This window comes from Colletes latitarsis, chromosome 1 (genome assembly GCF_051014445.1).
Source record: "Colletes latitarsis isolate SP2378_abdomen chromosome 1, iyColLati1, whole genome shotgun sequence".
Lineage (NCBI taxonomy): Eukaryota > Metazoa > Arthropoda > Insecta > Hymenoptera > Colletidae > Colletes > Colletes latitarsis.
The window spans coordinates 52,576,566-52,645,835 of record NC_135134.1 but is presented as its reverse complement, the minus strand read 5'-3'; the positions used below and the strand labels follow the sequence as shown (position 1 = coordinate 52,645,835).

Genomic DNA, 69,270 nt, shown 5'->3' with positions numbered 1-69,270 from the left:
ATCACCGCCCATCCGTGAAGTCAAAACTGTAATGGAAATCGAAATGCACGGTCCGGTTTCATATCGATTCGTTATCCGTGATATTTTCCGCGAATTCCGACCGCGTTCCTTTCGGAAAATGACCGACGAATTAAACGAATAACCGACGCCAAGAGACATTCAATTTGTAACCAATTTGTAAACTTTAATCACGACTGTAACAGCGATCGAAAAAATTTATATAAACTTTGATCGCCAGCACAACGGTAATCGAAAGTTTTTAATGAACGTTACTGCAGCCGTAATCGAAAACAGATACGAATTTTAATTGCAATTATAACTGGGCTCAATATGAATTTCGGTCGTAACAGTAACGGTAATCGAAAATCGATGGGAAATTTATACGCGGCTGTAATTGTTAGTACAAATATTCCAAAAATCTCAACTCTTAGTACCATCGTAACGATAAACCTTACGTGATTTTAGTTTGTAAGGATAACAGAGGAATTGGATACAAATATTAGTCGCAATCGTAACGGTAATCGAAAATCTTACGTGAATTTTGGCTGCAACCATTACCAAACGCCAATATAAATTAAGTTGCCACCGTGACCGCAACTGAAAAGCTTACGTGAATTTAAATTGTCACCGCAACAGTAATCAAATATCTGCAATGAATGTCGGCTGGACCCGTAATCAAGAATAGATGAGAATTTCGGTTGCAACTGAACCGAAAATCGATGTGAATTTCAGACTGAACTATAACGGTGAACGAAAATTAATAGAAATTTTGAACGCAAAATCGTAATAAATTGTACGAAGAATTAGAGAAATTTTAACCGCGGCTGTAAAGGGCAATATAAATTTTAAACGCAACATGTAATTGTCGAAACTCTTTCTGGAATCTCGGTTATGAACGCGATCGTAACCAAAAAACTTATCTGATCTTCGGTTGGTACTGTAACCGAATATCTGATACGATCTTCGCTTGCAATCGTAACCAATAACCGGTACGAATTTCTCATGTTACCCAGAACAGACATAAACTTCGCAACTATAACCGTAATTGAAAAGCTCACATAATTTTCGGCCCTGAACGTATACCGAATATCTCCCGTAAATTTCGCTCGAAAAGATCGTAAATAATCTCGATCGTTTCATAAATCGCATCACTGCCCATGATCGTAATTATTTCCGTTTGAAATATACAGTAAGTATCGCTTTATACCAAACTGCTCGTTTATTTTTTGATAACGAATCGCCTTCTTCTCGATTGTACCGTGACGCTAAGCGTACCGACGCTCGATGCCTCTAACCACGATGATACAATCGGTGTTTTTGCCCTCACTAAAGAGCCCTTGTAACAGTAGAAAAGAAAATGAAATGAGAGGGGAACGTTTAAAGCAACCCTAGTAGACCCACCACACTTGCTCAGTTATTTTCAACCTCTGCTTTTTTATTTCGATTCTACCTACCCGCGAACGCTTACTTATTATTATTCCCCATTCGTTAGTAAACGTAGAAATACGTAAAATACGTAGTGAAGGCATAGAGACGATCGGTTCTCGAAGCAACAGCAGGAAGAACGTGCGCTGCGGCGGAGTCCTCGATCTCGTTAGGAGTGAGCCTTCGTACCACCGTTCATTTGCTCCGGCAGATCGTCCCTGATAAGTGTGGCGGGCCAGCCAACGTCATATCTCGCGAAAGTTCGATAACGATCTTTTCCTGCAGCATGCACTTCGATACAATGCAAACTTAATTAAATAGAACGCCGTCGCCGCTCTCCAGCCTCTTCTCGGTCCCTCCTCGTCGACAGTGTCCTCTCCTTTCCGCCGCTACGGGCCACTCTAACAGAGAGCAAATGGGTTTTGCTAAAGGGACACAATGCTGAGTGGCACGCGAAGATAGCCGACTATCGGACGGAGGCTTCTTCTCGGCGACGTTGCAAGTAGAATCGCGTTTCAGGCAGTTCGCGAATACTGGCGGTGCCGTATACTGCCGCAGACACTCTTTGAAATTGGAAATACATGGTCCTCGAGTGCCATAACGATTCATAAACAGCTGGAGCGAGCCATTGTCGACACCTCCACTGTCGTTTGGACTCGCTAACACCTTAACTCGTTGTTGGAAATTATTTTCGTTACGGATCGGCTTGCGAAATTTCATTAAAATCGGAGATGGTCGCCCCTGTGCTCTAGGAACGCGTAGCAAAGCAAGCCTTTCTGCCATTCACCTGGGAGGTGAAACGATACTATCAAAGGCTTTATTGGCGCCTAAAAAGGCAGCAAATAATACTCGAATCGTTTCCATTACAGCTTGCAAAGCTCGTCGAGGCTTTCGAGTTCACTCGATATCAAGAACCGATTCTTCTTTTTCCACACGTCGTACGCTCGACGCGAACCATCGTGGACGTCCAATATCGCAGTCGACCGCACGGTTCTCGAGTTCCCCGCGGCTGAAAATCGAGAACTCCGCGGGGTATTCGTCGTGTCGCGGTTTCCATCCCGAAACTTGCCGCCAAAGGCTACAAATTAGAGCGAGGACGGTGTACACGGTACGTTGAAGCAACAACGTTTCCGTGACAATTAATCTAGGGGCGTGCCCGTTGAGCGTAGGGGCGCAAGAAAAGCAAACGTCCGGGGAGCATCTTGACGCGAGCTCGAGAAGCACCGTCTCGCGATGGCACTCGATTCGTACGGTGCTTTACGGAGCCTGTTAATTACCGGTGACCAACCGGCAGACACGAAACGGCGTCGAGTGGCTTAACTGGCCCGTTATGCTCCTCCCGTTGGGCTACGAGCTCGATGCAAATCACTCGTACGTCGCCTTGCCAGCACGAACTCAGCACAATTCCGTGCACAGAGCGGACGCCTGGTGCTGCCGTTACTACACCTGCCATCGCTGGTTGCTCTGTGCCGCTACTGCTACTGCTCCCGGTGCTGCACCAGCAGGATCAATGCCACAGGAAGCTGTAAATCACCTGACGCGTCTCTAAAGACTAGACGGTTGTACGCGTCGCGGTCCGCGAGCGATCCTTCGACCATCTTCGACGCCAAATTTCTTGCCACGCGTTCAACCTGGGGACTAAACGACTGTAAACTCGTGGTAACTCTGTTTCGTCTACGGTTCGAATAAATCAAGCGTGGCGCGGAGTATAGTTTGACACTGCAAAACACTGATTCGAATATTCTTCTCGTAACAGTGTTGTAGGAATTTGCCGACTCTTGCACAAAGTGGACACAGTACTACAGTATAGCAGTTCTTTGTGGAAAACCTCTCGTTGCAACGACACAAGAGAAAAATCGAAAGTATAAACTACCGTACGAATAGGTTTAGGCGAACGAGTTTTTATCGTGAAATGGAATTCTCCTCTTTTTTGCACACAGGGGTTATCTATTTCTGAATTTTGTTGCGCTAGCAAATCGTTTTGGAAGAGAGGAAGATAGTCGATCTCGGATGAAATATTAAATCCATCCTAACTTTTTACGGATTGATGTTGTTTATACGGAACTTTTCAAAAACGAACGAGAAAAGGTAGGCGTGGCGGTTTGATTCGACGCAGAATACCGCTGACTGCAATTTTTCGATGTTGCTAAAAAATATATTCGTGCTTTTCGCAATTTTTTCTTTGCCCACGGTTCCATTTTCGGTTCGTTGATCGTTGACGGTAACGGATAACGAGTTCTGCAAGGTATATAGGTAAACAAACGTAAATTCGAAAGGGTTCTCCGATGACCAACCTCCCTCATAAGACACTGAAGCATCTCAGGTTACCAGTTTGAAGAGGGATTAAGGAGGATCAAGATCTAACCTTCTGGTATAAACTGTAAGATACCCCAACTCCTGTGCAATTAAATCCGTAGATCGATACCGGTCCGAGCAAGAAAATATTTTTTCATTCGTAAAAACAAATTCAACAGTGTAACAGAGTTAAGACGCATATATGATTCAGAATTTCAAAACAGTAAACATTCCGTCGTTCGATCTTTACTTTTTACCGAGAACGAGTGATTAGTTGCTCTTGGAAAGAAGAGAGGATTCTGAAATGGCTCGTTAAGACTTACAACTTGAGTTTCTACTTGTAAAAAGTTTTTATTGCGCTATATAAATTGATACAAAGATATTAATTTACGGTCGGAAGTAATAAGTCTTTTTCGAGCAGAAGGTTTCGAAATCATTGTTCGACGAAGGATACGTTCTTCGATCGCGTATACTGGTCCACGTAGCGGCCACAGATCCTCGTGTTACCGAGTCAAAATCATAATGGAACAGGTGGCCGCCAGTTCACCTTGAACGCCGATATCTCCCCGGAGTCGCGATGAACTTTCGTTTCTCGAATCCAACTCTGCGGGCAATCTTCGAAATTACCCGGCGGTATGATTTTCAATGTTATGGTTTCCATGCACCTGCAATCTTCCAGGTCGTTCCGCGAGTACGGACAGCCGACGCGAAGCGTGAAATAACACGACGACTCTAATACCATGGACGTATCGTTGACGGTGTTCGAAGTGCGATCGAAGCGATAAAAAAGATCCCTGTTCCCCCTGCTTTACGAAATCCTCTTTCTGTATCGTTCTATTAAGTATTTTAAAATTTTACCCGTTATGAAACTTATCGGGGTCTGTACGTGGATCGTTTGGGGATCGATCGTACAATTAAACGAAAAATTGTCCGCGCGAAGGTAGAGTAAAAATAACTGTGACGTTTCTTCGCGTTTCGCTGCGCCAGCTAGGCATCCTCTCGCGCCAGGTTCCGAAGATAATCGTCTTACTCAGCGAGGGAACGTGTCCTCAAGATAAGAGGATCTTCTTGCATGCAACTGGATTAGGTGGCTCCGGGAGCGGCAAATCTCGGCATTATGGAAACCCAAGATGCCATAATTTCCTTGGGCGTACCTCGCGTAAATCACATTCCGTAAACGCGGTAACTAGTCGGGCGTCGAACGAGGCTCGCGCGACACTTAAACTTCCCACGTTTAATTGATATTTAATTCAGAGACGCCAGCTACGAAAGCGAGGAATTGCTAAATTCTCAATTTTTTATTTGTCATTCAAAAAATTGCTTCGTTCGTGCGTCGAATTAGAAGATTCCCACGAACTTTAGCAGCAATCGTCGTTAACGTTCTTCAAACGTCATCAATTTTCCGTAGAACACTGTCGACTGCCAGTATATAGATATTTGCCTCTTCAAGACGAAATAAAGACACTTTGTCATCTTAATACAACTCCTTTGTTCAATTAAAGCATTTTCTCTTTACTACAGAACAAGGAATAACCAATTCCCAGTCGTTTTTCTATTTACCTTGCAGCGCCAATTTAAACGCATTGTAGGAAACGTCTTGTGGGATTTGTAGCAGCTAGGATGAGACGTTTCATTCGAAAGCTCGATTAAAATCGATTAAACTCCAGTCGTAATGTTTTTTGATATCCACAGAACAGAATTTTTGAAATTCATGCATTCCTATCGAAGTTATGAACGATTTCCAATTTCTCGCTCTGTGCACCTTTCGCTTCGTTTGCTGCTTTTATAAAATTAAATCTGAAAATTAATATCAAAATTAATATCTGACCGTTACCGGGACCGTGAGTTAAAATTTCGGGATCGCTAAAACTTCGACCATCGTCTGCCAGCCTCTCTCGTTCCGCGACTTCGACATCCCTTCGCTTAGATTCGCCTCTAAATTTATTCCTGAACTTCGATTTTCATTCTTTCGAATCACGCCACTTCGTTCTCCGTTCCTCGAAATGCCCCGTCGTTTTCATTATTCCGATTAAAAACCATTTCCCGTATTGGATCGTTGTTGTCGCAGATGCTTCGTCTGCCGGGGTAAATACGAACGGAGTGCATTAATGCAACCACGAATATCCAATCCAATCCAATTTCTCTTCGGTTCCATTAGCCGCCGCCATTAGTTACACGCATCTTTTTCGCGAAGAACGCGCGCTCCCGTCGCACCCATTTTACCCTCGAAAGAAAACACGATGACGAAGTAATAAGGAAAGTAGGACGGACCCTGTTGATACGACATGGCCCAGCGTTTCGATGCAAATCAGTTAGCAACTCAGCCAACTCCCTAATAGTTGTACCTTTGCCACCCACTAATTATGGAAATTCCAACGGGACACGCGCGTGTGCCGTTTCGGCTCTTTCGACGATACCCTGAAACTCCGATTACAGGCTGCCAGCTTTAACGCGTTCCGGAAACTTTAACCGCCTTATTTTTCCACCCCTCGCCAACTTTCCTACGCGCGCCTTTCGCTCGTACGCGAACGAAACATTTAATAAGGAAGGCTGGCCAATAGTTACGGGTGCCTTTTCAACTCGACGAAACTCGTTAACCGCGATCACGCGATACCTCGCGATAGATTGGCCGATGATAAACGAATTTTCGCGCAATATTCGCCCCGCGAAATTTAAGGAACATTCCTATTGCATCGCCAACGCGGAGTGACCCTCTTCGAAAAATCGACAGAGGTGCCGAAATTTTTCGACGAGATTGAGAAGCTTCAAATCATTCTGAAAAGATTATTTTTAGTTGCAGGAGTCAATTACAATCATTTTTTACTGGAAATGTTTCTGTAATTTCATTTTCTGCCTAACTTTTTCTGTGGTCTGTCGTTGTAACGCGGTTTAACCCTTCGCTGTTGGCGTTCAATTTGATATTTTTACGAGCGATTTCTTTTTCCTCGAACCGATGATTTGTAACTTAAATATACATCGTAACGTTTAATAGATTTTGGCACTCTTTGATATCGAAAAGGAACAGTTTGCAAGATCCGTCGCTACGACCGATAGTCTTCCGCAGGTAGACAGCGCGTCGCGTGAGAGGAGTTAAAGGTGACATAAGAAAGAAAAAGAGAGATCGGTAGCCCCGGGGATCGTTGTCTCTTTCCAACACGCGTGTTGGTGGTGGGAGATAGGAGAAAGTATAGTATGCAGCCGTGAGTTGTGAGACCTTATCGTCCTCCAGGCGTTTCCACCCCGTTCCCTGTAATATGTCAGAGAAAGAGCACGATCCTCAGACGTTCCAACTATCTCTGTTCGTCGGTGTGGGCTGCAGAGCACCCGTAAAAGCGCGCAATCTGTTCGTATAAGTTTACGCCATAACTTGAGAACAAATTCAACCGAGCAATTGTTTATTTTCGTTGTTTCTACGTCCCCTCGATAGTTTTAAAAATCTTACACAATGCACGGTAAACGAAATTTCTATCGGAACTGCTACACTTGCAATCATCCCCTGATCAGCCACTCGTTTATGCTTAAAATTCCATTTAACTCGAAGCAATTCCAAATCGATCACAATTTTGTCGCACGAAGCGAGGTAATACTGTACGGAGCATGTTCAGCAACGACGGTTTTTCCGAACCGACAACCGTGTTGTACGAGGGTAAACCGTATTCGCTTTCACGATGCCAGTTGTTTCGTAAAGAAACGGTCCCCGAAGCAACCACGTCAGGAGGCCTATTTCCACGGATTCGAACACAATGCCGTGACACGGGACCGTACGGTGGAGCAAACTCCGTATAATATTACCGTAAAATACCCGTTAGCCGTGCACCACCGGCCCCGACGTCCATTAAATCATGGAGGTATCGAGCAGCCGATACACAGCCATGTCACTGCATTATCGCTGTACTATTTGTATCCGTTTAGACGACAAAATTGCTTCCATTACACGATTCGCTCACGATTCACTGGGACTTAGGGCCAGTGGGACCACGCGAGACCACGTGACGCGCGTTTTATCGGTAATAACGCTTCCAGTTTTATAGCGGCACGGTGTTTTATACTTTTCGTGACTCGTAAATTTCACGGGCAGCTTTATCGGTTAATATCGCTTCGTGAATCTTGGAGGAGGACGCGAACCTTCCTGTACCCCTCGACGGTCGCGGCGATTTATCAAACGGGAATGGCAACTGTTCGAAACGTAGCTCCAAGATTCGAACGTTCGACACGAGTTACCCGCGAAATATACTGGCCGAGCAACGAAAAGTAGGCGAACGTTACAGGCGTTCTATTTCCGGAACGACGGGTTCGCTCTTTTCACGGTTTAATTAGAAGAATTCGTTTTCGTAGCACCCCCTTGAAAAACTGGAACACTGTGCGTCGCATAATTAAGACGAAAGCAAATTCGTTGAATCGTGCACGATTTAGGTTTCGTTTGAACGCTAATTGCGATAAATTAACGAAACGCGAACGACAAAGAGACGTTTAATTTTGTTCAACGACATCGAAAAGCTATTATCTCGTGCGTATTACTTGTATCGCGATCGTTCAACGGATAACGATAACGATACGCGAGATCTCGATACGATTGATCGTTCTTGAATATCCTGCACGGTGCGCGTGCAGATTTTTATCTTCCGACAGTGAATTCACGCGTGTTTGCGCAATTTTCCCGATGATATTTCGCATTTGTTTATTTAGATTTAGTGCCGGTTTCGCGAATTCCGCGGAATCGTTTTCGCGAATGCTCCCCTGGAATAGAACGGAGGCGAAACGTGCCCGCGGTCGAGAAACGTATTCTCTTGGGCTGTATTTTTCAACGGAAACGAAGAAAAGAGCTCCACGGAATTTAGATTTCTTGCGGGCGCGTTGCGGGCACCGGAAAAAGAAATAATAAAGCTAGACGCGCGATCGACTGGATTTCAAATGAACGATCCATTGAGATTTCTCGAAACGTTCCACATCGTACCTTACATCAAATATTTAAATGTAAATTTCAAACCTTCGTCGACTTTCTGCGCAATATTTACGTTTGTTCTTGATTGAGACGAACTGTTCCACGAAAACAACGAATCGAAGAGCGTACGAATGGTAAAGAAATCCCAAGTAAGGTCGAATTAATAAGTAGTACGAGGTGTCGTTGTGCGGCGAACGTCGTTCAGGAACGACGGCCATGGAAGCACGAAGCTCGCGAGGAAAAGGGGACAGAGATAGAGGTCGGGTCTCTGTATGTGGGTGGAAAAATGCGGAACCCATGCAATTACAGCGTGTTTGCTCGGGGAAGATCGTACGGGTTATCAGCCACGTGTGTGGTAATAGCCGAAGGCTCTATCGTCGTGTCCTACGCTATATTTCTTTTGTGTCAGCGATCTATGGAAACGAGCAGAGATCACAATGGGTACTTGAGAGTAATTCTAATAGGGCCCAGCGATAGTACGAGCTGGTTCGTAACTTAATCTACGGTCGCGGAAAGTTAGTCGCGCACGTAAGCCGCGTTGCAACGACGCCCGACCAGGGGAATATTTCTATCGTCGCTACGTAGGTGTAACATTCTCGGAGATTTGCTTTACGACCGGTGGAAAATAAATTTTTCAACGTGCTGGAACGGGAGTCTAGACAGACGAACGGAGGAAAAATATTTAGAAAGACGAGGAACGTTGATAGTTAGTTATTTTTGTGCTATCGTCGTTGCAGACATTAATTCTCGAGGTTAGATGTTAAAGAAAATAGATCCGAGTAGTTTTCAGTCATCTGAAAACAAAGTATCGTTTTCTTATCAACGCGTCGAAGATACACGGTGATTGCACGGTATTTAAAAATAGTCAGTCGCTGAAGTGGTCTCTGATACGTTTCTTTTGAAAAGATGAAACATAATAACGCGAAACTCTTAAAAATATTTGAGATAGAAATGGTATTTAGCACGCCTATTTTTGTGATGGTATCAGTTGCTTACACAAGAAATGTGATTGATTACACAAATCCTTTTCGATCTTGAAAATAATCCGTTATCGGCTCATATATAGCCCGCGCAACGTACGATATCGTGAACAGTCATAATTTAGCTACAGAAAACTACACAGAAATGGGCAGCAAACTCGTTGGAATACTCTTCGTCGCTATTTGTGCCACGATGATGTACGAAGCATCAGCTGGCATTGGACCACGTACGTGTTCGAAAAACTAATTGCATTAAAAATATTCTCAATCGTCTATAGAACGTATCATATATTTTATTTGTTTTCAAAAATTGACGTTCAGAGTTTTGCGTTTTCTCTTCCTGATAAAAATTTTTTATTTGGCAGAATGTTTATTGCCACTGGATCACGGACCGTGCAGAGCAAACGTGCCTAAGTACGGATACAATCCAGATACAGACCGATGCGAACAGTTCTTGTACGGAGGTTGCATGGGAAATGGAAATAATTTTGACAGTCTGAGTGAATGCAAGCAAATCTGCTCGTAAATCTCGCGATCCGTCACAACGTGACTTTTAATAACACATTGCTAACGGTATATTATTAAGAAGTGAAACTAGCAATACACAGTACATCTTTGTAAATAGTGAGTTAAAATATCGATGACAGGGACATATTTTTCATTTGCTCGTGCTGGCACGAATCAATCAATCGTATTTTACTATTATCATCACGTAATGCATTTGACAAATTGCTCAAGTTCAAATCGTACTCATATTCGTGTTGTAACGAATGAATTGAATAGTGATTAATATATTTTTATATTACCATATACTTAGTTATTTGAAATGTAATAAAATAAGTTATTTATAAAGTTAAAACACGATTCGGTGTTGTTTAATTACGCAAAAATCATTTGATAAATCTTAACAGAATCCATCGAATATACTAACTGTTCGTTTCTCTGACTTTGTCCAAACAAAATGAAGTTTCGTTTGGTCTCTGGAATCGAACAAGTTGGAAAGTTTTCGTGGCTCGAGGAACCGTTTCACGCTGTATAATATTCCCAGCTATTATGCGTGTTCTGTTTGTTGAACTGGAACCGTACGTGTCGCGAGCGGCGATCTCGCGTTCCACTCGTGCTTAAAATTATCCAATTTCTCTATTATCGTTTGGTACCTACGTACGTGCGTGCACGGGAACGCTTATTATTGGCCACACCTCGCGCGGAGAAAATATTTTAACGATCGCGCCGGTTGGACAGCCGCTTGTCCGCCTAGAACCGAATAATAGTGATCGTCGCATCATCGTTTGTCGCCTTTTTACGCATGTCGTACGCACAGTTACGTTGTCTCGCTATTCGATCATGCTAGGCGGAACGGTACCGACTTTTTTGCGACAACGACACGTTAACAACGATCCGGGGCAACGGAGGAAAGTGTCTGGATCCGCGATCCGTAGATCATCTAGAAGCGAACGCCAAACTTTGATAATTAAGCAACGTATCGCGTGGTTGCTTCCTTTACTCGACGCGTTGGCAACTATAAACAATCGATCCCACGACGCCCGACAATTAGGCGACTATTTAATTATTGGCAAAATATGTTTGTTCGGTAAGAGAAAATAGATGGACGCAGTTTCTATTAAGCTTGGGAGGACGAGAATGCCTTAAAGTTATTTTGCACCTCCTCGTTAATTCATCGACGACAATTTCACCGACGTCCTGCCGTGCTCTACGAGCTCCCCGTTCGATCGCGGAAGCAACTTTTGCGATTCTGTGTACGGCAATATTCAGCCATCGAGACATTAGGGATGCCTGGCGAAACCGATGCAAGGGATTCGTCGAATTAGTAACTCCGCATGGTACGTCTAACGATCTCGGATCTCACCACCCCGCGTCTCATCATTCAAAGTTACTTGTACGAGCCGACGACCGTACACGGAGAAGTCTCGCTAACGATTAGATTAAATTAGGTTGCTAGCGAGACCCATTACGGAGCGTTGCCTTCTGCGTTTATGGTAGGCTCTTTGAAACGCGAGTAAAAATTTTAAATGTATTGTCGGTACCGATCGTAGAGTTCCTCGTGATTCCCAAATTGGTCCGCTTCTTGAAAAATTAGTACAAATGGTATTATACAGGGTGTTCGGCCACCCTTAGGAAAAATTTTAATAGAGGATTCTAGTGGCCAAAATAAGACGAAAATGAAGAATACCAATTTATTGGTAGGGGCTTCGTTAAAAAGTTATTAACAATTACATTCAAAAATTTCAAATCGTTCTGGAAAAATTATTTTCGGTTGCGGGGATCAATTACAATCATTTTTGGTGAATACACATACTTCCGAAATCCCACCCACTTTCGAGAAAAAAAATCGGGTAGTTGCTGAAATTTTTCGGCGAAAAAAAAATTTTTCAAATCATTCTAAAAAAATTATTTTCGGTTGCGGAGGTCAATTACAATCATTTTTGGTCATTACACATACCCCCGAAATCCTACGCACTTTCGAGAAAAAAATTCCTTACCGAAAATCTAATTTCTAGCCAGAAATGTCTGCCCGAATTTTCATGCGAATCTTTAAAACGTCATAACTTCTGAACGGATTGGACGATTTTAATGTTTAAAAAAGCAAACTACGCGTATTTTGATGGAGAATATGTACAAATCGCAAAAATATTCGAAAAATTGGTCCTTGACCACGCAAAATGAGAAAAACCCCATAAAAATGGTCCAATTTTCAAACAGCCACAACTCCTCCCATTTTTCTGGGGCTCTAGAGCCCTATTACCATTTTCGTGTCACTCGCAACATTACCAACAGATTTAGAAATGAATTTCAAACCCTTCCCCATAGTCAACTCACATGCATTTACGCGCACATAGTTCTTACATCGCGTTAAGCTTGTTTTTACAATAAAAAAAATGCATTATCCGATACTCGAACCATTAAAACGAAACACGTTTAGTTTTACTTCGTGCCACTAACAATTATTCTTGTCCATACTGATTCGATAGCGTTAGATACGACGTGGAAACGATAAGACTTGCAAGCCCCCAAATCGTATAACACGAGTTCTTATCAAATGTTTGGTATATCGTATATCTTATCTATGTTAAAGTATATATAGCACCTATTGGTATAGAATTCTTTACATTTGCTCGTGTTAGTTTTAATATTTAGTAATTCCTAAATCCTGCTAGGTATGGCTTCAAAATCAATACACATGAATTAAAATACCAACAACCAACAAAGTTTTCTATTTATTAAAACACTTAACGGATATATTTGCAACTCAGTTAACATTCCAACATTCAAATTTCAACTTTAATTAACGATAACAGGAACATTTTATTCTTTATGAATGAAGAAATCGACTAGATTACATTTTTGATGTCATACGATATTCTTTGAAAGTAACGACACAGCGTAAACACGATAAAATCTTTAAAAAAATCTTCATTACACGGGTTAATCGATTTTCAGTCGTTCCACGTTTACAATAAAATAGTCAACGCGTGCCTGACGCGTATCATTCGGCATAATAGTTTAATCAAATACAATATCTAAGCATCAAGGTTTAACGGAAATGCGTAAAGACGTGAACGGGATATATGGTTCGTTAAATCAAGCTCGTCTAATAAGAATTAACGATGGGATACGTCAACCCTTTGTCTAATCTGCGTATAAAGTATTCATCAATCATAGTATCGATTCGTTCGAACAAGCAGTTTTCCAATATTCGTAAAGATTTCGCAATCACCGAATTTTATCATTATACAAAAGGCGCGACAAAGGGTTGCTCTCTTTTCCTTCGTTCCTTGTTCTTCTAATTGCAATGGATCATGACCTTAATGACGTCACTTTGTCCCGACTTAGCAGTGTCAAAAGCTGCCACGGTATCCTCCATTTTGTAATTGTGAGTTATCAATGGTTTTACATTGACTTTACGAGTAGCCACGAGATCCAGCGCGTCAGCGTAACTGCAAAAGGGGATGGAAAAACGCGCGTTACTTTTACTTTTTCTAAACGCACAGAAAATAATAAAAATTAATAATACGTACTCGTTCGCGTATCGAAAGACGCCTCTGATATCTACTTCTCTTACGAGAGCGTTGATCAATGGTACTTGGACTTCTGGAGCGCCCATTCCTACCAAAACTGCCACACCACCGGATTTGGTCGCCTGAAAATGATCAGAGCGTGTACGAAACGTTCCAAAAAACGTACGATAGAACAAGTATAAAGGGAACATACGAGGATCGCTAAGCGAATAGATGACTGGGCTCCGGACGCATCGATCGACTTGTCGGGTTCATCCCCGAAGAGATCGTGAACTTTCTTCACGACGTCTTCTTCCTTGAATTCCCTCTTCACCAAAAGCGTTTCGTCGGCGCCAAGCTTTTTAGCGACGTCCAGTCTGTTTTGCACCAGATCTAAACAGAACGTGCGCCTTTCAAACGGTTCTTTTTAAATATCGTTTTGGTAGAAACTTGTAAGGAACGTTACTGTGGACCGTACGATAGAGAAACGTACCGGTAATGACAATTTTGCTGGCACCCATAGCTCTGGCTACCAACAACGAGACCAGACCGATCGGTCCAGCGCCCAAAATCAACACCTTCGAACCGATGCCGATGTTTGCGCGTTTGCAAGCGTGCACTCCGACCGATAGAGGCTCCAATAATGCTCCCTCCTCCAACGTAACGTTGTCCGGTAACCTGCAATACGAGAAAATTAACATTGAAACATACGTTCAAAGTTTTATTGATCAATGATTGTTACGTTAGTTTTCGATCAACCGTTTCATTCATCGAAGACAATCAGTCGTTGCACAGTAACAGTCTCTGCGACGAATTATTCTTATTACCACCTAAGGAGTCCTTTTATCATCGCATAACACTACGATGCCTCTGTTTCAGTTCAATAACTTGATTTCGTTACATCTAGCTGAAGCCTCTTTTATCGCGACCTCTGACCGTGGACCTCGACTACCATTTTTGACCGTCGACGAATCGAATAAGCTCTATCTTAATTAAATAATTCGTATCGAACTCGTTAAGACTCCAGTCGGTACTAAAACTTGTTCGTCGACAGAATAAACAGTTTCGTATGTATAATAGTTTCCGGAGTTGAAATTTGCAAGAAGGGACTTGTATTTTCTAATTAATTACGTTGCAATCGGGTGCAACGATCACGGATACGATTTAATACGACTTAATCGTAATTTACTTGTAACAGAAGTCGGCTGCGTGTTTGTAGAAACGTCTCAAATTGCCGTGGACCGGAGGTGTAGCGCAAAATACAACATCCTTGCACAAATTGTAACGTCCTTCTTTACAGTATGTACACATTCTACAAGGTACGCCGGGTTCAATTGCCACTCGATCACCGACCTGAAACAAACATTCGTGTTTACTACGCGTAAAACAAATAAATAAAGGGACAAGTAAATATTCGTTGGTCGTACCTTCAAATGTTTCACGTTTTTTCCAAGCTTAGCAACTACTCCGGAGGCTTCGTGACCTATGATCATGGGGTTGCGTACAACAAAGTCGCCTATTCGGCCATTTACGAGGTAGTGCACGTCGGAACCGCAAATTCCAACGCACGCCATTTCGAGTAGTACCTCTAAAATCGTAAAATTTCATTGTATTGTAATTGTAAAATCTAATGGAAGTTTTTCAAAATTCTATCGAGACTTTCAAGAATATTACGTCACGGATTCAAAACAATTAAATCGATTTCGAGTTCGTCGCTTATCGTGGCATCTTAGATACTAATAATTCTTTAATTGATCGATTCGATCTACAGTGAAAAACGTTAAATAGAAAGAAAGCAATCTTATCGTTGATTTAAATAAATTATCGTGGTCCATCTTGCATTGGAAAGCACTTTAATGGAAGATATACGTACTATTTGATCGTATCGAATCGAAACGTACACTCGGTAATTACTAATCTCAATTAATTTTCAAGCATAACATCGGGAAGAATTTTGGCGATCTCGACAGTGGTTCGATAACGTTGCACTCTTTGTACTTGGCAATTAAATGATGGAATAACGAATGGACTACCGTCTTAATTTCATTAAAGCTGCCGAACAGATTGAATCGGAGCGAATGCATCCAAAGTGGACGCAATTGCACGTGTACATTATGAAACCGTTGAGAAGAATTAATTAAATTGCACTTACCATCGCGATCAGGCTCGTCGATGGGAGTTTGTTCCTGAAATAAAATATTTAGAAACGGTTAAAACGACAGGATTTACTTTATCGATTTAGATAAAGTTAGAAACGTTACATCGTACGGAATAACAATACCAGTGATTGCGATATCTTTGCGTTTTAATTAATACAAATTACAATCGTCGATAAGAACACCAAGGGCTACTTTTCATGCATGAATTTTAGAATTTGCCTCAGATCTTGAATGGGAATCTTGAAAAAATTCAAGGAAAGGCAATTGTCTCGAAAGAAAGGAAGAACTAAAAAAAAGCTCAGAAGGCACAGATGACGATAATAACAGGATGATACGTAACGTTTGCATTGCATCAACAATTTCGAAAATAATTGTTTCGATGTACCATCTGACACAGATGGGATTCATGAGCTTTGCAAATTAAACTGTTTTAATCTAAACGTGTTTCAAATATGGGCTAGGTCTCTGTCGTTTAGGTTTCGTGTAAAAGAAAGGGACAGCAAGGGATTAAGGAAATTATTCAAATATATTATTTGGTTATTCGAGACGCGTATAACATAAAGATCCACGCATCTTGCACATCTCGAATAACTTGTACAATGTGTGCGAAGCTGCCACCATGTGCCAACTCCACCTCGCGGTGAAAACTAGGCAACCGAGTAGTGGCAGTTGTAAGCTTGCCTGCCAAGCAACGATCAACGAGACCTTGGCTTCACGTTTCGCATTTCCTCCTCGGAATACGTGCCGGGAAAATCTGCAGAACGTTTTTCGATTAACGAGAACCCGGTGACACCCACCCGTTTAGGAAAAATGGGCCCCCGACAGCTAAAAAGTGCCTGAATTGCACAGTAGGAACTCGGAACTCCCAAACTTTGGGTCAGGCTAGTAAAACTTATAAGTATATAAGTAAAATAAAGGTTTATAAGTATTATAATCGTGTATTTTTCGGAATCCCGAAAGAATCCGACTGCACACGACCGTCTCGAGTTCTCGAAAGTATCCGATTTCATATGAGTATACCCAGATCTCGAAACCACACATAAAGTCATACATGTTAGTTGTACTACTACATTCCCACCAATTAGTAATGTCGCTATTTCTTAGTACTACTTGTACAGATACGTGATTCTTGAATCAATAAAACGTAAGTCTGCGATAACGTTGAATTTCCGTTGAACAAACGGATAAATTACTTGTCAACGATTCAATTTTTAACCAACAAAGATCGATCCTTTTTCATTCAGAATTCGATGTTCTTCCATATTTTATGGAAGCCACCCAAAAAGTTTGAAAAGTACAATTGTACACAAATGACAGATTCGTTGGCATTAGCGCAAGGTAAACGAGAGGACACGTCGGTTCAAAAAAAGCAAAATATAGTGGAACGATATCGGCCGCAAATGCGTTTCGTTTGCGTGAAACACGATCGGTTTTAATACGTTAATAACACGGAAGAGATTGAACGTGCAGGTAACTGCAGCTAACGAGTGTGTAGTAACAGAAATAGAGGACCTTGGTCCTCCTATGAATGCAAATGATTCGTCGCGACTCATCTGGTACATTTCGTTTCGTCTCATTGGTCGTTGAAAAAGAGTCAATCGCGCTAATGGCAACCGTCGTTTGAATTAATAATAAAGCGAGTAGATGATGAAATCGAGTGTAGCACTTCGAGCAAGGTAAATTCACTCGTGCTATTTGTTAACAAGTTGAATACCGTCAGACTTTCTGCTCGCGTCCCATCAATCATCAACGATCAACGCTTTGAAATTGCGACGCTCGCATTAAATAAATCCTAATGCAAACGTCCACATAACGTCGTTAGAAATACCGTACAATAGTAACTGCATCTTTAAAGCATCAAATATTATCCATTTACGCTACTTGACGCATTAATTTTGACAAACGTTCGACAAAATGAAATGCAAAATTGCTTGAAGCCTATCGTTATCGAAAACTAACAAAACAACGTACTTTACGGTTAAACGTTACTATTTATATTTTTACGATCCCGTTTTGTCTTTACGCGTATTCGAACGAAAGTATTTATACTGACCAGTCGAATGTCATTGATACCATAGAGAATAGCGGTGAGATTGTCCCTGGCCATGATAGAAGGTGACGGTTGCGATCGAACGATTCAAACGAAACAAGAAATTCCTTGAAAGAGCACTGGAATCAAACTCGAAACTAGAGAAGAAGAGCGCGCGCTGTCTATATATGAGCACCCATCGAAAATGGTTAGTTCTCGCTATCACCACGACGAGCTGCCTTATCATTCGTAACCCTGTAGAATCGGTCTTTCTCATCCAATTATGGTTTCCCAACTTCGTCATCCTGTAAAGGGTATAGCCGAATAAGGGCTAGAATTGAACGAACGATGGGTCATTCGATAGCTTATCAAAAAAACCCCTATGTGAAAATCATGTTTTTGTGCAATTTCTCTTGACCTATTGAGTAAAAAATTGTAAAAAAATTCAGTGACATTTCAAGTACCGGGGCACATATTTTGGGAGATTTTCAAATTTTTTGATTGAAGAACCAGGTAGTAAAAAATAAAAAACCGCAAAAAATGCCGAAAAATGCCGATTACGTATCGAAGGATGTGCGGAACTACTTTTACCCTTTCCCACCATTAAAAAAAGAAACTCTTTCGCGATCCTTTTCCCCAGAATAGAATTCGGTTATTTCTGGCGACAGACATGTGTTTTTAATAATTATAAAGTATCGTGGAAAGCATTTTTTTTCTTTTACTGTATAATATGCTTTATTTGTTTCCCCCCGCGAACCCGCAAACTCCCCGAAGTCCAATAGCCACTAGTTGAGAATCACTGCTGTAGATTAGTTTTGCATCGTTCACGCATACATCAAAATTAGTGATTCTTTTTCTCTCGGTTTCGTTCCACCACCGAATCACTATCAAATTGAACAAGCGAAAGCTTCAATCGCTCATCGATTCGGTTCAAAGGTCAGGATCGTTGATCCGTTGTGAAATAGAACGTTTATGGAAACAGAAAAATTTGGACAATCGTCGAGCAATCGAAAATAAATTATCATCGTAAGGACAACATTTCGGATATTATTTAACAAAATGTTTTCACTTAAGTTTTTGCATTTAACAATATTTCTTACGATAAATAAAGTTCACCGTTTATTTTTGCAAGGCACTTTTAATTTCGTATCTAATTGCAAACAAACTTAATGATATCTTATCTCCTCGACGTAAGATTCTATGTGGGTATCATGCAAAATATAAAAGCATTACAGAAATATGGAAAGTAACATTTAACATTCTCCATAAAACTGTGATTCTTTTATCTCTATGAACGAGATGTCATTGTTAGAAGGAATGTTTAAATCGTATTCAAATAACATTATGTAACGATCATCGGTTGTTTGTATATTTTTTCTTTTTTTCATTTAATGACATTATCATGCGAGATGCACGCATATAAACTGCCGCTAAAATATTTAGAGTTCTCTCTAATGTTTAAAATAGATAAATCTATTCCTCGCATATTAAATACACATTAAATGAACTTCTATAAAGAAGCGAAAATACGTTCGTATACGCCGCTTGGTAATGGAATACTACTGCCAGTTATTTACAACGGTATCAACGTCAAAACGAATAAATAATGTATAATCGTTCGCTAGAAGTAACACTTTAATACTCAAACGACCTCTTACTTAAACGCTTCGTCGATGCAATACGCACGTTCTGTAATTAGCGATCTCGTATATGGAACTGTTTATATCTTGATTATTTTTATGTGCGAGGGTTACAATGTTATATACACGATCGGTATTATCATATTACTCTTACAGTATGGTGAAAAAATAGATACAGGCACACCATCCTTTATCTTTGATCGTATTATCAGCATGTGAATAATGTACGATTCATGTGAGATACGAAACAGATGGGTAAGGAGAGAATTTAACATACTAAAACTTTATTATTATGTATTTTATTCCCATCCCCATATTCCCGTCGAATGCACAATCGTGTCCCTATTCTCTCTTCTGACTCTGGTAACCGCGTTCGCTTCACCTTTCGCAAGAGTTCTTCTCGAACGATCTTTCTTATCGCGTCGTTGTAACGTCAACTTTACTTTCCGTTTAATAAGTTCTGGTGCGATCGTGGCGGCCGTAGTGTTACTGTGCATACTTCTAGAATCACTAAATTCAGTACTTTCCTCGTATTCGTCTTCCGACTCGAACGTCTTTGCAGCAAAATGAAACGAATCGACGGATTCTTGGTTATCGTTTACATTACGATCGCACGATATTGGTTTCTCTGTATTTTCCAATGACCTATTTATATCGATATCTCTAACGCCTTCCTCTATAATTTGATTTTCCAAATAAGAAGTAACCAAATTTTCAGTCTCGTTTGTCTTCGATTCCGACGCAATCGTCTTTGATGCGCATGCAAATTCACTCTTCACAGAGTTTTCGAGTTCATGTTGCAAGTGACTAATTTCATTTTCGTTTACAGTTTCTTTCTCTTCGTCGATTCCCGCTGCTAACTGATCGACTTCCTCGTCTTCCGTTTCGACCAACCCCATTTCCCTTAGAAGATCCTTTTCCATCTGTTTAGTCAGACCACTGGCCTTAATTTCAGCGTCGATGCAATCTTCTCTCCTAACATAAATTATCGTCTATAAATATATAGGTCTGGATGGAACAAGTTGTTCTGTTTTTATTTTTCAGCTTTCATTACTTACGAAATGTCTTGAAACGTTGGATACAATTCGCTTTCGTAAGCAAACCGTCGTTTGAAAAAATCGCGAATGCAATTCACATCTCTATCGAAATACATCTTAGCGTCAGCGTGCTCGGTGGAGATCATCTGTGGAAAGTCAATCAGAATCACTTTCCCGCTGTTTGTCATCATGATATTAAATTCATTGAAATCGCCGTGGATAACTCCGTGATTTCCAAGTTTTACGATCATATTCATTAATTCGTCGTAAAGTGATTCGATGTCTTCCACTTCGTATACGCCACATCTACAATAAAAAATTATTTATTTAAACTTTATAGACGCGTCGAACAATATTACATATACGGTAGCAAAGTGTAAAATTTCGCTTACAGTGGTCCACCTTCAACCAGCTCCATAACAACGCAATGTCTGTTGAGATCGATTGGCTTTGGTACTGAAAATCCTCTATCAAAAAGTGCTTTCATATATGCAAATTCTCTTGTTGCAGATATTCTTGATAAATATAACCACGATGCCGATTTTCTATGCCCATAGTAATCTCTTTTACCTTTAATGTTTCTAAAACATGTTCTTCCTAACCTATGTAGCTTTAAACAAACTGGATTTCTTTCTTCGTCTGCAACTATATAAATATTGGATTCTTTTCCTACGCCTATTTGATTGCCGAACGAGGCAACGGTGCCTCGTTGCGCCAAAACTTTCAAAGCTAGGTAATCGTAACCAGCGTTTGTTAATCGATAACCATCGTCTAAAAAAATACAACATTTATAAATACTATAATATTGTTGTTTTAAGAAGAGATTTCAGTATTCATACTCCTTCATTGTACTAACAATGTTTTCCACGTTCGTAACTAAGAAGTCTATGTTTGCATAATTCTTTCATTAATTTATGAACACCGCCGTAACGCAGATTTGCTATCTGAGCAGCTAAAGATGCAGGGACAAGTTCATGATTCTTCATTCCCATCTCGATCTATAACATCAAATATCAATATAGAGAATTATTTAATAAACTTGTTTGTTAAAATATAAAGATCGTATACTCTAACATAACCTCAATACATATTGGACGCAATTAAAAGAAAAGTTAAACATATAATGAATGCAGTACGTTACATAGTTTAACTTTAGATAATTAACATTATACATATACTTACTGCTGTTAAGACACGGAAATCATCCTGTGTCAAATATCGTAAAATCGTCACGTTTAATTTGCCCATACTTGTTTTCACGTTATTCGTGGGAGCGTGTTTATAACATTAAAATCTTGTATACGATAAGTACCAAAAATGAAATTTGATTCACTTTTCTGATATGTATTCGAACGTGTATAACAGAAATTATATTTCAGAAAGCAACATTCCAAGTATTAAATACTTAATAAATTAGCAATTTCGAACTTTAATTGACTTTTTTGATTCGTGTAAAGATGGCTTGTTTATTAACACGTTGATTAAACGCTAAATCTTAAATATAACTTAAAAACAACAAATCAAACATTTTATGTAAAATTTATTCATTTCATTTCATGTATACATATCACAATGGTGTTAATACATTCGTACTATTAGTATTTTGATAATAATGAATGAATCGTTGTAAAAATTATTATCTCTATTATTACTGGAATAGAGAAGTCGAAATTTTTTAGATATTTTATTCGTGCTTGTCGTTAAAAACCATAATAGAAGTATACTACGAAAAGCATTACTAACGGCGTTGTGAAATATTATAGAAAATGTTAATGGTACAATTAAGTTCAAATATCGAGTAATACAAAATAGAAAAATATCGTATATCTAATTTATTAATTACAAGTAATTTATAGCTTATCAATATACATGCTACATTTCAAATAAAATTCATTAGACTTAAAAACATTAGGTTAATCGTTTCAAGTGCTAGATTATGTATACAATTCTTGCAATACAGTTTTCGTGTAAGTAGTGACAACATAAAAGAGAATAAGAAGTTTCAATTTAAAATGACCTTATTTTCTAACACCTATAATACAAAGACTGGTGTATTGCTCTGACGATATGCAAATTAAACTTCCAAATGCGAATGTTAACTTGCATACTGAATAACGTATTAAAATGATTTGATTAGGCCATTTCTAATAGATCAACGTATTTTAAAGGTTGAAACATTTTTATTTTGGACAAGTTTCTCATCAACAGTATCTATCTTGAATAATTTGTTTAGTATCGCATCAAACTTGAACGTGACGTACAGACAATTATTTTATACATATACGAGATCGTAAGTCATTTAGTTTATGAGATATTTTTTTTCTATGCCAAAAATATTTTTCACCATTAGTTATCAAACAGCTTAGACAAAATGTATTTACGTATTATTTATGTCGACTAAGAATCGGACTGTCTTGTGATATATCATAGGGAGGGAAATATTATTTCATTGAATATTTATTTCAGAAACATTGTAATAAAACACCTCTGATATTCTACCGAGCGTACATCGTACATACAGTAGACTCCCGTATAGAACGAATTCCTATAACACGTCAAAGATATTGCGACCAATATTTGTGTTATACGGGAGTCTATTGTACAATTGACGCAATAGTTAACACACTAGATTTACGGAAACCATCAATTTGACGGATTTCAGATTTCATACTTAATGTAACACAACGTTTATATATTATTTGTTAGCAATTTATGTTGAATTTGACTGATGTAATGATAACTATTTTAATATAACCGTCAACATGACGAGTTTTGAATAAAAATATGTGCAATCAGTGTCCGTAAATCTAGTGTTGATGCATCAAGTATGGCCGCTCTCATTCTATTATATATCAGTTAACATCAGCAATATTAGAAAAGGAAGACTGACAAGGAGAAGTCGCATCTGTAGAGTCGCCGATTTTATCCAAACTTCTGTATTCGTTATTCGTGAATAAAATTTGCCCAACTCTGAATGCAACTTCTCTTTGTGAGTAAAGTATGGTATCGAAAGATCATATTTATCGAGAACGCAAAGGATACAGTTCCACTGCTATACTCTATAACGCCCGATTGTTACTTGCTATACAGAATCGTAATGCACACGCGTATTGCAACAAAGATTACCATCTTCAAACTTCGCTTCCCATTATATTTTTTTTAACGATTTAATTATTTAAGTATTACTTAGTCAATTCGACTTTACATTATACGGATTACGTAAACATACTTAGATTAAGGCACTTAAAAATTGTTGAAACATAAAAAAGAAATATACTGCTATTACTGATAATACATATACTTTTATCAGAACTAACATTTATCTTAATCGGTGGCTCGTATAGAATTTCCGAAGATAACGTTTGAACAATGAAACTAAGAATCAATTGAAGGAATATGCGTACTGCTTTTATTCGTATCAATACATTACATAAATGCTATGAAACTTGAAAAAAAAAAAACTTTACACTAGAACAATGCTGAAACAATTAACAAAAAACACGAGAGTATCCTATTTGTTTTCCAGTCCCATTATTTTACGAATACTATTTCGCATAATGTTTCATCAAAATATATACAATTTAATGTTTATGCGGGACGAGACAATTGTACACAAAGCCAGTCTTAAAAATGGAGTCATCAAAATTCACTGGGAATTCTTAACAAATAACACGATTCTATGATTTTATCATAGATTCAATTGTTTTTTTTAGCACACCGCGTGTGCAAACGCGCTCGAACTATGCGTGTGCCACAATATTACTAAATGATACAGTAAATCACAATCAAAAATAGATATTGTCAGTTTGGGTATACGTGTTAGCGCAATGATTGTTAAATCGCAACATTCGCGATTTCGTATGTATATACATGAAATCAAGAATAAAAAGAAACTAACTTCGATACGGCGAAGAGCATGTATTAAAAGTGTTTGGAGCTGAATAGACTGATTTAAGCAGAAATCTAATTAAATCAATCTAGCCAGACAAAAAACTGCAGATGGTCAAAAACTTTCACCAAGTTTGTAAAAATGTATTCGATGTACGTATTACGTGTTAATCGTGTAGGAATTATTAAAACTACACTTACCACGTTACTAGTAAGTTATCTATTTTAAATCATCGGAAATCTTTACATCAACAACACCACCATCATTACTCCCGAGTAGTCTGTTCGTCCATATAAACTAATTCCTCTTTGTCTCCAAATATTGATCCATCGTCCGACAATTCGTTCGTATCGATCGTGAAGTCGTGCTTCTTTTGATCCCGAACTTTTTTATGCGATCGCTTAATAGATGTTTCTTGCAATACTCTAAGATAATTCTTCGCCTTGAAACTATTCGGTGGCGTCACATTTTGTAACGCCGTTTTTGGATGAGTAGTCGACAAGTTCTGGTCGCTGGCGGAACTGCTGCTCAAACTTTCAAAGTTATCATGGTCGATCGATTCATCGGTGACCGATTTATTTGCATCGTATACCGCGATACTATCGTCCGAAAGTTCCAATTTCTCACATATCTCTTTTTTAATATTCTCCGACGAAATCTGGCCCTTTCCCTCGCAAAGATTATTTCTAATCAAGTCGAAGCCTTTTCGTAAAATATTTCCAGATTTATTCTTCTTGTGCGATTTTTTAATGGAATCTAAATTGTTATACAATTCTTCGGTCGACATATTCCTTGGCGTCGATCTGCCAGTTTTATCGTTAGAACTAACGTTATCGGATTTTACCGTCGCGAGATGATTTTCTCCCGATTTCATGTAATTTTCCTGAAGGCTCGGAACGGGCGTTAAACACCTCGAGAAACTGATATTCGCGATGGCTTCTTCTGAAATTTCATCACTCCCGGAAGGTAAATCATAAAAATGTAAATATTCTTTCGCGGCCGGTGCAATTAAAGATCTTTTTCTTTTAAGTGGTGTAAAAATTTGAAATTCCTCCCGAGACACATCGCACTCTTGCAATTCAGAATCGCACGATACATTTGCATCACGATCCGATGACGTGTTCAACGATATTTTTCTTTTGCTTGGAGATGATTTATCCGACGACATGTTAAGTAGATAACTAGAATCGTTAGAGTTTGCAGTGTTATCGAAATCCGAAAGATCTTCCATGCTCTTTTTATATCCGAACCCATCGTCGATATCGAACGCCTTATCCTTGGTATCCCTATCGAAATCTATTTCTTTGTTAAAATATTCTTGTCGTTTCAAAAATCCAGATAATATTTTTGTATGTTTATCTTTCTTGTGCGATCTTTTAACAGAACTGAATTGCGACAGTAATAATCTGCTGGAATTGACCTTTTCAGGTGTACACGCTCGTTCTACCTCTGATGTATCAACATTATTCTCATCCACGATTAATTTACTTTCATCGATGCTTTGATCTTGCTCAGAATTTTCCAAGCAGTCCCTGTCGTCTTGTTCCGCGACCTCAAGTTTACACGGTAAAACTTTTGAACTAAAAAATTGCTTTCTATTTGCGCCCTTATTCTTTTTATGAGATTTTTTTATGGAATCATAAGAAATTTGTTGTAAAATATTTACACGATTCTCCGGAGTAATAGATTTCTGCGATCCCGGTAAGACTTCCGCCGTTAATACTGGGGTCACTGATCTAACTTCAGTCTTAGCGTCAACATCATAACCGGATGAATTTTCTGTCTTAATGTCAATCGTTTTTTGAACGACTTCACTTTGGTTCAAAGTGTGGGCGTCCAACAAATTTTCTACTTCTTCTTTTTCTATTTTAATACAACACTTAGGCTCATAGAACTCGGGCAGTACAATGTTACTATTTGACATACAATCAGACTCGGTTTTAGGTTCCTGTAAAATATTTTTCAGTTCCTCTGTGTAGTCAAAAAGCGAGCCAGTGTCCGAAATATTGTCTTCTGAATTGTACAACGGTACATATTCCGAATTAGAGTTTCTGCTAGAAGATCGATCTATAGTCTCAGAATGATCAATTGGTTTTTTATACAGAGTTAATTCAGATCCGGCTATTTTTTCAAAATTGCTTGCAGGCTCGGGTATACAATGCCCGCTGCGTCTTGATGATCTTTCCTGTGTGACATTATATTATTATAATCATGCAAAGGGTAAAAATTGTTCGCTAAATAGAAAGGATTATAAAAAAATTGTATTTTTTTACCTTTTTATGACTTCTTTTAATAGCACTCATACTTTCAGGAACTATACGAATTAGATTTTCAGGAGTGCAGGGTCTATCGTCGTCGTTATCGTGAAATTCAAGATACAAATTTCTCGATGTATTCGTTATGACATTGTCCAAACACTTGGACCTGCCTTTGATACATTTTAACGACTGTGAACTGGACGTTGCGGTGATGTATACAATATTATCGATAGTTTCTTTTAGCCGACTACGTAATAATGGTGTAAAACTAGGCGAATTCAAAGATTGTTTGCTTAATTTCGTATTGGGCGTAGAAAAGTGCAATGTCTCGTGTTCTTTTGCGCTATGTTGCGACGGTGTCTCGTTTTGATTTTCATCGATAGATTCGGAAGATGTAAATATTAATTTATTGTTCACAGAATCACTTGAATCATTATCAAAGTTTGATAATTTATTTGAGACAGACAATGGTGAACCAAAGTTTAAACTCAAAGACTTTCTTATGCTTTTTTTTGGAGGCATAAATCTTTTCACGCTAGGAGTTACATTAAAATTTAGCGATTTTTTTATTTTTGTTCTTCCATAATACGAGGGACTGGTGTTACTACTCAAAGCTTTCATTATTTTAGCAGACCTAGACAGGTGTTTGTCTTCTTCAAAAGAACTGTTTTCTGAACTAGAGTTGTGAATATTTGAATCAAAATTCAATGATCTATTTATCTTATATCGATCGAAACGTTTGCTTCTACGCGGAACCGATCTACTACATGATATGTATCTATGCTTCAACAGCAATTTTTTCTCATCTAAAGGACACCAAGGAAGAAAATATTTTTTATCCATTTCTGTACTGCGCGTATTATAGTCTTTTTTGCTTTTATCGTCGTTCATTTTTCTAGCTGCTATAGGATCATCGAACATAATTTTATTCGTTATATTTCAAGTGTAGAGATTAATATGTAAACATGCAAATAAAATCACCATTGATTTATAAATAACTGCAGATGCAAAAATGATCCTTTCGCTTAGAAGAAGTGAAAGAATCTTAATAATTACTGAGCAATAGCAACAATAAATTAATATTCAAAGTATTCCATGACCTGCTTCCAGAGTAACAAAATATATACTTAATTTTGATAATCTTCCAAAGTACATGTGGCTCCTATACTATAATGCTGCAACAAAACAGAAAAAATATGATTATAGTTTACAATTTTTGGACCATCTAACAAGGGGTTAATAAAATTAAACTTCGTGAAATTCGGTCAAATATTACGTGCTAAGACGTGCTTTCGAATTTTCATGATTACTGATTTACTATTATTAATTATAAATCATTTTGTAGTGCCGTGCGGTACTTGTAAATATACACATTTGCATTTATGCATACATAGTATACGATTGCACGTCACTACAAAATGCACGAACGATGCAATGCGTGTATGGTTAAAACACGTTTTAATAGATATTCTTAAATAAAAGAAACACTGAATATGTTTGCAAATAAAATTACCTAAATATTGTAAATTACGAAATAAAGGAAATGTAACATTATTTGCTTACAATTTTAAGTTATCAATTCTTACGAAGTAATATCAGCTTGTCGTCTTAGTCATATATAGCACAAACGTGAAGCATGGAAAGATAGTTTCTTTTTCATTACACTTCCTTTCCTCTTGTATAAATATATATATACATATATGTGTATATTAAATCATGAAATTCAACCACAGTTTTTACTATGTATACGAAACAAATAAAAGATTCACACAATATAAAATAGTAGACCCAAATATCACGCGTTACAACTTTACACGCGACGTAGCATGGCTTCTATAAGCGTTCTCTAACATGTTGCTTCGTCTTTTTTTATTACTTGATAGTGTGTACAATAGATGGCGTCGTTGTCTCCTTTACAAATAATTACCCAAACTGCACCGTAATGTTGGTATTCCTCCATGCGAATTAGAGGGTTTAGTCAGAGGGAAGCAAGCTTTATCGTCTAGTGACGCATTTCTAAATAAGAGGTAAGAGCTCGTTTTCACACCATGTACCACAGAGTAACATACAGAGGCGATACTTTCCAGTTGTTGCAAAACCAAATTTGAGAATGCATGCACATAAATAGTTCAATAGGAGTCATAAATGACCACGTACTTACTCTCTAGTACGCTAGTATGTTTCACCAATTGGAAATCACCAATGTCGACATTCCATCAATCGAAAGGCTTTACGTCTTGCGACAGATGCAATGACCTCATATGTACATAAAGGAACGTTTTCATTAGAAAATTATTATATTTCATACATAATGCACATAACTGTTATACTCGAAGAGTATGAGTAAATTACAAATTTGATCAACTTTAATTTCTTAATAAAATTACGAACATATTGAAAATGTTTCGTGAATACTTACATCTACACTCAGTAATCATTATTAAAACTGTACAACAAGATTGCTTTTATTGAAAAAGAGGAGGTAAAGAGGGTAAAGATCAGATGAATGGTAATGAAATTTCTACATATTTCGATGAGACATTAAACATGCCTGACGTGAAAACTGACAATATATTCAGCGTTTGTTCGCTGAACAGAAATAGCAAATGGATCCGTAGGGTGGAAAGTAAATGCAACCAACCGTCTTGCAGCCGTGGGTGTGGTACGGCCTAACATTCCCGCGTACATTCGAAACTTTAAAAGACCGGAGTCTCGAGCATAAAATCTGCGAAACAAATATAAAAAAATGTTGAACGACACTATTGTCTATTGATAAAATTTTATTAATAGACAACATTCTACTTGTACTACACGGCGCAATAGCACTATACGACACGGTTTTCAAAATTAAACTCATGAAGATTAAATAATACCGTATAGGGTGTTCTCCACATGCTTTTGGACGTTCCATCATAGACACCCATTTGTCGTCATAACAAAATAAGGACAAGTCCAGATACGGGGAACTAGAGTAAGATTGAGCGCATATGGGCAACTGAGCAAGTAATCTTTTTGTAGCTTCCGTGACACCGCCATATCTAGCACTTACAATCGTTTGTTTGAATCTTTGCTGTAACAGTCTGCAACAAAATTACAAACTGTCACGGCTTGTACTTGGAGTACAAGTATTATATTATAAATATAATACCTTGCATATATATTATTAGACGGAGAGCACATGTATTGACAATCTGTGCTCATTCTAGCATTTCTGAAAAAATCACTGAAGTTTTCGAACTGTGTTAACAATTGTGTGGACGCGTTATCGTAAGCAGCTAATATTTTAGCTGAAACCATGTCATAAACAACTAAAAGTGCAGGCTGCGCATTAGGTTCGTTTGCTTGAAGCGTCGCCACTTCTTCACTGGCAAATCTTACAAGTATGTGATTTGTGTCTAATAACTGCATCTTCCACATTCGTAACGCGTTTAACTGAAATATTAACTTATAAGCATTTTGTCGGCTAATAAGTATTGTAAGTACTTGTTACAATACGCGTAGTCAGCACGTCTTCTACGATACCTGATCGAAGTATTGATAGAAACGTCTTAATTCATACGGATCCTTTGTCGTATCGCTAATGTACGCCGCTCTTTTGTACAGATAAACTAGTAACTTGTGTTTAAGGCTATTTATTGTAATGTCTCTAAATGGACGGGAATTTACTCCTGGACAGGCGCTTGTAACCAAATAAGCGTCGTCCTCTAAACAGAACCTGTTGTAAATTAGAGACTATCACCAACAACACAGTGTAGTAATAACAACTGATACAAGCCAAAAGACATTTTTGTAATTAAACAATACCTTCCTATTGTTCTGACATTGATAAACATTCCATCAAGAATTTGAAATATATGAATAGTTTGATGTTGCACAGACAGCACTGCTAATATATCTTTATACAAATAAAGACCTGTATAGGGAAAGTATATTCCTGTTATTTTACATATTGGATTCTCTGTGCAAATTGTTTCCAAATAATGTTTAACCATAAATCTGTACCTTGGTTGTGAGATAAGTATATTTTATCTACTTTAAAATGTCTGGTATCACATAGTTTCCCACCGCGCAGATCAACTAGATGTAAACTATAATCTTCAAGAGGTGATCTAGGATTTGGAGTTAATGCTTCATTGTTGGAATAAATCTTAAAAAAGAAAATTTTATACAATATCAAATATCAATATCAAATAAACAGATATTTATTAATTCATCAAAAAGATATATACCTGATAAAAATGTGGTCTCAGTTCATCTGGAATATGAGCAGCTGAGCCTACAATTACATAACGGCCATCATCTGTAAATAGACTGCATTCTCTGTTTAATTGTTCATTACTTTGAACTACATTTACAATCCATTTTGCCTACAAATATTATTAAACATTGATTTTTAGTATTTTAATAACTGTTTATCATCCCCAAGGTAAACTAAAGTTATAGTAGACAAGTGAAACTATTGCAATGTACCTTGAAAAATCGACTAAAGATATTACTCCTAATTTGAAAACTACATTCATCGTTCTTGTGGCCAATGTATTCACCTTCACAGTTTGCTAATAAATCAGCAGCAGCAGATGCACCACGATACTCATAAACTTCTATAGAAGTTTGATCTGCGCTGAAGGCTATTAAATAACGTCCATCCGGACTAAATTTTCGTAGAAAACACGGCGGTTTTTCTACGTTCATTATAGTAAAATTTGGAAATACATTTTGGTAAAATTGTCTAGCATTATGCACATGCGTTCCTGGATAAGGGCATCCAAATGTTTCACGACGTTTTAAGCGTACAACAATATTTTGCGGGCCTATTTTACGAGGCTCAATAGGACAAGGTTCTGTCACGTATTCGATCTTTGCCTCCTTTTCAGCCATTCCTTACGAATGTTCCAAATATACATCACAATATGCATTTCACTCAACGCACAAGTATTCTATTTTCTATTCAATTCGATCGAAACATTTTGGTTGGTTATGTTCGACATTTTACGCGATTAATATGCTTAAATTACAAAATTTGTAACCAATTTTACGTTACATTGTTTCTCGCAAACAGTTCTTTTATATACATAGTTTCGTTAGTTTTTTAGTTAAAAACTTAGTATTAATAATTAAAGTACATTTAACGATCAACTTTGATCACTTTCTATTCTCCTACACGAATACAAGTTATCTATTCTGACAATTTACACTCACTAGTTTTACAATTGCGATGTAATTTTAAACAAAGAGATGACAATTTTCTTTCATTTTTAATTGTTATGCTCGTAAATATTACATCATGATCATACGATTTATGTTATGCCAACTCATACGAGCAGAATGTATCAGTATGTGTGTTAGTTTAAATCGTGTACCGATTAATCGTCTTTAAGATATTATTTCCTGACAAAATAAAAATATCGTTTAAAACGTAATGAATTAAATAAATTGGAATGTTCATAAATAAAACAGATGCAAATATGTATTTACAACTTTTTGTATTTCACACATTTTTCGTTTGTTATTACATTAAACATTTGCGGTATCTTTACAAGATAGTTACACATTAACATTTTTAAATAACACAGATTGTGTAATAATAGTAATTATCAAAATATTCTGGAAATGTTTTTGTACTATCTAGTGAATAACCATCATACTTGGGATGTTTTGAACATAAGCCATTTATTTATTTTTAAAATCGTTTACAATCTTTCCGCGGTTAAATTGAGATTTACTCATCAGAACCGAATACAAATTATAGTTTCCTCAATTTTGTTTGTTTTCTTTTTGGTTTTGTTATGTTTAGAAGTGAGCAATATAAAAAATTAAAGTGCATTTTACATTGTATTAAACGACTCGAAACAAATTAAACTTTATCCACCTACAGAGATATAATATTATACTTTATTATGTTCTAGATAATATGGCAAATTGAAGGAGCGTTCGATCTTGGTATCGCCAGTAGTAAACAATCTCAGTCGTGTAATATATTAATAACTATAAATGTAAACATAATACGTAGCCATCTCTAACCACTATTCACAATGCCTACTATATTCGCATATTTATTGTACTTAAATTCTTTACCGACTGTGAACTACAAGCGAACAAAGACTTGTATTTTACCGTCCTCCATGAGGGAATTTTAAGATACACTGACAAAGTCGTACATCACGATTTAAACTTTATGTCGCGTATCTACGATCGACTTTGCGAATCGATTTGATGATGACTGATGGAAAAAACTACTTTCAATAAAAGTACAAATATCGAAATTGTTTCATGCTGTAAATTATTCACAATGATTTTCTATTTTGCATGATTTAGTTATTAAAATATTTACTTATATATATACATATATGTATATATATGTATATATACATACGTATGTCATACACCAGTATAAACCACGATTATTCTTTTATTGGTGTCGTTCAAAATAAGATGTATGAATAATAATTTGTACAAAAAAAAAAAAGAAAAAAAAAAATTACTGGTGCAAGGAGATGGACTTTAAATAGACAAAAAAACTATAATGATTCGATTTCGAATGTATCGAAAACTCAGAAGAATGTATAATACAGTTAATTGTATTAATGTAAACTGTATATGATATCATTCATGGTTGAAGAGGAAATTTGCTATAACATTTGATGCGCTGAATTTGCACATGAATTTTCGACTGAACTGTACAAAATGAAAACCACTAACGTTCATCGCATAATTCTTATATGTAATACACTTTCTATGCTTGAGTTATATTACAATGTTTACCTTTTTAAATATTATTCTGCTACATTAAATTTATTAAACATTAAAATCCGAAATGTTTTATAAATAAACGCACATATCTTTTAAAATTTTTAGACACGTTTGTTTGGGAAACTTAATAAACTGTGCTTTGTTGTAAACTATAATAGCATCTATATAATAACAATGGTTATTTCAACTTTAAATACGTATGCACGCATACATTTTTTCTTTGACTTGTGGTGATCCGCACCTTGATATAATTCATTCGAAGTAACATATGCATGTTGTAACTCGATACTCCATTATTCTTTATGATTTACAATTACATTGTTGATTAAGGTATAAAGCTTGAAATTTATGTTAGCATCGGGATACAATGTTTACGAAGTATATAAGCATTGCTGGAGTCAACAGTGCCAGGAAATAAACCTGAAGTGAAAAACAGATATGTGTGGTGTGTATACTTGTGTGTCCTGCTAGGTAGAGAAAGCGTCAAGATTGGATAATCAATCTAAACTCTCACTCGTTGATGATGTAGACGATGAGCTAGTACTGCTTGATTCATTCGCTGCCCTAAAAAATAAATAAACGCGTTTAAATAATCTTTTTAATCTCAAACTAAAAGGATATTTAACTCTTTGAGTTCGATTGTTAAGATAATCTGCCATCCGAGGGTTAAAGCAATCTAAGTTATTATCCTCTGTTTGTACAGGATGTTCTATTCTATACGATCCATGCGATTATCTTTGAAATTAATAGAACTTAACCTTGAACGATTTTGCAAATAGATAAAAAAGGTAGATAGCTCCGCTTAAAAAAACAAGGGTGACCTTGAAATATCGGAAGGGCCTCCACCTGGAACAAAGTTATACCACCACCATAAGATCTCTACCTCGAAATAAAGTAACATTCATCTGAAACATTCTTTTGAAACATCATTAGTTTCTTGATAATCGCATGGATTAAAATGAGACGTCCTGTATACGTTCATGCAGATTATGAGTGCATATGTACGCTCAGTAAAGATCGTCGCTTTGAAATGCTGTTAGCCGCAGTACTTGTTACTACTGGTGGTGATCGTTCGTGTAAAGCTTTCAGCGTCATACTTCGTACTCAAAGGGTTAAAATTTTGTATGCGTTTGAAATTAGTGAAAATTGTTGCTAATTTTAAGTTAAGTCAATTATTATGCGAAACAAGATTTTCGTTGTACCTAAACAGGGCTGCTAAGCTAGATCCAACAATATCTTGATTTGCTTCTGGAGAGGTTTGACCTCCTAATCTCTGTCTACAAATAGGGCAAGTCCTATGCTAAAAAAGGAAAGAGAAAGAAATCATGAACAATAGAATGTTATATGCGTACTAATAAGAAAAAAAGAATTCATTACTTCGCTACAAGCTTTTTTTCTTACCAATTCTAACCATGGTACAATGCACGGCGAGTGAAATAAATGTTGACAGGGAAGTTGTTTGACTGCTTCCAAAACTCTGAAGTCCTCCCAACAAACAGAACATTGAAGTTTACTATCTACAGATAGTAAAAGACAATACATCAGAAACAATTTAAAAAACGAATGAAATTTTCTACCGTCTAAATTTTGACGTAATTTATACTTACCAACTTGACACTGAGTTACAGATGTAGTTGGTATTTCATCGATTTGTTTCCTTGGCAAAGGAGGTGGCCCGGCTCCATCCAGTTGATTTAACATTTGTGTTACAATTGCATCCAAACCTTCCTGACCCCAAACATAATCTCCGGGATTTCCCAAGAACAGTCTAATATTGAATCTACATTATTTTGTTTTATTTTAGTAATACTAAATATTGAATAAAACAACGACTTTTTATCCTGGGTGAACAAGCTTTTTAGCAATTCTCCTTGTAGTAATACTTTGCAGTTTGTATACTCACCACAAATGATTCTGTCATATTGTACAGAAGCACAAACGGTACTAGGCATGTTTTAACTCCTAAGTAGTAGTCTGTGTATCATTGATCTTATGCATCTATTGATTTCTATGCATCTGTATAATACGAATAGAATTGTTTAAGGTGACTGTACACCCGGCGACAATGATTTTCTCACTGAAACAATGTATCACCAGCCACATGACAAAGAGACTGATTAGTTCGGAGATGCGTTTAGCGTGATGTACAGTAGTCTCCATCTTAACGGAGATTCGGCACAAACTGCAGACGTTAAAGTGGGGACTACTGTATTCTGTTTAAGTAACAAGGATCACTATCACCGGTTGCATAGTACGTGAAACAAATACAGTTTTTCCTTGAGAACAAATATGTTTCTCGTTACTGAAAAGCTATTTATTGATTATAAAGCCTTAGTTATCTATCTAGATTGAGTCTATTTCTATTTTTTGTCACTGGACTGTCTAACAATACTATATGGCGTCTACAATAGCTATCCTGTTTGAGGCACTCGGATATTTAAAGTTCTAGCATCAAACATAGATCGCTCGAGGCCTACTCCTGAATCGTTAGTATCTTATAATCAACGATATTACCATTTTTATACCATATAGTTTTTGCGAGCTCGCTATATTTGTTTCACTATACATGCATATATATTAACGCATTTGTCGCCACGTCGATTACTTACGCGGCGACAACGATTACTTACAAGGTTATTTAGATGTTTGTTTCTGACCTATTGCTTTAAATTATTCTAACAAAAATAATTTACTCGATGTTCGACAAAAAACAAACCAGGATTACTATGTAACGATTTATGCTTCTCAAGCCTATTAGCATGCTTTACTGTATGCAATACAGTCATAAAATTCAGGTAATTTTTGCTCTATAGAAGAGAATAGATACGTACGATTTATATTGTACTTGCTCGCGCACGCACACACTAAACATTCTTACCCACATACATGCGGTTTCAAAAATGTGGAACACAAAAAGAAGAAAAAGCAAAATACTACAGATTATGTACAATGCACCTTTATCATAATAATAAATAAATATTTGAGAAACACATATTAAGCATTGGTTTTTTACACGCACGGAAATAAGCAAGCTTGCAATAGGCAAGAAATTAGATACTATCAAAACTGCAAGTGCATTCAACTTATAATTTCATTGCAATGGCTATCATTTAAATCTATATTCCTACATAGTATGGTATTATTTATTTAAGACTAATACAAAATCCCGTTTTGTATGCCGAACAACAAAGTTTTAGATGCACATACAATATGAATTAAAAATTGCTCTTGAATTCACTCAGGATAACAACTACATAACTAGCTTATTAACACTATTCAAATGTGTGTAATGTATTTCATGAAATATGATATACATATGTGCGCACATAAAAAGTACAGTTAATAACAAGCAAATAATAAAAATTTAATGTTGTACATACACAGGTGGTTGTCTATACTGTGGATGACCTGGACCTGCTCTTGCGAGATGAAGTAGAAAATCTTGTAATAAGTTCGGTAGAAATCTAGCTTGCGCTCCTCGACGACGACTGTTTGATGCAAAAAAATTAACCAATTGCACTTACAACTTAGTTTCATTTTATTATTTATCAATTACGTTATGTTGTGTTTATAGTAAATATAAAATGAATAAAAAATATCAAAAGATATCAGAGAAAATAATTCAATTCTACTATCGCAAGAAATGGCGTGAATATGTTAATATAATTCTCAAATGAATTTAAGTTGATGATATGTTTACATGGTTTTTTTTACTTATGTAATGCTTGTAATGTTTAAAAAATTAATTGAGAAACATAAGAGAATTTTCTTGTTGATCATAATTTGGATTTTGTGCATGCAATTAAATTTAAATCAACTACAAGTATCTCCCGAATTACACGGTTAATTAGTTCAGCGTAAGTCGAAATTCGCGTAACACGTGGGATACCTGTACTTGGATTATCAGAAATTGTATAAATATCTTGAAAAACACCATACCTGCCAGAAAGGCTGGTGTCGGAATTAGTTCTAGTCCAATTCACTCCTCTTCTACCAGCAGGAACATTATTTCTGTTGGGAGCATTTGCCGTTGGTCTAGGACTAGGTAGATGCAATGTCAGTTCTGGTAACTCATCAAATTCTAACTCATCATGTTCTAGGTCATAGTGTTCTAAGTCATTCAAGTTTGGGAACTGCACAATAAACATTCAATTAATTTTAGGATCATGATCTAAATTAGCAAATGAATATATTAAAAAGAACTAAGAACTTTTCTTACATTATACGTTGATAAATCATCAATATCACCTAAATCTTCAATTAAGTGACTAAAATCTATTCCTGAGCTACTGTCATTACTACCACTTTCTAATTCTTCTATGAAACCACTTGCACATCTTGGACATGTGTAATCCTGAAAAAGAATTAAACAATATAACAAACAGGTAAACAATATAAAATAAATAATTTTATATAACTTTAAGTTTATATCGTACATATAATAAAACAAACATAAACATATTGGCAAATGAAAGGTATGTACAAGATACTTGATGCTTTGTACGTATCTGTCAAAAAGAGTATACTCACAAATTTAATAGATTCATATATACTAATTATTTGTCTTTTTTTATGTCCCTTAAAGATAGGAAATGCACAGCATACTGTTAGTACTTCTTTAAAGTTATTAATCATAAAAAATACTATCGAAATGAATCATAGGCTCGAGGAGATACGTTTGAAGTAATCAGGAAATGAAGACTATTCAAATTAAACGGTTTCTGACGTACATAAATTTCACGTGAAAGCCGTGCCATTTTTACAATGCACAAACGTTAATCGATCATAACAATACGGTTGTGTAAAGTAAGAATTTACCAAGGTATTTAAGAATAATAGCATGTATAAAACCGCTTTCCCATCCCGGAACGGAAAGCAAGAAAAAACGTTTCACGCGTGATATCGAATGACAGATCGAAACAAAAGATTTGGAATTTCAGAAAAAGAAATACATCAAATTGACGATTATAATTGTAAAAAATGTATAAGTATACTTACAGGTAGTAAACCTTCAATTTCGATATTGCATCTGTGACAAAAAAATCGGGACAGTGAAGACCCGTTCATAACGGCTTCCGCCATGTTTTACGTGTCCTCCTTGTTCCTCTTGCCTATTTCTGACTATCGTGGTTCACGGTGGATTGTAACCCGTCACAACTCTTCGTGTAGTTGATTGCGTTTAAGCGAATGTCGAATCTGAGCTGGAAAACTACTGATTTTAGGTGATACCTTTGCATAGCACGAGATGGCGTCCGATTAAATTAGTCGATTGCGCATCAACGCCTTGTTGTTGCATTCAATTGCAAGTGTTCGATATTATTTTTCTTATTTTCTTACTTCTGTTGGTACTTTGAATTTATATCTCGACAAATCATGCGTTACCTACCTCTTGTGACTTTTATTTTTCGATGTCTGCTCGAAGAATATTCACGGGATCGTTTTACGGATAAAAAATACTTTCAACTAGCAACCTTTAAATAAAAAAAAATAAACACTTTTTCCTCTTGACCACACTGAAAGTCTTTTATTTTCCATAATATGAGAAATATCGAAACTGTAAAATTGATTGCTTTATCGACTGTCACGTGTGTGCATATCGTGTGTAAACTCCAAATATATCTTGACGAAAAGCATCTTCTATAGGTTAGGTCATATGCGCACGCACGCGCGTGAAATGCGTATATTAAAAGTTAGACACCATTCTTATTTTTTGAAAGAAAACATTCCTCGTTTAGCTACATCGCAAGAATAGTAAAGAAAAGTAGTTGGACGTTATCGAAATAAAATTTATATATTATAACGAGGAAGATACATATCCCGAAATAACATGAAAGACATTTGCGATTTGCGATGTATCGAAATTGTACTATGTATATAACCACATCTACACAGAGGATATACAGGTAAATATACTATGTTCATACATAACGTACGTATGAATGTGCTATTTATGCACGAGTTTTGCTTAGTTTTGTACGCATGCGCGAGCGACACGTGGTGCAATTAGAAATTGAGACGCATGTCCTCAGTGTGTACAGAGATGCCAGATTCAGCACCCGGTGCCCTACTCACATATGCCAAATCACGCGTACGTGAGCTCGTAGAGTTTCGGAAAGTCGACAAAGGCAAACTGATACATGCTCTCTTTCTCGATTCTCCGAAGCTACCTGAAGTAATTTCGAACCGCCTCGTGAGAGCCGCTCAAGTTTGTCGTGGAATAGTACGTTATTTTCAACGATAGATGGCGCTTATTTTTCGACCTCAAACCCTCTGGTGCTAAAACGCCCAAGTTTGTCGTGGAATAGTTCGTTCCCCTCAACGCTAGATGGCGCTTATTTCCCGACCTCAAACCCTCTGGTGCTAAAACGCCCAAGTTTGTCGTGGAATAGTTCGTATCGTGCACGCTAGATGGATTTCTCGACAAGCTTGGGCTTTTTAGCACCAGGGGGCCTGAGGTCGATAAATAAGCGGCATCTAGCGTTGAAGGTAATGAACTATTCCACGACAAACTTGGGCGTTTTAGCACCAGAGGGTTTGAGGTCGAAAAATAAGCGCCATCTATCGTTGAAAATAACAAACTATTCCACGACAAACCGGCGGCTCTCTCGACTCGCACCAGGCGGTCCGAAATTACTTCGGGCAGCGTCAGTTTGCCTTTGTCGACTTTCCGAAACTTTACGAGCTCACGTACATACGCGTGATCTGTAATCTCTGGTATAAACCGAAGCGCCGAGTGCACCGTGGACACGTCTCATGGGAGTTAAGAGAGGCAGGCTCACATTTGCCTTCTCGCTCTTGAACAACTGAAATCCGACCTCACGTCAACGGCATACGATTCGGAATCTCGACTGCCCAGGTATTTTTACTTGCCTTTCCTATTACTCCTATTATTTCTAATTACTCCTGGTTTCTATTTGCTTCTAATAACCTCTGATGACCAGTGCTGACAAAAGTACAGAACTTCCGACAACTTTTGACACCACACAGCGACTGTTACTGACTGCTCCTGATTACTGCTTGCCTCTGCTGGACTCTGCTGACCATCGCTTATATTTCTGACAACCTATAACGATTACTACTGACTTCTGCTAACCTCTGTTGGTTTTTACTGATCTCTGTCAGCGTGTGTTTGTCTCTGCTAAACTTTCCTGGCCTCTGCCGAATGCTACTGACCACTGCAGGTATTCCTGATGATGTATAATGATTAATACTTACTACTGCATGCCCCTACAAGTCTCTGCTTGCCTTTGCAGGTTTCTACTTGCCTGTGCATGCATTTGCTGGCCTCTGCTGGACATTGCTGACCACCCCTGATGCTTCTAACATCGTATAACAATTACTACATGCTACTGTTCGCCCCTGCTGATTTCTGCTTGCCACTGCATGCCTCTGCTGACCTCTGCTGACCTCTGACAACATCTCCCGACATCAGCTGACCATTGCTGACCGTCGCTGACCACTGCTGACCATTACTGACGAATTGCGACACGATGTAATATAATATAATATGTTTATATGTATTAAAGTTTTGTATAATGTAAATTTATGGCAATAAATGATATAATTTCAAAGAATTCTATGTGTTCCCATCATTTTTACCCTTCTTTTCCTATCGAAATCATTCCCTTAGTTATAAGTTATAATTTTCTACGTTCCCCGGAAAGATTTCAAATTTCCCGCCGCCAGGAATTTTTGCGAATTCCTGGAAATGACGTCATTTCTAAGAATTCCTGAAAATTCTCGGAATCCCTGGAACTTACCGGTGTCCCTGAAACTTCTCGAAATCCCTGAAATTTCCAAGAAGCTTCAGGCAACGGCAAAAATTCCGGCCTGAATTTTTCGGCAAGAATTTTAGAGCTATTACGTAATATTACGTAATATTACATAATGTTACGTAATATTACGTAATTTTTGGCCGAAAAATTCCGGCCGCGAAAAATTTTGGAGAGCTATTACGTAATGTTACGTAATATTACGTAATATTACGTAACGGCTCTTTAAATTTTTGCCGAAAAATTCAGGCCGCAATTTTTGCCGCTGCCTGAAACTTCTTGGAAATTTCAGGGATTCCGAGAAGTTTCAGGGACGCCGGTAAGTTTCAGGGATCCAAGAATTTTCAGGAAATCTTAGAAATGACGTCATTTCCAATTTGGAGAGGGAAAGAGGGGTAAAAAATGATGAGAATACATAGAATTCTTTGTAATAATATCATTTATTGCCATAGATTTACATTATACAAAACTTTAATACGTATAAACATATTATATTATATTACATCATGTCACAAGTTGTCAGCAATGGTCAGCAGTGGTCAGCGATGGTCAGCTGACGTCGGGAGATGTTGGCAGAGGCCACCTTAGGTCGGGAGATGGTGGCAGAGGTCAGCAGAGAGTGGCAGTAGCCAGTAGTAATCGTTGTACGTTGCCAGAAATATAAACGGTGGTCAGCAGTGGTCAGCAGCGGTCAGCAGAGGCCAACGGAGGCCAGCAGAAGCATGCAGAGGCAAGTAGAGTCCAGCAGGGGCAAGCAGTAACAAGTAGTAATCGTTATACGTTGTCGGAAGCATCAGGAGTGGTCAGTAATGGTCAGCAGAGTCCAGCGGAGGCAGGCAGAAGTCAGTAATAATCGTTATACGTTGTCAGAAATATAAGCGATGGTCAGCAGAGGCCAGCAGAGGCTGGGAGAGGCTAACAGTAGCCAGTCGTAATCGTTATACGTTGTCAGAAGTAACAGGAGTGGTCAGCAGCGGTCAGCAGAGGCCAGCGGAGGCTGGTAGACATCAGTAGTAATCGTTATACGTTGTCAGAAATTGCAGGAGTGGTCAGCAGCGGTCAGCAGAGGCCAGTGGAGACCTGTTGAAGGGAGGTCGGATATTAGTTGTTCAAGAGCGAGAAGGGAAGTGTGAGCCTTTCTCTCTCGACTCCCACGAGACGGTCCGAAATTACTTCCGGCAACTTTGGAGAATCGAGAAAGAGGGCATGCGTCATTTTGCCTTTGTCGGGTTTCCGAAACTCCACGAGCTCACGTACGCGTGATCTGGCATAATGTGAGAGAGCACCTTCGATGCCTTTCTGGCATCTCTGAGTGTGTATCTATGACCATGAACTGACCACGTGTTGTATATTATCATGTAAAAACATTTATCGTATGTAGGTATTTATTATGTGGTAATGGAGGATTAACACGTTCACTGTAGTACTTCTTTTTCGTAAACTTTCTGTCAGGCAAATGTGTCCAATACTTTGTAATTATATCTTATACTGTAGTTTCATATCTGATAGTACTAATACAGTTTGTAGCCTGTAAACATTTTCCTGGTGTAAAGAAATTATACTTCAGACGCAGAGATATGGTTTAGACGGAACGTAGATACAATTAGGAGAATATACATATAAGATGTTATAGCCGACCAAAAATTGACATTTTTTTTACCTGAAACATGTTTCTAAAATTTAACGCGTACACCCTGTATAGTGAACGTGTTAAGAAAGGTAAATGTGTATCGATAAAACACGCAACAAAGGAACGAGAAATACTAACTTATGTAAATTATTGGTTTATTACAATCAAATAATAGTTAGCCGACATAAATTTTCTAATATGTATAACTTATATTAATTCATAATATTTCACTTACACAAGTAAGCGCAATAGTGATCCCATCTAAAACTACTCAGATAAATATATTACAATTCTTCAAATTACTAGACGAACAGTTAGGTAATTCAAGTTTTTGTACCGTTTGAACTACGAGAATTTTAAACGTTTTCTCAAATTCATTTCACGTCAAATTTGTTTTACCCTTTCTCGCCGAACGATTTTATGCATATAGAAAGAGATTTATCATATAATGAACACATTTCTTTCAAAAATGGAATATAGTCGAGTTTAATGAACACACGAAATGTGTCGACTATAATAGGAAGAGACTCCGATTTAGTCAGAATCCGCTTACATTATTTGTAAGGTATGTACATACGTGTCGCTTCCATTCCATTTATCATTCGTCTTCTTAAAACAAAATGCTTCCAGTGTCGTTTCTTATAATTCATTATTTTCGACATATCATTGCCTGGCTGAACCTCGTTGCTATACTTTTTTAATTATATAAGGTGGGGTAGAAATTTTGTCTATCTGAAATATTTCTGTTGTCTTTGGACATAGAAACAAACGTACATGTAGAAAAGTCATACGGTATATAGAGAGACATATTATGGTAGCATTAGTTTTTTAAGCGAAGATTTAGAGCAATTTTAAGATCAACTATATTTATTTAAACAGAACTTCATACCTTTTATCTTTAACGCGATAGCGATTGTTTTCGTGTACTTGTTTATTTGTCAAGTGTAAACCTCATAGCAGAAGTTATTTGACAACATGAACTATCATTGAGTAAAAGTTATATTGATAACTATCGATAATACAATAAAAACTTACACTATTTATTGTTGTTACAATGTATATGTTTACGTGAGTGCCACAAACTAGATCGACGAACAGGCAAATATGAGGAATCGTATCAAAGCGTAATCTTCAATCAGATTACGTTTTGTCGAATACATTTCGTTCTATATAAAAAAATTACGGAAATATTTCAGGTGGATAGTCTCTTTCTCACCTTATATAAATTCATTTTATTTCTGGATAAATAATGTCTGTCTTTATTTGAAAAAATCAACGTTAGGTGAAGGTTTTACACGAAAAATTAATAATTTTAAAAAACAAATATTTTACATTTTTCTATTACAATTGTTTCAAACAATCGCTATGACCGTTATGTTTTTGTCTTAGACGATTTCACCAAAATAGTAATTTTAATAATTAGAAATTCGCGAATTATTCTTATAAGCAATGGTTCGATGTCTATCACTGTTCATTTTTTCTATTTGATTTACAATTTTAAATCTGTAAATCTACATCGAAACAATAAAATACTTCATTAAAAATGATTAATAAATTTTAACAATTTTGAAATCGTTAGAAACATTTTCAAATGAGATTATTGCATTTTTAGTTTTACTTCGTGGAAATCTCTATATTTATGTAGATTCTGTCGTCTCGACGTGCTCGTTAATTTTGATTAAGAAAAATTCATGCGAAAAATTGAAACTATTAAAGTTTGGTTACCTATTTTTGCAACCCTCTGTATATATACTTATAGACATACAGGGTGATTTTTTACGATTTAATATGTAAATGAATTTACCTCGAAAAGTTGAATCGAAAATAAATTAAGATACAAAAGTTAATAAATTTCGAGGGGAATACAGAAATTTTATATAGAAATTGCTAAGAAGAGTTATCAGACATTTTATAATGTTTCTTCTAATCAAGTGTATCTTTAGTTTCCTCGAATATTGTTTTGTATCGTCGATATCGGTAACGTGATAAATTCAGTACATATTAGACGATTCATCCTGTACACATATGTATACACACGTAAAGAAATTATACGATGATTACTTTAGAATATTTTTCAGCCTTAGCCTCCAGGAATGACAACGATAAAGATTAAAATAACTAAAATATGTAGTTAATTTTGTCAAAATTACAAGTATTTTTGTTATATCGAATTTGTATAACATGTTACCTTATATCGATCTTGTCCAATAAATGCAGCTTGCGTTATACAATACTGCAGATTCACTGTGTAGTAAAGTCCATGGTGTTTGTAATTATAGGTTTACATTTTTTGCTATGTTAATAAACATACAATTTTTACAACCAGTTGGTTATGTACGCAAAATTCTAGCACATATAATTTCTTCTTTCTTTTAGTTACTATTGTTTTCCTTCATTTTGCTTTTAAATGTCACAAAGACAAATCAAATATCGATAATTAGCATATTCATATATTACGATACTTTCGATGCCTTTAATTCATTAATATTAGTAAAAAACAAAGAGTAGGATCCTGATCCTCGATGACTTATACTCCATGTTCGGTAACGCGTTGTAAAACGAAACTACTGATTTAGCGCATACACTTCAAACAGATCCATTCTTTTCTTAAGTTAAGAATCAATTAATTAGATTTTCCGATATCTATCGAATTTGATTCTTAAACGTGAAAGCTGTAAATAAGAATATGTGTAAGTTTCAACGTCGGCCAGTTTATGAACATAAAATCTACGATATTTTACGTCGAAGATAGAATACATGTTTGACCAATTTGAATTGCGAAAAAATCTTTTGCTTATAAAAAATCAATTCTGATATCGCGTAATAATGTTCGTATTGCATCGAGGCATGCAAAACATAAGTTTAAATAATATACAATATTTATGAAAGAAATAAATATCTATAATTTTACAAATATTTACGTAAGGTAACTATAGTTTACAGGTAATTATATTTCCGTTACAACGTGCTAGGCAACCCTTAAATGTGCCTTGTTTTTTTTAAATTTTATATCAGGTGAAAGTATTTCGCAAGGATATAACAAAAATTTATACGTTAATTAACGTAAATAATAAAACCTGCACATATGTACAAATACAATAAGATTTGTTATAATGACATAAAAATGCAGACCAATTTAATAATCACAATTTAGTATATTATCAACAATTATACGTTCTAGCGTTTATTAATCGCTACAATGTTTATTTTGGCAGCCCAGAAAGACAATATCGCGTGTCATATAAAAATGCAAATAAAAATAATTACGAAAGGAAACATATTTTTTGTGTACCTTGTTAATGCGTAATTTTCATTCGGTCCAAACGGGGACATTTCGGTGCTGTTGATTAGTCAGTCGAATTCTTAGATTCTATTAATAACCAGATGCTGAAATTATTAAAGATTACGCGTTTTCGGAAGTCATTCTTTTTTCATCTGTGATACGCTTTAAAATTCGCTAATTATCAATCGTAGATAATTAGCGTTCCATTCACTGTATTTCTATAGCGTATAATAAAAGTATGTACTATTATAAGCAGTTCCAAAACGAATGTAATTTTTCTTATTACCGTACGGAATACAATTGTATAGACATAAAAATTTTTATTTTTATATCAGGTTGTTAAAATCAGTCAGTGAAAATTTTCGCGATATATTATACGATCAAACTGTTTATAAATAGAATACAGATGACTACATTCAATTTTTTTGTAAAAAATTCAAGAAAAAATATATCACGAAAAGAGTATTTCACACGAAAAGTGAAAAGGTATAATTTTCCTGAGTATTAATTTATGTTTAAAGACGTTATATGTGTTTGTGCGTGCATGCATCCGTGGATTCTGTACACACACATACACATGAATATAATGGAAACGAATAATGTTTGCATGATAATAGAAAAACATATAACGTATGTGTGTATACAACACGCATTAAAGCTGATTCACACTATTCGAACCAATGGAACTTTTGAAATCGAACAATGGAAATCATAAATATTGTTACTACTTAGCGTATCGAAGGTCTGCATTTCACATCAAACACAAAGATAACAAATTTGATGATGTAACTTGATAACAATCGAAAATAGTCATCTTTCGATTATTTAATATGACCTTGCGATTTTCACTGATATGTATTTTCAAAAGACCTTAGAATGCACGCGTCTCACTAATTGGATGTGACAGTAAAAATACAGTCTTAAATTTTTTATAAGAAAAAATTGGAATAGGATGAAAATTTGTGAATAACGTTATCAACTAAATTAAAATATATTATACCATAAAATGGTATGGTACACGTAACTCAATAAGATGCAGAAGAAATACTGAATGGAATATAAAAATCGTATGTGATGAAGGTACTAAAAATTATTGTAAATGTAATGACATTGTGATAAGTTATTAAGTCGGTACTGATTTATGTGCAACGTTTCATTTTGTATTTTATATTCAATCTTTTACTATCGACGATATTATGTTCGAGCTAATAGAATGTTAATGTACTAGTTATGTGTAACAGTACGTATAGTGTGAACCAATCTGCTCTTTACACGTTATTGTATTATCCAGTTGCTAGAAATGTATGCATGTTCTTCGTGATTACAAGAATAATGAAGTTTATTACTCGACTCCAATGGAGATAAAGCGATAAAAATTGAGTTTTCATTCTTCTCGATTAATTTGTAACGAACGATATGCATCAAACATAGTTTTAAAAAAATCCTAGAGATGCTATAAAGCTATTTTGTTTTTTCAGTATTCGTTAAATCGAACCTATAGAATTTGTAAGTTGTGATGCTACGATAGGTATATCTAAAATTTGCTCTCACAGTATAATAACGTGTAAAGAACTGTGAAAGCAAAAATGTGATTCATCTTCATCATAGATCGTGCACTGTCTGAATACATGAATTACATGAACAGTTCAGATTTGTCAGTGAACGAGGTAGAAAACATATTTCAGTGAACCGACATTCTATTAATAACAATACGACATTGTTGCCCGCAACGTAATAAAACGTGAACATCGCCCATCTACCATAATACTGAATTTTGTCAATGGTAATGCATCATAGATCATCTTAATAGCTACATGATGTGTGGGAATTATATGTTATATTCTCGCGATTAATTTTCGTCCGACGATTCTGTTGAACTTTGTGGCATGGTATTGAACCAATTTTCTCGAACTCCGGTACTCCTGAAAATAAAGAAATATGTTGTCTGCTGCCGCCTACGATGAATAATCCGGCAAGTTCTTAATCGTTGCAGAACGATGCGATAATATAAATGAAAATCTTTTACAATTACCTTGTTCGTTGACGGGTACTTATGGGCAGTGTAAGCGAAGTTCGGTAATACTGAGGCGTAGTACTCGAAGCTGTTTCATCTGGTCTTCTATGTAATGTCATAGTTTCGTGTGGAGATGTAACTAATTCGTCCTCGTTATCCAGGTAGTAACGAGAACCTGTTGCGCTCTTGCAATTTTCACATTCACTTCTATAATCGTCAGTATCATCGTGAAGAGTAGGAAGAGCTTGCATGCTGCAAGTACAAGCTACCGATTCGAAACTTCCTTCTTCGTTGATTTCATTTGCTACGTTCAATGGCGGCTGGAACGAATAAAAAATACTGTCTCAGAATTTAACGGCCAAATTTTTCCAGCGTATTAAGGCTTCAAATCCAAGGATTACACTGACAAAGTTCGACTCTTGAAATCTGGAATACTTTGTACATATATATATACCTTAAAATCATTGCATTTTTCCGATTTGTGATCTAAGATTTGTCTTTCGGTTTGTTGTAGTCCTGACGAAGAAGGAGTCGCTGAAGGCTGTATTTGTAAATCTTCGTAAAATTTATTTGGATTTGTATTTTCTCTTGTATTTTCTTGATTGATTAAAGCGTTTTGCTGTACAGAATGTTGCAAATTTGGCGAGGCAACATTAGTTGGCGGGGGTCGTAGAAATTCGTTCTTGGAGCAATCGTTTATAATATCTCGTAATCTCGTACCAGTACGAGTGGTTAGAGTCCTAGGAATTGTACGGTGGGCAGTCACACTGGAATTGGATAAGGTCGCGGATATTGTAAATGCTCCAGATTGACGAGGAAGAGTAGTATGCGTTTGATAATTTTTTGGAATAACAGGTTGCAAGTTAGACACAGGTTGTGTAGGTATATCTGGATGCTGGCTAGCAAAGTTTGGGATTCCAATCGGAGTAGGTAGATTCTCGTAAGTACTCGTGCCCATAGTAAAACTTGTAGTGGAGGTTCCTACGCTAACGCCTGGGGATAGCGCTTCGTTTTGATTCGATTGACGATAACTAGCATATATATTTGGATTTGAAATTGGTCTACTCGGCGTCGACATTAAGCCGCTCGAATCTGTGATACCAGCGTCGCATATCAGCGTCGTTGGATTTCCATTTATTCCACTTTGTGTGCTTCCTACTAGCGATACGCTAGTACGACTATTAGCATTTGTCAGATAGCTATTTGGAAAATTTAGTTGAGGAAGTGCTTGCGGATTCATAGCTAAAAGAGCCTGCTCTGCTCGTGTCGCTGCCACAGCTTCCTCATAAGGGGGTGGAGCCTCTCCACGCGGAAAGTAATTGCTGGGTGGTTTCCATAATGGATAATTAGCTCCACACGAAATGTCATCCATAGGAATGCCATGCGACAATCCATCTCGTTCTAAGTATCCCATACTACCTAAATTTCTTTGGTCCTCTGCCAACTGTCTGTTCTGTCTTCCTGCCACGCAAACTTTTACAAGAAAATCAACATTTCTGTTCTATGATTTTAAGAAACAAACAAGTAATATGATTGTGAAAGGTAAAATACCTCGTATCTTTCTTTGGCGCAAGCGATGTATTAAGAAAAATAATAGACTCAATGACAGCACAACTGTCACAAAACTAGCAACAGATCGTAGTCCTATATCATAATTTGCAGTAGCATCGGTTGTATTGCTGCCAATCCCATCGGTTTTGTCCAAGCAAATATACTCGCAACAGACGTCGCCACGTAGGGAAGATTTACAATCTTCCTATTGAATGCAAAATGAATATTCAATTGCACGCTTCGTATCGTTGGAAAAGAATAATACAATGCCTTAAGCAATGCAACTACATTACTATTTAAAATACCTCTGCAAACTTGCAAATGAATGCTTTACACAATTTGGGATTGCCATTATCGCAAACGCACAACCAACAAGGTTCTGGACCAGGAAAGTAATATACACCACTTTCGAAAAATCGCCCTCGTTGATCTTTGCAGGTAACGCCGCTTTCTGCCCGAATAACTGTAAAATATTCGAAGAAAATCTTTGGAAAATTTCTTTAACGACGATCCACAATCTATCTGTTAACTCGTTTAAAAGTTGCACGTTTCACATGACCATTTTGCCGGTTACGAACTCGTGTCTCAAATTACAATCTGTACAGCAATTTGTATACATATACCATACGGCTGAAAATGTGGCGCGCGCATACCGTATCAAGCGAGCGAGCAGGTGAGCGGCAACAATACATGCGTCATATGCACGTTACGTCAATCAGTCCATCCAACTAGCGAGTTTTCGGTAAAAATTGTCGCTCGATACGAACGTACGAAAAAATGAAACCGTAGGTAGAACTGTTCGAATACGGAAAGCGTAAGAATTGCTATTGACGCGTAACCATAGATTACGTTATTCGAAACGACGAAGGTTGCTTGCTGATTCAACAAATTTTAGGCGCGCAGTTTTGAAGGAAAGCCAAAAGTGAATTACACATTACAGAACAAAACAGTAGAATCGGTGAACAGAGCTTAAAGATCGTGAATGGAACGTGGAGAAAGATTCGAAGAAAAAATAGAAAAGACAGGAGGATAAAGTAAAGAAAACACGAGCTTGACTCACCGTTAAAAAATAGAATAAACGCGGAAACTGCATAACCGAGAAGGTTGCTGCCGCTGTATCTCATTCTGCGTTCGTTATCTCATCATAATCGTAACCCCTCGACGCGGTGCAGCAACAAAGCGAAAGAAAGGATATCGTTGGACGTTTCAAACGGGGTTCCGTTCCGTCGACTCGACGTTGCGTCTCGACATTTTTCACGACACAATGCCAGCCAGCATCTCGCACTAATACTCCTGTATCACGGGCCGCTTATGCAGGAGCAACAGTTATTTTCGCACACCTGCATATCTTAGAAACTCTTCTTTTACTCCCAAGTGTCCTCGCACAGTATGCGTCCTCTCAAATAGGCACACCAACTTTCACCTACTTGCACCTACTTGCACCGACTCCCGACACCCGACACCCGGAATGATCGATTAGTAAACGGAGCAGCTATCGGTGTCGAGCACCGATACCGAAGCTACTGCCATCTTCGAGCAACTTCCACAGTCTCCAGCTGGAGCAATCGACTCTCTACCTGGTACTAACCATTTCGTTCTCTACTTGCTAGGCGATTGTTGTTGCCACTCTCCATTCGATCGCGTTGCCAACTATAATTATGATTACCTAACGTTTTCAATTTTCCAGTTTCCAAGCATCCGTAACAAATTTCGCTGTTCATTATCGTCCTCGTCTATCGTTTCTCTACAGCTTTTTACTTCACCGATAACTGTGGTTATTCTCTCTTTCGTCTTTTCTCTTTTCACATTATTACCTACTACATACGTGTTCTCAGAAACGTAGGTAAATTCATGTAGGTTACTATTTATTGATTTCACGTTGTTCCCAATGGAAAATAAAAAACAACGTTTCGGAAACAAAACAGATTCCTCTAACCTACTATCTGCACCCGAATCACACAATTAACAATCTTAAGCAAAATGTAAAGAAAATTTTCAAGTATACTGACTCTATTGTTCACCCTTTTTGCCTTAAAAATAAAAACTTAAAAAAAAAAACCAAAAAAATAAGAAAATTCTTGCAAAGGAAGATGGAAAGCAGAAAAACATGAGTATTGATAACATCTTATAAGCTCGTTAAAAGGGGATTTTTGTATTTCTCGATCACTATCTTGGGAGGGAGGAGAAGAGGAGCGGAGAACGGAACAAAATCAAAATATCTTAAATTAGTCGATTAGATTCCTTTCTTATGTATCGTTTTTGAAGAAAACAGTCATGGAGAAACACGACGATGCTCCTGAAGATGTTAAACGGGCTACCTCCATTGAGCGTGAAATAAAGAGGGGGGAAAGGGATGACACGTTCGAAGGATATCCACGGTTGCAGGAGAAGAAAAAAAGATGGGAACACTGTGATAACTCGTCTTCAAAGAAATCTAAGGCAAACCGAAGGCTTTTAATCTTTTCCAGCATTTCTCCTTTCATTTACCTTCTTCTCTTTATTTCTTTTTTCGCAACCTTTATCTACAGAAATAAATAAATAAAGTTGTAAATAATATTTTTTCAGCGAAGAACGAAGTCAGACGGGGATTGTTGCGAAACGCGAAGGGGAAAGAAAAAGAAGGCGTCAAAATTTGCAAAGATTTCGGTATTTGGGGAACCGTGTACAATACCGAAAATAGATGTCATCCCTAGACATTGTTTGACGAAATCAGATTACCTCGACGTATTGTCAACACCTAGGTGACATTCTAATTGATCCTGTTTGTTAGGTTGTCACAGACTCAACACAGAGTTGCGACAACACGACAGACAAGTTTGGAAAATCACTTGTAGTTAAATCGTACGCCAATGGGTTAATCGTAGGTTCTAAATATTGTTTACAGTCGTAGATGTCCACCAGATTGTGACAAGCAAATCGTGTTCAGAAGATTAAAACCCGTGTCGCCGCGAATCAAGGAATTGGCTCAACCACCGAGGCATAAAATGCTCATAACTTTACAGGAAGGTGCAGCAATATTACCACCGGCGCTTTTGGACAATCTCGTTAAAACTTTGGAGGATGAAACTTGCTTAACACCCGAGTAACGTATCGGTCGTTGACGCGATCTCCTCGCTAGTAGTTCTTTCAACAAGAAACGATCCTTAACACTTTGTCAACCGCACACTTTTTCGCAAACTCCGTGCATCGATACGACCTAACTTAAACTTTTGTAATTCCTTGGAATATTTAGATTAATAATATGACGTTTTAAACGATACTTCATCGTCTCTGCTGCATATTTGTTACAGACAAGCGGCAACCGTTCAACGAAAGAAGAAAGTTGGGAAGAAAAAGAGGGACAGAAAGGATCAATCGCTGTATAAAGAGGCGACTAAACCGAAGAAACCGAGCGTGGGTCCTGCGAGCATGGGATTGTTCGACAAGGATGCGGTCACCTGTCAATATTTAATAGCCGAGCATTTCGTCAAAAGCATTCTAAATTGGAAATGTCATATTCCGAAGTCGGAATTCAGCGACATCTCAGAAGTAATGGTTAAACGTCTGGTCGACGTTCTCGAATATACTCCTCCGCAGGACGAGGATCGCAAGTCGCAGCAGGTGCGTTTCTTGGCCGACGTGGTTGCCTGCTGGATATCCGGCGTGATGTCGGAAGTTGCGGAACATCAGAACGAAAAGCTCAAGGAACGATGTAAGAAGAAAGAAGAGGAGATGAAAGCGGAAGAAGAAGATGACGAGGACGAGGACGAGGAGGAGGACAGGGACGACGACGTGGACAGGGATTTAGATTGGCTGGATATCGAGGACGAAGAGGAAAGAGACGAAAAGGAAAAAACAGCGGACATTACTGACGTCGATATGGACGAACAAGGAAGAGAGGAAATGGAGGGTGTAGTCAAGGCTGAGATGCCGATCGACGAGGAAATGGAAGAAGAGGACGACGCAGCCGAAGAGGTCGAAGTTGAGGCAGAAACGACGGAGGCAGAGACGAAAACAGAAACAGCTACGCAAGATGTGGCAGTGGAAACTCCGACAGTTGAAACGGCACAAGCAGTAACCGAGACGGAAACGGAAGCTGAGGCGCAAGCAAAAGCGGAAGCTGAAGCTAAGGCAGAAGCAGAAGCTAAAGCAGAAGCAGAAGCTAAAGCAGAAGCAGAAGCTAAAGCAAAAGCGGAAGCTGAAGCAGAAGCAGAAGCTAAAGCAAAAGCGGAAGCTGAAGCTAAAGAAAAAGCGGAAGCTGAAGCTAAAGAAAAAGCGGAAGCTGAAGCTAAAGAAAAAGCGGAAGCTGAAGCTAAAGAAAAAGCGGAGGCTGAAGCTAAAGAAAAAGCGGAGGCTGAAGCTAAAGAAAAAGCGGAGGCTGAAGCTAAAGAAAAAGCAGAAGCTGAAGCTAAAGCGGAGGCTGAAGCTAAAGAAAAAGCAGAAGCTGAAGCTAAAGCGGAGGCTGAAGCTAAAGAAAAAGCAGAAGCAGAAGCTAGAGCGAAAGAGGAAGCTGAAGCTAAAGCAAAAGCGGAAGCAGAGGCGGAAGCTAAAGCAAAAGCAGAAGCAGAAAAGGTTGAACCAATTGTCGTGGAAGCTGAAAAAGAAACTGAGACTCGGGTAGAGCCAGAAGAAGCAGAAAAGAAGGTTCCCTCGATTATATCAGAACCAAAAGAGGTCACGGTAACCGAGGATTTGGAAGATTTGTTTAAGACCGACTTACCGTTCATTACGTTCGGTAAAATAATCGACACCGTTTACAAAATGATCGAGAGTACGCCGGAAAATACTGGCGAGGATCCGATAATAAACGGTATACATCGTGTGATTTACGAAAAGTTGACCAATATCGTGATGTTAGAGGATCCGAGTCTTTTAACGGAAGAACTGAAAGACGTAATGGACGTGGTGTGCGGAAAGATCGCGAATTGGTTGAGAAACATCCTGAGCAAATCTCAGATTGAATTTATGCAGCAATATGTACCAGTGGTCGAGTCGAAGGAAATCAGAGATTGGACGAAATGGCTGGAGAGCATCAGCGACGCGGCTATAAATTGGAACATATGGATACGTGGCGTGATCGAGAAGATCGTTGAGATGGAGGGACAACAGATCACCCGCGGTGAATGGCACGATTGGACAAAGTCCGTCGACACCGATGCTTTGCTTTGGAGGAGATTCCATCTGCAAACTGTGCATCAGGCGCATCGTAACTTGACGATGTTGCTCGGTCGGCGTGTCATTAAGACGGGAACGAAGGGAAGAACTCCCAACACCTCTGAACAGCTGATTAACACGACGGAGTTGCACGCATGAGGCTCGGTTTAAGACCTTTGGGTTATTATTCAAGCCTTCGGAAGAACGCATTTCCTAAACAAGACGTCGACGAGCATACCTCTCAAAGGATTGAGAGGATGTGCTACAGAATCGATACCACTCCAATCATTCGACAGACGTATCTACGAATTCTATTAGTTTCTATAAAAGTAAATACTGTAAACTCATTACAAATTAAATTGCCTGTAGTTGTCGGTTCAGCGCTTACAAAAGAATGGAAGTACGTTATCGTAGAGTAGTCAACATAAACGCGAAAGATAGACGTATGAAAATCGCACGACCCAAATCGAAACTTATCGGAACTGGACGAACGTTTTCAACTTTCAGGTTGATCGTGCAACAACGAACACATTAACCTACTTGCGATCGATACGATAACCGGGCGGACGAAACGGGAACGAGACGATCTATCGATAGATTCGGATCAATACAATGCAAATATAGTCACTAAGCGTATGTAATTTTTGGATGACAAAATAAACCGATTACCGTTGAACTTTAAAATCTAAAAAAATTGCAACGCGAAGCAATTTCAAATTTACGAAAAACCCATCATAAGACGATACCTCGTCTGTGATAAGACTAGAACCAATTCGTACCGACCATAGACAGCCATGGTTACCGATGAAACGGAGCCACAGACATCTATCGCCACTGAACAGACTACGATAATTACGTACGAACGCGACAAAATAGCGCGGGAAACGTTAATTGTTAATATGCATAAATATTTCTTAGCTGACTGAGAAAAACCTGAGCAGGCTGAAGTACAAGCTATGCTAGTGTGCTTATCAAGTTTATTTTTATACTTTTTTTTCTAATTTCCTTTAAACCGTATCATCTTTTCCTGTTTGAATAGTTTAACATCCGAACAGGCCAGTAACAAAGCAATAGCATAAGAGGCACATGTCCCAGAGTGCCATACTATGAGGTCCTTAACATTAGAGACAGTTAAATTAATTATTTTTAAAGTTAATCTTCCCATATCCTGAAGTCACACAACAAAATTATGAAGTTTGCAATTGTCTACAATTTCAAAACCGGCGCCACGTTCATTTACAACTCAACGTTTAATACTTTCCTTACATGTTGTGTATGCAATTGAATATGCAGTTATAAGAGTGCTAAGGTCAGTAACAAGTTTTAAATCCTGAAATCATTAGAGGTGTTGTATATGTATTAGAAATGACAAAAAATGTAGCACGAGATGTGATGAATATTTAAAATAGTTAAAAGAAACGTGTTACATGCATCATTATTGATCTATTCCAATTTTCAAGACCAGACAAAACTATTCGGTCTGAAAATCATTGCTAGATGCAAATCATTCGTAATTAATGTAATCTAGGTTCGTCGCGAGTGATTTACGATTAATTCAGTGCTTTATCATCGGGAGCGATCGACTGTTAACACGTAGAAAACAAGAGATATGAATCAGCATCATTCATTTTTTAAACGTCGTCTATAATCGAATATTCTTTACATGACAAAATTATTTTTTTTATCAAACCTAATAACATTTACTTGAATCATTACTTTATTTCTACCTTGGCCTTCGAAAGCGCCTGAAAACGCGAAAACACGTGATACAGAAGCAGATTAGTTTTGCAAATATTGATACAGACACGATGCAACTTCTGACGAGTCTCTGCATCATTTATTTTCATTTCAAAGAAAACGGTGGCCTTCAGTATTATGCGATTCACATTTTGTAAACTTATAGAGAGGTAATTTACGTTTGTAATATGTTTGATTATCATTAACAAAAGGTTCTGATAACATAGTCTCTATTTACTCTAGCACGATGGACGTCACTAAGCATCAAACGTTCGAAATATTCCAATGTTGCCTGAAAATGAATACATGTAACAGCATAAGCTGAGGGTCCTATGAAATTGGATGTCGATGGAACAGCTTCGATCCATACAAAAAATTAACTTTCTATCTCGTCTAAAATTTAGTCGTTTCCCCCGTACCGCGTGTCGTCCGAAATCGAACGTCGACGGGCCAGTAAAAGTAAAAATTAAAATATAGAAAGTATGATGCACGACGGCGATTTCGACTGATCGTACATCCGTGAAAAAAGGTTGACGGGTGAATCGAAGACGATCAGATTAGGAACGTAAATCTCGTCGGTGTGTTAGTCCACTCTTTCGAAGCGGTACGCGTTACACGTGAATCGCGAAGTGTGTCAAAGAAAAAGTCAACCGTTTCCCCTCTCTCGTCGAAAGAAAGGTGGAAGCGGCGACTTTCTTCTGGTATAGCCTAGCCCTGACATTGCCAGCGTCCACTTCTATATCCACGTTCAACGTTCGAACGCGTCCACGACCACGTGAATCCTTATCCGTATCCGTGGTCCGCGATCCGCGCAAACTCCACCACGTTCCTCGACATCGACCGTGTCTCACGAGCTACACAGTGTCGCGTCCTCTCGCTCCCTCTCGCCACCTTCGACCTTCCATCTCGTTTCGCCCTTACTCTTCCTGCTTTCTCCTTGTTTCGTTTTGGCTGGTCCTCCGTGGGTCGTTCGGTCACCGATAACTCGCTCGACGTTTCGCTTTTCTTCCTCGTCGACGAAATCAACGGAGACGTTGTTCTTCTGGCTCGAGTGCGACTTCCGCCGCGACACCGAGTGCATCGACTCTTCCTTTTTACCCGCGCGCTGTCATCGAGCTTTTCATGAACGTGACACGAAGGCGTATCAATTGCACCGAGGAGACACGTGTCGAACCGAGGAACGAATACGAAATTTCGAGCACAGGTGAGATGATTTATTAGCTGCAGGCCCTCGCAGGGATCGACAGAGACATTATATTAAAAAAAAAAAAGAGTACGTTCATGTAATGCTATTTACGACTGATATAGCTTGACGGATACATGGTACGCTAGCATCGGTTATTAACAAAGTCAATTGACAATATCGATGACGGTAAGACAGCCACGATTAGACGAGTGGGTTGCACGATAAATCAGTGTTTTCATAAGTAGGGAGGACGACCCTTAGCGAAAGGATCGATTTACGAGTATTTAGTTAATGTTGTTTCTACGTTGCATATGATCAATATAAACTCCAATGTTTTGTGTTTATAAGTGCATGATTCTGCGCGGGTCAATAATGGTTGTAGACGCGTTAATATCTTAAATTAGATTTTCTAATAATTTTTTAAAAAATACCAGTGATCGACGGTTGAAATAAAATTAACATACGGTTGTGAAGTTCAAATACAGGGGAGCGCAAACCATGAAGTTTACGATCGTTAAATTGCTAATGGGAAATACAAGCTGTATCATCGTTAAATTAAACAACGAAGGAGGTTTAAATCTTCTTGATAAATTTCTGCAATAATGTTAGAAGTCGTCAAAATTGTCCTGATTTAATTTTCGTTCGTCGTACCGAACAGACCTATTTGACTTGAATATTTAAGCAATAGTACATTTTTGATACCAGTAAGGTCAATAATTATCTCTCAATAAGTAGCGTCAATTATCAAACCTTGATACCTTATCTTCATTGCTTTTTAGCTGTGAATCGGATGCCCATGATAACGCGTCGATTCACTATAGCAAGTAAACGGAAACGGTACCGAAAGATACGAATATTAATTTTTAAGTCGTTCGAATGCATTCGTAAATCACTATAGCCACTTCTCTCGTATGCACTCGTACGAGAAATCATAACACGTTTAGTAATCTACATTTTGACGTATTCGATGATCATAGTCGCTCAAGGTCAATCGAGGTCGCAGACAATGATAAATCCGTCGGAGTACCGTGCAACAGAAAGAGAAGGATAACTCGAAGGAAAATTACGATAATGCTGTAACCTGTGTATTAGCATTTATGAAAATTTAATCCGCATGCAAATGACGAACAAATAGCGATAGAAGATGGAACGAACCTTGGATGAAACGTGGGTATACTGTGACGCTGTAAATGTCTTGATTACACTTCCGGAAATTGCACGTGTGTGACTACCGCAACTAAATTTTGAGGCCTAGTCTCTAGGCTCTATGCACAAGATCCGTGACTTTTTTAAGCCCAAACGTTATTTTTTAAGACCACGTGACAGAAAAGCGTATTTTTGCGTATCAGCGTGACAAGGTTTGATATCACGACCCGGGCATATTGACCGGCAATGACTGGCTCGAGCTGATTATGTTATCGCGGTCGCGAGCAGCGGGGGCGAAACGAGGTAAAGTAGGAAGAATCGTAAGAAGTACACGTACGGCCATCGCGTGGTATAAACGTCGTAAACGAAGCAAACGGCGTTGATAGCCGCGCGCGATTAGTCGTAGAAATCGATCGGCTCGGGCACAATCGTTTACACTGTTCCGAATCGTTGCAGGATGTCGCTGACCAGTTGGGAAACAATATCTCTGATCGCGTTTGTGGCGATCGGGCTGAGGATTTTATTAAAGCTCAGCCTCACCATCTGGAGGAAACTTATCGCGCCCAGTTTTGGTTTCGGTATCGATATAACGAAGCAGGGTAGATGGGCCGTGGTCACTGGAGCCACCAATGGAATCGGAAAAGCGTACGCGGAGCAGTTCGCGGAAAAAGGCCTCGACATCGTGTTGATCTCTCGATCCTTGTCGACTCTCGAGGAGGTGGCGGCGGAGATCAAGCAACGATACAACGTCAAAGTACGAATCGTGGAGGCTGACTTGACGAAGGGCCAGGCTGTGTTCGAAAAAATCGCCAAATCCGTCGAGGATCTCGAGGTACTTGTCTTCCTTTCGATCTGCAATAAAGCCAGCTAACGTGAAATATGCTTCGATGCAATCTATCAAATAATGATGTTTAGCACTGTCGAATCCAAGGGGTAGTAGTATGAAGAGGTGCCCTTTCAGTTTTCCTGCTCTACATATTTTTGATAAAATAAGTATATCGTTTCTTATCGCGGGTATTTTTAACTTCCAGGTACGAGAAACATTAAAATTTATTATACGTTGTTTGACATGCAAAGTCCACTTCCGTTCTCACCGAAACATTCAACACTCGACGTGTTAACGTATAAGTACACCGGTCAACCGTATTAGATCAACTGTGTTAATATATTTATCATACAGGATTTTTGCTAAGAATAATGAAACTATTATTTTGTTCTGGTAGCAGATATTTCGAATGGAAACGTTCAATTGGCATATTCTTTTTCGACAGATCGCCGTAGTGGTGAACAATGCTGGGGCGAGTTACGACCATCCCGAATTATTCACCAACGTCTCGGAGGAATGTATAGCGAGAATTTTACAATTGAACGTGGCGGCCGTGACCGGAGTGGCGAGGGCCGTTCTTCCAAAAATGTTCGAGAGAAAGAAAGGAGTGCTTATAAATATCAGTTCGGCGATGGGGATCATACCTGGTCCTTACTTGAGCGTGTACGCCGCGAGTAAAGCTTACGTGGTAAAACTCAGCCGCGATTTAGCAGCGGAAGCCGAGCGCAACAACGTCACTGTTCAATGCATAATTCCTGGCGTGGTGGCGACGAAGATGTCGAAGATCAAGTAATCATTCCGACTTGCATTTACTTAATTCACATCCGTTCGTTCGCTCGTTCATTTTGTGTCCCACGAAACTGGCCATAGCGATCGAACTGTAAAAGAAATGAAATCTCGTTAGAAGTAATTTTGGGCATGCTTTGGACGATCCATCTCGATGATCGATCATCAGAGATTTTATCGTACAAATTTATTCAAATCGATTCTTAAAAAGTTGATACAATACTCGACAGTTAATTTCCAATGGTAGCTAATTATTCTTGTTCGCGCTCGATTGACATTGATGCCCTCATTGCGTAACAGCATGCAAATTTTCTTTAGCATGCTAATGAGCATTGTGAAAATTCAGCATGTGTTGTATAAATCGAATTTCGACAGTAAATAATATCGAACGTGGAATATGGAATAATCGTGTACAGAAGGTCGCTCGCGAAAGGAAGTCGTTTCAACACATTGACTGCCAACTACGAGTTAACTCGTAGCTGACAATTTGTCACCGGACGCTGCCTGCGAGTAAATAGTGGACAATGATCGTCTGGAAAGAAAATCAAAGGGGGAAGAAGAAGAAAAATGTTTAATCGATAAAATTGAAACGCATTGACAGAGTATTAATCGGGAATATTAATAGGATTATATAAATTATGTTTGATAAAAATAAGTTTACTTGATCGGGGAACTACTCTAACTGTGGACTGTTTTCAGGAAAGCGACATGGATGGCGCCAAGCGCAGAGAAGTTCGTTGAAACGTCGTTGAAGACGGTCGGCATTGAACTGGTCACAACCGGCTACCCGCCCCACTTCTTATTCGTTGGTTTTGTACAAGCGTTGAACTGTATTTGCGAAAAAGGCACGCTTTGGTTGGTCTCCAAGACAATGTGCAACATAAGGGCTCGTGCTTTGAAAAAGAAGAGCAAAATGGAAAATAGTGGAAAGGAAGCAGTCACTAGCAAATAATCGTTGCGTTTCACGTTCCTTTCTTTTAAATCTTCCATTTTCATCCTTTCCGTTCGTACCTGTTTGGTTTTCGCTTATTCGATCGCCATTTGCAACGTAATCGAGATCTATTGTAGGGAGACAAAAATATCGGTGCTGGACAGGAGTTAAAAACAATTATAAGAGCTGCAATGATAGTGTAACAGTTGTGGACAGACAAAGTTCTGATGTATATCGATATTAGCCATATATTACATATTCGAAACGATCTCATTGTTTTCCTACAATAGTTTAATAAACAAGCGAAAATACTTTCCTCGTTACTAATAACATCGAACAAGAACATTCTGTCGACAAAAGTGATACTATGAACCTTCTTTCTTAGATTGTTTGTTACATTGTTTGTATATGTGTTATATTTATATTGATAGGTGTTACAAAGAGAAATAAAAAGTATCATTCTTTCGTCGGTCCTTTTCTCAGATAAGTGACCCACTAGCGTTATTTTTTTTATAAATATTTAATATCCTAAACTACGCGTGTGTTCAAGTTGCCTACTAAAGAAATATTGATTAATTCGTATGTAGCGGCCATTGAAGAGCCACTACACCCTTGCCAGACTATGAATGAGAATGGAATGTAAGGATAGTTTTAAGTTTTCTATTTTTCCATTTTCCTAGGGTCTCGTGCGAGCCTGGTCGTCCTGTTAAACATTTGGCGACCAGAGCCGTATGAGGCGCCTGTTTTCCTTCAGATCGGGGCCCAGAATAAGCTTACCCCTCCATTTACACACACCAATTTACAGCCATGTGTACGTGAGCTTAGGTGCTTTGGACAGCTTCAGGAATTCAAGAATGAAGGCGAATGTGAGTCTTTCTTTCTTGCTTTCGAAACAGCTGAAATCCGAGGTAAAGAATAGACCTATCGCTAGTGGGATGAACGCTATCACTGTACCATGAGTGTTTTATAACATGAGATACACTCTTCCAAAGTGGAACAAAATGTTAAAAAGATCATGCATCAAATTGTAAGAGGATCCTCGTAAGAAGGCTATCTTCGTAATGGTTTTCATGGGTCGATGATCAACGATGACTAGCTTATGGTCACTGGTGGTCAACAGTGAGGTTGACATTAAGGTCAGCTGTCCAGTGAAGATCCAGAAATAGTCAAGAGGTGTGACCAATCGAAATAGTGTTGTTGTTCGCCAGACCAAGCGGTTCTTAACTCTTCATGTTGACACTGTCTCCCCACTCTTCGACTTCTCCACTCGAAGACTACCGCTGGACAAATTCTTCAGTACCCCTGGAGCATCCAGGGGGAACGGGTCTCGCGGGCCTACGCCAGGCCATTCGTGGAGCGCAGACCACTGGGGACCAGGAGTGACCAGGAGTGACCAGGACTGACCAGGACTGACCAGGACTGACCAGGACTGACCAGAACTGACCACTACTGACCAGTGCTGACCAGTACAGATCCGACTACTGACCACTACTGACCACTACTGACCAGTGCCGGACCGTGATGACCACTGGTAAGAACTATTTAAAATTGCTCTCCCCACTTCTATTTTGTTGTTTCATACCAATTGAACGTTATGGAACTGTTCATCGCTTTTGCTAAATTACGAATCGTTTCTTATGTTACAGCTGGACCTTTGGTGCTTCCTTGGTAATGGTAACTAATGCTCGACAAGTAGTAAGCCCACTTTACTTATTTATATTATTATCACAAAATTGACCAGTTTATTTTATTTGTTTGGTCATAATTCAATGGTCTTTGACTGTCCGGTTTTATCTGATTACTATGTTGTCCTCCTTTATTTCTATTACTGCCTTATTTTTTGAATTGGCATGATTGTGTTGAATCATGTACCATTTTTGTTTGTATATTATTTTATGAATTTTGATGTCACTAATTAGAATAAGATTTTTATTCTTGTTCTATTTCAATGTTGGATTTTTAATTCTGGTCAATCTTTGTTTCTGTTCGTCTTTGAAATTTGTATGGTTCTTGGGATAAATTTTCGTAATTGTTTGCTATTTTACTTGGACATTTTCATTCCTTGATATCATCGTTGGATTTTCAATTCTGGTCAATCTTTGTTTCTGTTCATCTTTGAAATTTGTATGGTTCTTGAGATAATTTTGGTAATCGTTTGCTATTTTACTTCGACATTATACTCTCGTTACGCAAGTATAGGTAGAATACTTTAGTTTTATTATGTGTAAATTTTGTACATTTCCTTAGGTAGGTCTAACATCGAGTATCTTATAGATTCTCACTCTTAGGTACATCAGCACAACTAATTATTCCATCGCTTCGTCTAGTTTGCATGGTGGTTATTAAATTTCCTTTCGTATGTCACTAATATGGGTATCAATTTTAGTTTCAGATTATTCACAGGGACATCGAGGGAGTATGCCACAACCGCCGAGGGACATTTAATTCTAAGTCGATTAGATTTAAGCTTCGTCGCGAATCTTAAAATTAACGTCGAAGATTTCTTTATTATACGTATCACCGCGCTTTACCAAGCAATTATTCAATAAGTAGCTTCTCGTTTTCTCGTTCCCTCGTTCCTAGCTTCGGTCACCACTGTTTCATCGATTGAAACATGTGATCGGCCGTGTATCTGGTCCGAAAGATCTAATCGCCTTCCCTTGGTAAGCTTGATTGAGGGAAAACGGCACTTCGCTGGAAGGTGTGGAGTTTCCGTATTCTGCGGAAACGCATACCTTCCAGCGGAAGTCGACACCGTCTCAGGTACTCTCTCTTTGTCAGACAGCCTAAGTCGGGTCCTTCGGGCTCCCGGCGGGTTGCGTTGGAGAAATGGAGACCTCGATTCGGAGTTGCAGTTCTCTGTTTTCTTGTTGAGATCGAGTTAGCAAGGGCAGTAGGTTCGATCCTCGGATCAGCTACACGGTTCAGCATCGCGTCGCGTCGCGTATCCCACGATTTAGCTTCATCCCTCTTTTTAACCACATAATTGCTTGGTACAAGGAACTTTGTTCCCTTCTATCGTCCGAATTTTAGCTTCAAGTTGACTAGACTTGAGCTTCGACGTTAATTTTAAGTCCCTATTGTATGCGTCTCCCAATATTGCCAAGTAATTATTTAACAAGTAGCTTCTCTCGACTCGTTATCTCGTTTCTTGCTTCGGTCACCACTGTTTCGTCGAACGAAACATGTGATCGGCCGTCCAGTTTGTCCGAAAGATCTAGTCACCTGCCAATGATAGATCGATTTCTAGAAATAGAAATCAATCTACCAAGGGTAGTGTTGATTCGATCCGAAGATCTGCTGCACGGTTCAGCATCGCGTCGCGTCGCGTCTCCAACAATTTAGCTTCATCCCTTTTTAAACAAAATAATTACTTGGCATGACTAATCTAGTTTCTAAGGATGTAAAAGGGAGATCGATGGAACTTGGATTCCATCTATCTCCCTTCGGGTCTCCACTCGCAGCAACCTCCACGTGGTGAGACCTGGTAATCGGTGTCACCCACGATAGAAAAGTTATTCTTCGTGGGTGACACCGAGCTAATGGCTGCGAATTTAGAATTGTTTCTTGATATAATAAACGAATTTAGATTTATAGTTAGACAGGTGTTTGGTTAACCATTATGTTAGGGAGGTTGTTTTTATTTGAAGACAAATTCTTTTGAAAATCCCTTCAACTCTTTTCGTTGGTTGTGCATCTTTCATTGGTTGCACTTTCGTTTGTTTCTTATTCGACCAACGATCGTTGGTCAAAAAAGATCTTTATTAATGGAAGGTGGTTGGGAATCGGTTAGTGCAGGTCTCTATTCGCAGCAACCTCCACGTGATGAGACCTGGGTAATATTATTTAGCGTTTAATTAACAATCGTAATACTCTTAGCTGGGTAATGCAATTATTAATTAAAAACTAAATAATATTAGCAAATTGGCTGCGATCCGCCTTGCATAGGTCATCATAAATATAGAGCTTCTTCGCTAGATTATTTTTGATTCTCATTGATTCATCAAAGATTCTAGATTATTGTCAGAGACGAGGTATACGAGTAGATCTTTCACCCAATGTATTTTTTCGGCTCATTTTTATGGGGTCTCGAAATCCCATTTCTATTTTCGTGACATTCGCAACGTTACCAACAGATTCAGAAATGAATTTCAATCCCTTCCATAGTCAACTCACATGTATTTACACAAACACTACAGCTGTTTGCCTATCAATACTAATTCAGTGAATAGTTTCTCAATTGACCGCCATCCATGAGAAGAGGACGCTAAAATCACCTCCGAATTTTGAGGTCGGTATGGCAGTCAGATTGAGCCACGAAAGTCCATAAGGTGAAAGGTCTACTCGTATACCTCGTCTGTGCTAAAATCACCTCCGAATCTTCAAGTCGGTATGACAGTTCAATTATATTTGACAATTTATTTTGTTTAATTGCATTAATGTGTACTTGTATTTTGCAGTATTTCTTCGATTTGTATATCTGGTTCAATAATTCAACATTTTTGTTTTAATATACGATGTAATTATTTTGCCTACTTAGACAATTGAATATTTGACAATTGAATTCCAAGTATATGAATATTTCAATGAGTTTACAACGAGCGTGTTAAAATAATGAACGAAATATCGCATCGAGACGAGTGCAAGTGCAACCATAGGTTCGCCAGATAGCAAACACGATTCGATATGCCGCTGCGCAACGCAAACGATCATTACTTATTCGACATTGCAGTTACATGCCTGGTCCCTGGTCGACTGCAATTAGCCCCGGGGTCTTAATTATAAATTAAAACAACCCGACGACTCACGGCATCAAAATGTTAATTCATGCGATCGTTCACGGTGCCATGAACCAACCGAAAGGGCGAAATTTGGTTCCCCGTTTCCGTTTCGCTAATATTACTCTCTTCCGTGAAATCATTTCCTCTTTGACGTTCGACAGATGTGCTACTTGCTCAAACTTATTTTTCACCAACGGCGATCGTCGTGTATTTATCTTTCCTTATCCATAGCACGCGTGGCCTGTAATTTCCTTGATCGATGATCGAATTCTCGAACGAGCAATGATTGTGGTGCACTTTAAGGAAAACGATTATTTAAATAATTTTTGATTTGTGATACTAAAATGACGACGATAAAAAATCTGTGTCGAGTCGGTAGGTCGAAAAATGGCTGTTTGCGTCGTCTGCTTTGGCTGACGGTGTCTGGGGACGGAGATTAAGCAACGAGAGAACAGGCTGGATAATGGGTGGTTGATATAATACGATATAATGGGACCATATAATACGGTGGGTGTAGGCGAGGCGTTATTTATGTATGGGAAACGCTCGGTCTACAGGGATCGTGGAATCAACAGCTGGACTAGATCTTTCGCAATCTTCGTTCTATCGAGTCTCTCTTCGATATTGTTGCTTCTACCTAACAGCTTGCCGATTAATTATCGTTTCGCGCTGTCTGGCGTTGGCGTTTTCTGAACTTTGCCGACTTCGAATCCGGTCCCTTTCAACTTTACTTAATTTTCGTCGCTCCTTTTGTACCACCAATCGGTGCTAATTCTCGCCTATTCACTGTTGTTTCTATTACCTTTTAACTTCTGATAAACAGGGTAATATAAAATTTATCAAACACATACCAGAATTTGTTCGATCCTTCGTTACGATGTCGATGACGTTTCGATCATTGTTTAGTATGGTCCGCGTAAGGTACAATGATAACTAGGACATCCAGGTGTTCGTTTTGTGCCTTCTTTCGTCCAGCAAGGTGTTTGATACAAAGCCCGTGTCGGTTTACATCTGCATAAATTAGAAAACTATGATACAGTCGTATACAATTTACTTTTTGAACTTCTTGAATATTTTAAAGGAATCAGGTCATTTAACCTTCGGTTATTAATTAGATTTATATTCAGTGAACTTAGATAACTTTTACGTTTATTATTCCCAAGGATTCATCTACCTAATTCCTTTCAGACGCATTCAAAGGGCAAAACCGTTAATGAACGACATGAAATCTTGAACGATGCAAAGTACTGTTATTACTAAGAAGTTTCAGAAAGCTTTGTATCGAGTTGGGTTTAAGTACAAAATCGATTATGGTAAAATTATAATACCGACCACGAACAGGAGGCAAAGCATTAAAGACAACTAACTCGAATTAGTATGTTCCGATGGTTAGAAATTTAAATGTTTTTCTCCAACATAAATATTTTTAATTTAATTCTTTCCACTGTTCGTTTGCGATTATTTTCAAAGAGTAAAATCTCTTTGCCCTGAAGATGCATTTCGGAACGGTTTCTAAAGAACTCAATACGTGGTGCAAGGTAAAATTTCCAAGCAATCGAGCGGGGAACTCGAAACCAACCTGCACGCTCCACGACGTCGCAAAAAAAAAAACGTTGGATTTTCGGGGAGTTGTTTCGGAAACTCGAAGCCGACACGCGCCATAAGCTCATATCGTAATACTGAACCTTACACCATAGATGATGTTACGTCTTTCGACGTAGCTCATAAATTTTTGAATTGGAACTCTGAACAGCGTTTCGTCAAAAAGAAATTACATCAGAAGCAAAATCGGGCCAAGGTTGAGGAACTACTGGCGGCCATCTTGATAAGAAAATCTCATCGTGCCTTTTCCAATAACAATGTTCGGTAGTTCTTTAAACGATTCGTCGTTGAAATTAATTACTAAAACGTTCGATTATTAATTTTTAATTTTAAAATATGTTCGCTTTCCGTGTCGCAGATGGTTTGCGTTGTCGAAACGTCTCTCTATTTACATACTTAGCGTCCAGCCTAGAGCAACTAACGACGAAACACGATCCATAGAGAATACGTGGCGCGCAAAATATCGACAGATTGAAAAATCTGTGGACCGCGGAGCAGCCGTTCGTGAAATTCGAGACCGAGACGGAGCACGGTCCACGGACGGATCGAAAGCGGAATTTTTGCGATCTATATATCGTCATCTCGCTCCGATGGAAGGCGATCGGTTACTTCAGCTGCGGTAGCAGCTGACAAACCTTCTGCCGTGCCACCTTCGTCGTTGAATATCCACCGGTGGATATTTTCTGTAGGACAGGTGCTTGCAATCTGCTCGCGCGACAGCCGGCGTTCGTGACGATTCGTTACTACGCGAGAATCATCATTGAATGATCCTTTATCCGGAGGAGAACATGGACCGCCGATTTACCGATCGAGGATGGGCCGAGGCCGCGGTCGGACCGCATATTTTTCAAATTATACCCACCGGCTTCTGCGTATCGCGTGTTGAGTTGACGATTTATTCGTTTCTGAACAGAGTCAACGCGTATATATCCCAATATATTTCAAATAGAATATTCAACACGTTAAATTACAAGAGAACAAATTTAAAACTGTTGTTCGTTGCTCGTAAATAAAATTCTCCGACTCTCTGTTGCACGTCGATCGAACGAACAATAGCATAGAGACGACGGACGGAGATTTCGACGTTTTTGTTCATTGTAACGTCGTTCACAGCGTCCGTTAACGTCAACGCTCGCGAGGAACGGCCCTTATTCAGCAAACGCTGCTATAGGCGACGTGATTACAGCGGGATGAACGAAAGAATCGACTTGCCAGACCTCCCACTAGTTGCCCTTTCGAAGGCCTCTCGTACCGCCTTGGCTCGAATGCTCAGACTTTGGTAACATTCAATGAAAGCGATGACGAGATCGAGCGCATCGCGTGCATTTGCATCGTAACAGTTTTGACCAGGACATAACGGTTCGAAACAGTTACTTTCGGAGCCTTTTCAAGCCCTGAAAAAACAGGTTGTGCGTTTTCCATATTGTCATGGATCCATGCTTATGGATCGAAAGAATCGCGTGGACCTGGAT

General features: G+C 38.2%; 9 protein-coding genes and 1 long non-coding RNA gene across 16 annotated transcripts; 4 read left to right on the top strand and 6 right to left on the bottom strand.

The window, feature by feature from the left end:
- Positions 1 to 9,754: 9,754 nt before the first annotated feature.
- On the top strand, positions 9,755 to 10,292 carry LOC143351704 (kappaPI-actitoxin-Avd3b-like). The gene is made up of 2 exons (XM_076783529.1): positions 9,755 to 9,869; positions 10,008 to 10,292. The coding sequence occupies exons 1-2, from the start codon at positions 9,788 to 9,790 to the stop codon at positions 10,166 to 10,168; spliced, it is 243 nt and encodes an 80-aa protein (XP_076639644.1). The 5' UTR covers positions 9,755 to 9,787; the 3' UTR covers positions 10,169 to 10,292.
- A 2,554-nt stretch (positions 10,293 to 12,846) lies between these two features.
- Positions 12,847 to 18,019, bottom strand: LOC143343265 (sorbitol dehydrogenase). Its single transcript, XM_076767990.1, has 8 exons — positions 17,871 to 18,019; positions 15,811 to 15,844; positions 15,086 to 15,246; positions 14,848 to 15,011; positions 14,152 to 14,336; positions 13,873 to 14,051; positions 13,680 to 13,801; positions 12,847 to 13,598 (listed from the first exon to the last, which is right to left on the bottom strand). Exons 1-8 carry the CDS (start codon positions 17,922 to 17,924, stop codon positions 13,445 to 13,447), a joined length of 1,053 nt encoding a protein of 350 aa, XP_076624105.1. The 5' UTR covers positions 17,925 to 18,019; the 3' UTR covers positions 12,847 to 13,444.
- Positions 18,020 to 18,526: 507 nt separating this feature from the next.
- On the bottom strand, positions 18,527 to 21,981 carry Riok2 (RIO kinase 2). Its single transcript, XM_076768156.1, has 5 exons — positions 21,706 to 21,981; positions 21,380 to 21,521; positions 20,916 to 21,294; positions 20,545 to 20,829; positions 18,527 to 20,461 (listed from the first exon to the last, which is right to left on the bottom strand). The coding sequence occupies exons 1-5, from the start codon at positions 21,769 to 21,771 to the stop codon at positions 19,786 to 19,788; spliced, it is 1,548 nt and encodes a 515-aa protein (XP_076624271.1). The 5' UTR covers positions 21,772 to 21,981; the 3' UTR covers positions 18,527 to 19,785.
- Positions 21,982 to 24,587: 2,606 nt separating this feature from the next.
- Positions 24,588 to 28,503, bottom strand: LOC143343233 (uncharacterized). Of its 3 annotated transcripts, none has more exons than XM_076767917.1 (3): positions 28,184 to 28,503; positions 26,686 to 27,845; positions 24,588 to 26,597 (listed from the first exon to the last, which is right to left on the bottom strand). In XM_076767917.1, the coding sequence occupies exons 2-3, from the start codon at positions 27,589 to 27,591 to the stop codon at positions 24,678 to 24,680; spliced, it is 2,826 nt and encodes a 941-aa protein (XP_076624032.1). In that variant the 5' UTR covers positions 27,592 to 27,845; positions 28,184 to 28,503; the 3' UTR covers positions 24,588 to 24,677. The 3 variants fall into 3 exon arrangements, with proteins under 3 accessions (XP_076624032.1, XP_076624024.1, XP_076624040.1); XM_076767909.1 differs by having other exon boundaries at positions 28,234 to 28,503; XM_076767925.1 differs by having other exon boundaries at positions 28,257 to 28,503.
- A 565-nt stretch (positions 28,504 to 29,068) lies between these two features.
- Abo (de-etiolated protein 1 abo) lies at positions 29,069 to 32,598 on the bottom strand. The gene is made up of 8 exons (XM_076767975.1): positions 31,141 to 32,598; positions 30,900 to 31,037; positions 30,673 to 30,817; positions 30,475 to 30,583; positions 30,193 to 30,385; positions 29,819 to 30,102; positions 29,544 to 29,750; positions 29,069 to 29,395 (listed from the first exon to the last, which is right to left on the bottom strand). The coding sequence occupies exons 1-8, from the start codon at positions 31,546 to 31,548 to the stop codon at positions 29,212 to 29,214; spliced, it is 1,668 nt and encodes a 555-aa protein (XP_076624090.1). The 5' UTR covers positions 31,549 to 32,598; the 3' UTR covers positions 29,069 to 29,211.
- Iru (E3 ubiquitin-protein ligase Iruka) lies at positions 32,322 to 38,971 on the bottom strand. Of its 3 annotated transcripts, none has more exons than XM_076768012.1 (9): positions 38,807 to 38,971; positions 38,419 to 38,616; positions 37,640 to 37,774; positions 37,360 to 37,553; positions 36,801 to 36,908; positions 35,028 to 35,200; positions 34,822 to 34,937; positions 34,623 to 34,720; positions 32,322 to 33,984 (listed from the first exon to the last, which is right to left on the bottom strand). In XM_076768012.1, the coding sequence occupies exons 2-9, from the start codon at positions 38,500 to 38,502 to the stop codon at positions 33,918 to 33,920; spliced, it is 975 nt and encodes a 324-aa protein (XP_076624127.1). In that variant the 5' UTR covers positions 38,503 to 38,616; positions 38,807 to 38,971; the 3' UTR covers positions 32,322 to 33,917. The 3 variants fall into 3 exon arrangements, with proteins under 3 accessions (XP_076624127.1, XP_076624118.1, XP_076624135.1); XM_076768003.1 differs by having other exon boundaries at positions 38,419 to 38,621; positions 38,807 to 38,958; XM_076768020.1 differs by having other exon boundaries at positions 35,028 to 35,188; positions 38,419 to 38,621; positions 38,807 to 38,957.
- A 220-nt stretch (positions 38,972 to 39,191) lies between these two features.
- LOC143343251 (uncharacterized) lies at positions 39,192 to 55,460 on the top strand. Of its 2 annotated transcripts, none has more exons than XM_076767937.1 (4): positions 39,192 to 39,323; positions 52,236 to 52,411; positions 52,555 to 52,752; positions 52,961 to 55,460. In XM_076767937.1, exons 3-4 carry the CDS (start codon positions 52,655 to 52,657, stop codon positions 54,960 to 54,962), a joined length of 2,100 nt encoding a protein of 699 aa, XP_076624052.1. In that variant the 5' UTR covers positions 39,192 to 39,323; positions 52,236 to 52,411; positions 52,555 to 52,654; the 3' UTR covers positions 54,963 to 55,460. The 2 variants fall into 2 exon arrangements, with proteins under 2 accessions (XP_076624052.1, XP_076624060.1); XM_076767945.1 differs by lacking the exon at positions 39,192 to 39,323 and adding an exon at positions 51,123 to 52,109.
- LOC143343519 (uncharacterized) lies at positions 40,029 to 40,871 on the top strand. The gene is made up of 3 exons (XR_013079984.1): positions 40,029 to 40,276; positions 40,362 to 40,601; positions 40,674 to 40,871. It is a non-coding gene; the product is annotated as an uncharacterized LOC143343519 (long non-coding RNA).
- LOC143343258 (uncharacterized) lies at positions 46,311 to 51,120 on the bottom strand. Its single transcript, XM_076767960.1, has 6 exons — positions 50,731 to 51,120; positions 49,976 to 50,133; positions 49,671 to 49,875; positions 48,574 to 49,592; positions 48,138 to 48,439; positions 46,311 to 48,027 (listed from the first exon to the last, which is right to left on the bottom strand). The coding sequence occupies exons 1-6, from the start codon at positions 50,792 to 50,794 to the stop codon at positions 47,955 to 47,957; spliced, it is 1,821 nt and encodes a 606-aa protein (XP_076624075.1). The 5' UTR covers positions 50,795 to 51,120; the 3' UTR covers positions 46,311 to 47,954.
- A 1,828-nt stretch (positions 55,461 to 57,288) lies between the features above and the next one.
- Positions 57,289 to 61,880, top strand: LOC143340956 (very-long-chain 3-oxoacyl-CoA reductase). 2 transcript variants are annotated; one of them, XM_076763420.1, is made up of 4 exons: positions 57,289 to 57,744; positions 59,329 to 59,704; positions 60,144 to 60,487; positions 61,184 to 61,880. In XM_076763420.1, the coding sequence occupies exons 2-4, from the start codon at positions 59,330 to 59,332 to the stop codon at positions 61,434 to 61,436; spliced, it is 972 nt and encodes a 323-aa protein (XP_076619535.1). In that variant the 5' UTR covers positions 57,289 to 57,744; position 59,329; the 3' UTR covers positions 61,437 to 61,880. The 2 variants fall into 2 exon arrangements, with proteins under 2 accessions (XP_076619535.1, XP_076619524.1); XM_076763409.1 differs by lacking the exon at positions 57,289 to 57,744 and adding an exon at positions 58,856 to 58,893.
- The last annotated feature ends 7,390 nt before the right edge of the window (positions 61,881 to 69,270 follow it).

Bases quoted from the DNA above. Each gene is read 5' to 3' on its own strand.
- LOC143340956 (XM_076763409.1), top strand. From the start codon at position 58,871: ATGGAACGAACCTTGGATGAAAC. The intron at 59,705-60,143 runs GTACTTGTCTTC...CTTTTTCGACAG, and splicing joins AATCCGTCGAGGATCTCGAG to ATCGCCGTAGTGGTGAACAA. The intron at 60,488-61,183 runs GTAATCATTCCG...GACTGTTTTCAG, and splicing joins ACGAAGATGTCGAAGATCAA to GAAAGCGACATGGATGGCGC.
- LOC143343251 (XM_076767945.1), top strand. From the start codon at position 51,945: ATGGAGAAACACGACGATGCTCCTGAAGATGTTAAACGGGCTACCTCC. The intron at 52,412-52,554 runs GTGACATTCTAA...TATTGTTTACAG, and splicing joins GACGTATTGTCAACACCTAG to TCGTAGATGTCCACCAGATT. The intron at 52,753-52,960 runs GTAACGTATCGG...TATTTGTTACAG, and splicing joins GAAACTTGCTTAACACCCGA to ACAAGCGGCAACCGTTCAAC.
- LOC143343265 (XM_076767990.1), bottom strand. From the start codon at position 17,924: ATGGCCAGGGACAATCTCACCGCTATTCTCTATGGTATCAATGACATT. The intron at 15,247-15,810 runs GTAAGTGCAATT...TTACGATTTTAG, and splicing joins CGACGAGCCTGATCGCGATG to AGGTACTACTCGAAATGGCG. The intron at 13,599-13,679 runs GTACGTATTATT...CCCCTTTTGCAG, and splicing joins GTCTTTCGATACGCGAACGA to TTACGCTGACGCGCTGGATC.
- Abo (XM_076767975.1), bottom strand. From the start codon at position 31,548: ATGGCTGAAAAGGAGGCAAAGATCGAATACGTGACAGAACCTTGTCCT. The intron at 31,038-31,140 runs GTACATTGCAAT...TAATATTTGTAG, and splicing joins TCTTTAGTCGATTTTTCAAG to GCAAAATGGATTGTAAATGT. The intron at 30,818-30,899 runs GTATATATCTTT...TTCTTTTTTAAG, and splicing joins TGAGACCACATTTTTATCAG to ATTTATTCCAACAATGAAGC.
- LOC143343233 (XM_076767917.1), bottom strand. From the start codon at position 27,591: ATGTTCGATGATCCTATAGCAGCTAGAAAAATGAACGACGATAAAAGC. The intron at 26,598-26,685 runs GTAAAAAAATAC...AATGTCACACAG, and splicing joins TTAAAAGAAGTCATAAAAAG to GAAAGATCATCAAGACGCAG.
- Iru (XM_076768012.1), bottom strand. From the start codon at position 38,502: ATGGCGGAAGCCGTTATGAACGGGTCTTCACTGTCCCGATTTTTTTGT. The intron at 36,909-37,359 runs GTATGGTGTTTT...TGCATCAAACAG, and splicing joins GACACCAGCCTTTCTGGCAG to TCGTCGTCGAGGAGCGCAAG. The intron at 34,721-34,821 runs GTAAGAAAAAAA...TTCCTTTTTTAG, and splicing joins TTGTACCATGGTTAGAATTG to CATAGGACTTGCCCTATTTG.
- LOC143351704 (XM_076783529.1), top strand. From the start codon at position 9,788: ATGGGCAGCAAACTCGTTGGAATACTCTTCGTCGCTATTTGTGCCACG. The intron at 9,870-10,007 runs GTACGTGTTCGA...TTTATTTGGCAG, and splicing joins ATCAGCTGGCATTGGACCAC to AATGTTTATTGCCACTGGAT.
- Riok2 (XM_076768156.1), bottom strand. From the start codon at position 21,771: ATGGGCAAATTAAACGTGACGATTTTACGATATTTGACACAGGATGAT. The intron at 21,522-21,705 runs GTAAGTATATGT...TTGATGTTATAG, and splicing joins ATTTCCGTGTCTTAACAGCA to ATCGAGATGGGAATGAAGAA. The intron at 20,830-20,915 runs GTAAGCGAAATT...TTTTTATTGTAG, and splicing joins CTGGTTGAAGGTGGACCACT to ATGTGGCGTATACGAAGTGG.
- LOC143343258 (XM_076767960.1), bottom strand. From the start codon at position 50,794: ATGAGATACAGCGGCAGCAACCTTCTCGGTTATGCAGTTTCCGCGTTT. The intron at 50,134-50,730 runs GTGAGTCAAGCT...AATATTTTACAG, and splicing joins GTTTATTCTATTTTTTAACG to TTATTCGGGCAGAAAGCGGC. The intron at 49,876-49,975 runs GTATTTTAAATA...TGCATTCAATAG, and splicing joins TCATTTGCAAGTTTGCAGAG to GAAGATTGTAAATCTTCCCT.